The sequence below is a fragment of the Rana temporaria genome, chromosome 3 (assembly GCF_905171775.1).
Source record: "Rana temporaria chromosome 3, aRanTem1.1, whole genome shotgun sequence".
In the NCBI taxonomy this organism is placed as follows: Eukaryota; Metazoa; Chordata; class Amphibia; order Anura; family Ranidae; genus Rana; species Rana temporaria.
Window position 1 is genome coordinate 480739494 of NC_053491.1, and position 68010 is coordinate 480807503.

The 68010-nt window shown below is 47.5% G+C and overlaps 1 protein-coding gene and 1 pseudogene across 1 annotated transcript; one reads left to right on the forward strand and one right to left on the reverse strand.

Moving 5' to 3' along the window:
• Nucleotides 1-15879: 15879 nt before the first annotated feature.
• LOC120933999 lies at nt 15880-15973 on the reverse strand (annotated as a pseudogene).
• Nucleotides 15974-37103: 21130 nt separating this feature from the next.
• LOC120931026 (beta-1,3-galactosyltransferase 5-like) lies at nt 37104-41676 on the forward strand. Its single transcript, XM_040342150.1, has 2 exons — nt 37104-37689; nt 41091-41676. The coding sequence occupies exons 1-2, from the start codon at nt 37107-37109 to the stop codon at nt 41558-41560; spliced, it is 1053 nt and encodes a 350-aa protein (XP_040198084.1). The 5' UTR covers nt 37104-37106; the 3' UTR covers nt 41561-41676.
• Nucleotides 41677-68010: the final 26334 nt, after the last annotated feature.

A 68010-nucleotide genomic window follows, 5' to 3' on the forward strand; every position in this document is an offset into this window, starting at 1 on the left:
ACATCATATGACGACGGGACAAAGACTGGCGGGGTGAAGAATCTGTCTTTTTGACTCAGGGACACTGTGCCAGTTAGGAGGAGAATATTCAGAGGCGGCTCATTAACCAGTTGTCTACCGCCCGCTGTCATATGAGGGCGGGATGCAGACTCTCTCGTTCTGGGAGGACGTTATATGACGTCCTCGCCTTCCCGAGCCACTAGGGGGCGCGCGCATACCCGCCGCGTCACTGGGAACCCAATGCGCATGCCTTGCGGCCGCAATGACCGCCAGGCACCCGCGATTGCCCAGTAACTGAGCAGGACCGTGGATCTGTGTGTGTAAACACACAGATCCACGTCCTGTCAGGGAGAGGAGACCGATGGTGTGTTCCTTGTATATAAGGACACAGATCGGTCACCTCCCCCAGTCAGTCCCCTCCCACCACAGTTAGAATCACTCCCTAGGGAACACATTAACCCCTTGATCGCCCCCTAGTGTTAACCCCTTCCCTGCCAGTCATATTTATACAGCAATCAATGCATTTTTATAGCACTGATCGCTGTATAAATGTGAATGGTCCCAAAAATGTGTCAAAAGTGGCCGATGTGTCCGCCGCAATGTCGCAGTTCCGATAAAAATAGCAGATAACCGCCATTACTAGTAAAAAATAAATAAATAATAAAAATGCTATAAAACTATCCCCTATTTTGTAAAACGCTATAACTTTTGCGCAAACCAATCAATATATGATTATTGCGATATTTTTTTACCAAAAAATATGTAGACGAATATGTATCGGCCAAAACTGAGGAAAAAAATGTGGGATGAGGACAGAGGGACACAATTGGGATTAGGACAGAGGGATGCCGTAGGGGCAAAGGGACACCGTGGGGACAGAGGGATGCCATGAGGACAGAGGGACACCATGGGGACAGAGGTATGCCGTGGGATGAGGACAGAGGGACACCGTGGGGACAGAGGGATGCTGTGGGATGAGGACAGAGGGACACTGTGGGGACAGAGGGACACCATGAGGACAGAGGGACGCCCTGCAATGAGGACAGAGGGACACAGTGGGAGAGGACAGAGGGACACCGTGGGATGAGGACAGAGGGACACCGTGGGATGAGGACAGAGGGACACCATGATGACAGAGGGATGCCGTAGGATGAGGACAGGGTGGGATAAGGACAGAGGGACACCGTGGGGACAGAGGGACGCCATGAGGATGGAGGGACGCCATGAGGACGGAGGGACGCCCTGGGATGAGGACAGAGGGACACAGTGGGATAAGGACAGAGGGACTCCGTGGGATGAGCACAGAGGGACACCATGGCATGAGCACAGAGGGACACCGTGGGGACAGAGGGACACAGTGGGATGAGGACAGAGGGACACAGTGGGATGAGGACAGAGGGATGTCATGAGGACAGAGGGACGCCCTGGGATGAGGACACAGGGACACCGTGGGGACAGAGGGACGCCATGAGGACAGAGGGACTCCCTGGGATGAGGACAGAGGGACACAGTGGGATTAGGACAGAGGGACGCCATGGGGACAGAGGGATTCCATGAGGACAGAGGGACACCATGGGGACAGAGGGATGCCATGGGATGAGGACAGAGGGACACAGTGGGATGAGGACAGAGGGATGCCATGAGGACAGAGGGACGCCCTGGGATGAGGACACAGGGACACCGTGGGGACAGAGGGACGCCATGAGGACAGAGGGACTCCCTGGGATGAGGACAGAGGGACACAGTGGGATTAGGACAGAGGGACACCGTGGGATGAGGACAGAGGGACGCCATGGGGACAGAGGGATGCCATGAGGACAGAGGGACACCATGGGGACAGAGGGATGCCGTGGGATGAGGACAGAGGGACACAATTGGGATTAGGACAGAGGGATGCCCTGGGATGAGGACAGAGGGACACCATGAGGACAGAGGGACGCCCTGGGATTAGGACAGAGGGATAACGTGGGATGAGGACAGAGGGACATCGTGGGATGAGGACAGAGGGACACCGTGGGATGAGGACAGAGGGACACCATGGGATGAGGACAGAGAGACATCGTGGGATGAGGACAGAGGGACACCGTGGGGACAGAGGGATGCCGTGGGATGAGGACAGAGGGACACTGTGGGGACAGAGGGACATCGTGGGATGAGGACAGAGGGGCACCATGAGATGAGGACAGAGGGACACCGTGGGATGAGGACAGAGGGATGCCATGAGGACAGAGGGACGCCCTGGGATGAGGACACAGGGACACCGTGGGGACAGAGGGACTTCATGAGGACAGAGGGACGCCCTTGGATGAGGACAGAGGGACACCGTGGGATGAGGACAGAGGGACGCCCTGGGATGAGGACACAGGGACACCGTGGGGACAGAGGGACTTCATGAGGACAGAGGGACGCCCTTGGATGAGGACAGAGGGATACAGTGGGATTAGGACAGAGGGACACCGTGGGGACAGAGTGATGCCATGAGGACAGAGGGACACCATGGGGACAAAGGGATGCCGTGGGATGAGGACAGAGGGACACAATTGGGATTAGGACAGAGGGAAGCCCTGGGATGAGGACAGAGGGACACCATGAGGACAGAGGGACGCCCTGGGATTAGGACAGAGGGATACCGTGGGATTAGGACAGAGGGACACCATGAGATGAGGACAGAGGGACACTGTGGGATGAGGACAGAGGGACACTGTGGGATGAGGACAGAGGGACACCATGGGATGAGGACAGAGGGACACAGTGGGATGAGGACAGAGGGACACAGTGGGATTAGGACAGAGGGACACAGTGGGATTAGGACAGAGGGACACAGTGGGATTAGGACAGAGGGACTCCGTGGGATTAGGACAGAGGGACAGAGTGGGATTAGGACAGAGGGACACCGTGGGATGAGGACATAGGGACACCATGAGGACAGAGGGACACCATGAGGACAGAGGGACACAGTGGGATTAGGACAGAGGGACACAGTGGGATTAGGACAGAGGGACAGAGTGGGATTAGGACAGAGGGACACTGTGGGATTAGGACAGAGGGACACAGTGGGATTAGGACAGAGGGACACAGTGGGATTAGGACAGAGGGACACAGTGGGATTAGGACAGAGGGACACAGTGGGATTAGGACAGAGGGACACAGTGGGATTAGGACAGAGGGACACAGTGGGATTAGGACAGAGGGACAGAGTGGGATTAGGACAGAGGGACACCGTGGGATGAGGACAGAGGGACACCATGAGGACAGAGGGACACCATGAGGACAGAGGGACAGAGTGGGATTAGGACAGAGGGACAGAGTGGGATTAGGACAGAGGGACAGAGTGGGATTAGGACAGAGGGACACTGTGGGATTAGGACAGAGGGACACAGTGGGATTAGGACAGAGGGACAGAGTGGGATTAGGACAGAGGGACAGAGTGGGATTAGGACAGAGGGACACTGTGGGATTAGGACAGAGGGACACAGTGAAGCTGTGGGGAGGGGACGCAGCATCTTTTAATTTGGAGGGAGAGAGGAGTATGGGGATATGTGCTGGGGAGTGATTTGGGAGGGGGGAGGATATGTGCTAGTGGGGGGGGGGGGGGAAATCACTCCCCAGCACATATCCCCATACTCCTCTCTCCCCTCCCATCACTCCATGTGTCCTCTCTGGCTGTATACAGCGCACATACCAGCAGCGCTCTCGTTGAAGTTGTGTCTCTCCTCGGCTCCTCCTCCTAGCTGTGTACACAGGAACATTGGACCTGAGGGGGAAGAGGAGCCGAAGAGTGTGTGCGGATTTCAGTGAAGAGAGAGGGACGGCTGCTCTGGAAAGCCGATCGACGCTGCGGGACCCCGGGCGGCAGATGTCCCAGGTGCCCGCACATCCTAGACTGACCAATTACTGGAGCTCAGTGCTGAAACTTGTCGTGGCACTGAGCTCCGGGATTCAGCTGTGCGGCCCTCCGTGCGGGATGAGGGGGGATCTCAGGGGGGGGGGGGCGGCTTTTATGCCGCCCCCTCGCAAAGTGCCGCCCTAGGCCTGGGTCATGTCGGCCTAGGCCATAATACAGCACTGGATGGACCCCATATTTCTCTTCTCTCCTCCAAAGTATCTGGTCACACCGAGATCAAAGAGCTGCCTGAAAAGAACAATATTATAGCCACTTCAAACCAAGGTCATATATACTGTGTGTATATATATATATATGTATACACACACAGGTGCATCTCATAAAATTAGAATATCATCAAAAAGTTAATTTTTAATACAGAAATGTTGGCTTAGTGAGAAGTCTGTCCATGTACGGTATAGTATGCTTGGTCGGGGCTCCTTTTGCATGAATTACGGCATTAATGCGGCGTGGCATGGAGGCGATCATCCTGTGGCACTGCTGAGGTGGGACGGGACTTCTTCAACGAATTTACGGGGGTCATGAGTCTGCTTATATTTATACCATCCACCCTACTTGGCTGTTATGAATAGACACGCCCTCACCACTTGCATTACAGGAATGTCACACACATTCATGGGGCGTAACCTGCGTCCACAGGTCCCCCCTCCACGCCGTACATTGCCATAGCAACGTTACAGGAGCGTGGGACCCGTCAGAGGTCAGGCCCTACGTAATGCGTATTTGGGCCCATCACTGACGTTCAATGGGTGCATTTCTAATCAGGAGGATCATCCCTAGTAGCCACCCACGCCTCTGTACCTAGCTAGAGGCGCAGCTGACGTCAGGTGTCCACCCCCTATGGATCGTAACCACCACCTGGGGCTCCTCCCCCTCCTTGTATGTACAAGGTGACTACTAGGGATGATCCTCCTGATTAGAGACACACCCATTGAATGTCAGTGATGGGCCGCACAGACATTACGTAGGGCCGGACCTCTGACGAGTCCCGCGCTCCTGTAACATTGCTGGGACCTGTGGACACAGGTTATGCCCCATGAACGTGTGTGACGTTCCTGTAATGCAAGTAGTGAGGGCGTGTCTATTCATAACAGCCAAGTAGGGTGGATGGTATAAATATAAGCAGACTCATGTTCACAAATTTGCAAATTCGCTGAAAAAGTCCCGCCCACTGGGACGATACGCGTGCGGGAGGGTACCGTGACGTCTCTACAGCCATCTTCCTGGTTCCATTCATAGATGTTACATTACATGTCTCACATCTTAGCACTGGGATTTCCATGCTATGTCTGTAAGTAGCATTTTATTTTAATAAAGTTGTTTTATAGTCAAAACGGAGAGCACTATATATCTCTTATTGATTTTACATGGACTATGACTGCATAAGAGGCTATTATATTGATGCTACACAATTGATGTTGGAATTCGATCGGTGGATCGGTTCAAGGACTACATTTCATCATACATATGACTACCCTAGGGGGTGACCGCTTGAATGACCTTTCTGTTTAATCAGAGGTCCACAGGTTAAGGTGAGTGGCTTGTACCTATGGTGGTGGAAACACAGAAAAAGGATGCACATTGAATACAATCGTTCTGATCACCTTGATCACCACTGAGGAGCTTTATACTTTACCTGTCTGCGCCTCCGTTAGCGTCATCTTCTTGTTTTCACCCTTTACTATTTGGGACTTTGCATATGTTTTTTAGCAGCTAGTTGTGCATATATGCAATTGTTTACATTTTAGAGCTGCACTATTTTTTATCGTATGTCTATTTAAGGATTGCAATATATTGGCCTTAAGTGTTTAGCAGCTTAGTTGAGGGTCTTTTGTGTGGTTTTGCGCTGACTGAAACCATTTATTTACTTATACATTATGCTATTGTCTTGCAGGTTTCTTATTTTTTATTTTTTTTATTGGCTGTTAACCACTTAAGACCCGGACCATTATGCAGGTTAAGGAACTTTCCCCTTTTTGCGATTCGGCACTGCATCGCTTTAACTGACAATTTCGCGGTCGTGCGACATGACTCCCAAACAAAATTGGCGTCCTTTTTTTCCCACAATTAGAGCTTTCTTTTGGTGGTATTTGATCACCTCTGCTTTTTTTTTTCTAAAAATAGAGCGACAATTTTTAAAAAAATTCTATATTTTTTACTTTTTGCTATAAAAAATATCCCCCAAAAATATATAAAAAAAACATTTTTTTTCCTCAGTTTAGGCGGATACGTATTCTTACACATATTTTTGGTAAAACAAAACGCAATAAGTGTTTATCGATTGGTTTGCGCAAAATGTATATCGTTTACAAAATAGGGAATAGTTTTATTGCATTTTTATTAATAATACTTTTACTACTAATGGCGGCGATCAGCGTTTTTTTTCGTGACTGCGACATTATGGCGGACACATCAGACAATTTTGACACATTTTTTGGACCATTGTAATTTTCACAGCAAAAAGTGCTATAAAAATGAACTATCTGACTTTTTTATTGAGAAAATCGGAAAGATTCGGGCAACAATTCAACAGAAAAAAAAAACAACACAAACCCTATTCACATAAAGCAAGAAGAAGCAACCAACACAAATAGTCCACGATCAACGAATTTTGCGCTGGTCCCAATTACCATCGACACCACTAAAAACATCATCAGAAGCCTCCGAGACAACACATCTCCTAATGACATCATTCCTACAAAACTCTTGAAAGAATGCACCGACATCTTAGCACCCACCATAATGCACATCATAAACCAATCGTTCAGGGAAGGGATGGTTCTGATCACCCTCAAGCAAGGCATAATTAAACCCCTCTTAAAGAAACCCAACCTCGACCCCAAAGACCCTAACCATCGCAGACCGGTAACTAGCCTGAACACCATCTCCAAGATCATGGAGAAAGCAGTAGTACAACAGCTTCAGCCCCATCTGGACGACCACAAACTCCTAGATCCACTACAATCAGGTTTTCGCCCAGGCCACGGGACAGAAACCGCTCTTCTCAATATATGGGATGATGCCCTCGAAGCAGCAGATGATGGAGAATCCTGTCTCCTAGTGCTGCTGGACCTCAGTGCAGCCTTCGACACGGTAGACCACAACACATTGCTCACGCGACTCAAAGAAGTAGCCGGAGTCTCTGACTCTGCCCTACCGTGGTTTGCATTTTTCCTAGAAAATCGCACTCAGACCGTGAAACTTGGAGGCTTCACGTCAGAAACATGGACCATTACATGCAAAGTCCCTCAAGGATCACCCCTTTCACCTGCACTCTTCAACATCTACATCCGCCCGCTCCTCAAAATCATCAGCAAACAGGACCTGCGCTACCACTCCTATGCTGACGACACGCAGCTTTACTTTCGAATCACCAACAAAAAAGACCAATTTCATGAACTAGGAAAGTGCCTTACACTGATCGACAAATGGATGACTGAAAGCTCCCTCAAACTCAACGGATCCAAAACAGAACTCCTCATCCTTCACGCAAATCGGAAATCTTATTCTAGGACCACTTGGACACCACCCACCATCCTCGGACAAACCATTGCGCCAAGCAACAAAGTCAAAAGCCTCGGAGTCATCTTTGACTCAGACATGACTATGAATGCACAAATAGGGTCAGTAGTCAGCGGATCTCATCATCTTCTCCGCATGCTATGTAGACTCATCCCCTTCATCCCAGAAGAGGACACAGCAGTAGTAGTTGGAACAATCATCAACTCACGACTCGACTACGCAAACTCCCTCTACTTAGGACTACCGAAATACCAGATTTCATGCCTACAAGTCGTCCAGAACATGGCAGCCAGACTGGTAACAGGTAAAAAAACGTCGGAACCAATCTCTCCAGTCTTGAGGTCCCACCACTGGCTGCCCCAAAGGGACCGGGTGACTTTCAAGACGCTCTGCCTCACCCACAAATGTACACAAGGTAACGCTCCTCAATACTTAAGCGAGAAAATAAAATCCTACGTCACCAAACGCGTGCTCCGGTCAACTAACCAAAACCTTCTCCAAATCCCTAAATACCGGTACAAATCTGAGGGAGAACGTAGATTTGCAGTCCAAGGACCCCGGCTTTGGAATGCTCTACCCACGACCATCCGCTTGGAAGAAAACCATCTGGCTTTTAGGAACAAATTAAAGACCCACCTCTTCTGAAGGATAGGACAACGCTGGATGCAAAGCGCCTTGAGGTGATTAAGTTCACATTTGTTGCGCTATACAAGTTACTCACTCACTCACTCACTCACGTATATCAGCGTGAAGGGGTCCTTAAAGTGGAGGTTCACCCTATAAAAAAATTCTAACACTGCATCCAGCCCAGTCCTGCATATAAAATGACACTATTCGGCGCCGGTGCGCAGGCGCCGAATAGAGCCGAGCCGACCCGAGCTTCCTTTGGGAAGTCGTGACGCGCTGTGTGCGCCGTCGTTTAGCATGTCAATCAATTGGCATGACAATATGAACGCCCACTCCCGCGGGATTCCCTACCCGGAAGCTGCGGTGAATTCCACGGCTAAACGCTATCTACGGCAAAGAAAAAAAAAGGTCAGTGTCATTTTATATGCAGGACTGGGCTGGATGCAGTGTTAGAAATTTTTTATAGGGTGAACCTCCACTTTAAGTGATTAACTGCCGCTTTAACATTTGTTTTACCCTCAGGCTCCAGTCCTACCTGAGCGATTTTGGATCGTTGGCGGAATCTTAAAAAAATGCAGCTGTTGCCGTGCTACGCTCAGGTGTGAATGGAGCCTCACGCATGAAGGGTTTAAACTTTCACCTTGGTCCATATAACATGTCTTACATCCTATCATTATGTGGCGTTTGTCTTTACTTCCTTACTCACGTTTCATTTCCTCATTATGCAAATATAGCTTCTAGTTTAGGCAAAAATCCCAACGTACAAAATATATGAAATAGTTCCAGGACAAGAGATGGACGGCTTCTTACACATAAATATTAGAATGGCCGGATCATCCACCATTGCAATATACAGTTGTGCTCATAAGTTTACATACCCTGGCAGAATTTATGATTTCTTTCCCATTTTTCAGAGAATATGAATGAAAACACAACAACTTTTCTTTCACTCATGGTTAGTGTTTGGCTGAAGCCATTTATTATCAATCAACTGTGTTTACTCTTTTTATATCATATTGACAACAGAAACTACCCAAATGACCCTGATCAAAAGTTTACATACCCAGGTCTTAATACCGTGTATTGCCCCCTTTAACACCAATGACAGCTTGAAGTCTTTTGTGGTATTTGTGGATGAGGCTATTTATCTTCTCAGATGGTAAAGCTCCCCATTCCTCTTGGCAGTTCCTGTAAATTCTTGGGCTGTCTCGCATGAACGGCACATTTGGGATCTCAATGATATTGAGGTCAGGAGACTGAGATGGCCACTCCAGAACCTTCCCTTTATTCTGCTGTAGCCAATGACAGGTGGACTTGGCCTTGTGTTTTTGATCATTGTCATGTTGGAATGTCCAAGTACGTCGCATGCACAGCTTCCTGGCTGATGAATGAAATGTTCCTTCAGAATTTTTTGATAACATACTGCATTCATCTTGCCAACAATTTTGACCAAATTTCCTTTCTCTTTGTAGCTCACAAATCCCCAAAACATCAGCGACCCACCTCCATGTTTCACAGTAGGGATGGTGGACCTTTCATCATAGGCCTTGTTGTCTCCTCTCCAAATATAGTGTTTATGGTTGTGGCCAAAAAGCTCAATTTTGGTCTCATCACTGATTTTGTAGCAGAAGGTTTGAGGCTTGTCTCTGTGCTGTTTGGCGTATTGTAAGCGGATACTTTGTGACATTTACGTAGTAAAGACTTTCTTCTGGTGACTCGACCATGCAGCCCATCTTTCTTCAAGTGCCTCCATATTGTGCATTTTGACACAGCCACACTGCAAGTTATTTGTGGGTTTTTCTTTGCATCCTGAACAATTTTCCTGGCACTTGTGGCTGAAATTTTTGTTGGTCTACCTGACCGTGGTTTGGTTTCACCAGAACCCCTCATTTTACACTTGTTGATTAGAGTTTGAACACTGCTGATTGGCATTCTCAATTCCTTGGATATCTTTTTATATTTGTAGCGGAGTCATCCTGTCAGAATCTACTGACAGGCCTAAACTCCACTGGAACTTTATCTACGCCTGTAAATATGTACGATACCTTTAAGAAGTTATGCATTGTCGGACTGCAAGAAGCGGGAGATATGGACTCCATTGACTCTTAGGAGAAACAGACTATATTTCCCACAATGCCTTGTGTTATTGAAACATGTGACACCTCCGCACAGACTTATGGGGGAGGTTACTTAAGGAAAGGGAGGGGGTGATCTCTCTCTCTCGGCACCTGCATCTTCTCCTCTGCGGAGCTGCTGACTATAGCACAGCTGTGCTGTTAGGCCTGAAACTTGGGCCTAACCTTTCCGGGAGACCAGCCATCCAGATGGAAGCAAGACCACCATACCCAGCTCGTGTTCCAGGAGATCGGAGAGGCCGCCCAGCTGACAACTGAAACAGTGGAGAGCGTGATGCCAGGATCCTTATGCTGTGGGGCAGTGACCTACCAATGCGCCTTTTGAGAAGAATTCAGGCGGATCAGGCCTGTCGGGTGAGAGAGCACATGCTCAACTTCAAATCCTCCCTTTCAGACAGTTAACTCAGTGCCACCCTACAAGCCGGAGACACGTGTTTGGCCTCTAGCTGAGACTTAGAGGCCCTCTAACTTTATAGTTATTATACAAAAGTGACTGACGCTGACGAGCGATCAGTTCACCAACGTTGCTGTTCAGGATACTTTGTTTGATTAACTTCTTTTCATCGTTCACCATTTGCGGATTATAAATTAACGTGCACCAACCGGCCGCAACGTGGTCCTTAGTCTCGAGACGTTTCTTAGCTGTTTGCAGGACTGCTCGCTAGAGGGAGCTCTCCGGCATATATTGCTTGCACTAGTCTAGTTTAACTGAATGGTACCATTCTTAGCTCAGTTATTTTCATTATTGTCATTTACTGATTCCTGCAAGGGCCCTTGCAGAATCATATTGTGCCATTGCATAACAATTGTTTACTTGTGTTTCAACCCCATATTTGCTTTCTCTAACCTATATAAAGTAAACCTATCTTCTTTGGTTTAAATATATTGGCTGTGTGGTGTGTATTTTCTCACCTGGAGGGGCCATGCATTAAAGCAGGTAATACTGTTGATATACGGTCATTTCATGTTGTGTGCCTGCTATTGTGACCCCAGCCAAGCAGAGGTCACAATACACCCACCAGGTGTCAAGGGAGGGTTTGAGCCAGTTAAATAGGGGTGAGCCAAGCAAAGAGAGAGTAGATCCCAAATCAACCAGTGGCTCCAGAGGGGGTAGCGCTACATATCCCTTACCTGTGCTATACAGTTCAACTGCCTTTTCCTGCAGATCCTTTGACAATTCTTTTGCTTTCCCCATGACTCAGAATCCAGAAACGTCCATGCAGCGCTGGATGAAAGATGCAAGGGTCTGTCAGGAGTCCAGAAACTCATTGACCTTTTATACACACACACTAATTACAAGCAAACAGATCACAGGTGAGGATGGTGACCTTTAATAGCCATTCAAACCCCTTTGTGTCAACTTGTTATTAGGCCAAAATCATCAGGGTATGTAAACTTTTGATCAGGGTAATTTCTGTTGCCATTATGATTTAAAAATAGTAAACACAGTTGATTGATAATAAAAGGCTTCAGCCAAACACTAACCATGAGTGAAAGAAATGTTTTTGTGTTATTATTTATATTCTCTGAAAAATGGCCAAGAAATCATAAATTCTGCTGGGGTATGTAAACTTATGAGCACAATTGTACTTACCTTCCTCCCTCCTCCTCTCATGGAGGGAGAAAAAGAGGGGCTTTCCATGTGCCACACTGAGGATACACACCACAAATTCCATCTATTACATTAACCACTTGCTTACTGGGCACATATATCCCCTTCCTGCCCAGGCGAAATTTCAGCTTCTGGCACTGCGTCGCTTTAACTGACAATTGCACGGTCGTGCGACGTGGCTCCCAAACAAAATTTACGTCCTTTTTTTCCCACAAATAGAGCTTTTTTTTGGTGGTATTTGATCACCTCTGCGTTTTTTATTGGGACTGCGACATTACGGCGGACACATCGGACACGTTTGACATATTTTTGGGACCATTCACATTTATACAGCGACCAGTGCTATAAATATGCACTGGTTACTGTATAAATGTGACTGGAAGGAAAGGGGTTAACAATAGGGGGCAAGGAAGGGGTTAAATGTGTGCCCTGCATAGTGTTTCTAACTGTGGGGGAAGGGGACTGACTGGGGGAGGTGACCGATCTGTGTTCCTATGTACAAGGGAAACAGCATCGGTCTCCTCTCCCTGACAGGACTAGAGATGTACAGAACTGTTCGCCGGCGAATAGTTCGCTGCGATTATCGCTTGTTCGCGTTCGGCCGCGGGCGAACATATGCAATGTTCGATCCGCCTCCTATTAATTAACATTGAGCAAACGTTGACCCTCTACCTCACAGTCAGCAGACACATTCCAGCCAATCAGCAGCATACCCTCCCTCCCTGACCCTCCCACCTCCTGGACAGCATCCATTTTAGATTCATTCGGAACCTGCAGTCTTAGTGAGAGGAGGGAGAGTGTAGCTGCTGCTGTTTGAATAGGAAAATCTATAGCTTGGCTAGTGTTTTCAGTGTCCACTCTAGTCCTGAAAGACTCATCTGATCTCTGCTGTAAGGACAGCACCCCAAAAAGCCCTTTTTAGGGCTAGTATATCAGTCAGCTTTTTTCCCCCTCTGTAATCTAATTGCAGTTGCCTGCTAGGCAGCGTGTGTGTGTGTGTCAGGATCACAGCGTACACTATGCCCAGTGTCACCCACCACTCATCTATCTTGGTGGCACAGTAGATAACATTTATATAAAAAAAAATTGACTGCAATAGAATAGTAGTCAGTTGCCTGGCTGCCAACGTGTGTCAGGGGCACAGCGTACACTGTGCCCAGTGCAACCCACCACTCATCTATCTTGGTGGCACAGTAGATAAAAAAAATAAAATAAGAAAATAACTGCAATAGAATAGTAGTCAGTTGCCTGGCTGCCAGCGTGTGTCAGGGGTACAGCGTACACTGTGTCCAGTGCCACCCACCACTCATCTATCTTGGTGGCACAGTAGATAACATTTAAAAAAGAAATATTTGACTGCAATAGAATAGTAGTCAGTTGCCTGGCTGCCAGCGTTTGTCAGGGGCACAGCGTACACTGTGCCCAGTGCCACCCACCACTCATCTATCTTGGTGGCACAGTAGATAACATTTATAAAAAAAAATATTGACTGCAATAGAATAGTATTCAGTTGCCTGGCTGCCAGCGTGTGTCAGGGGCACAGCGTACAATGTGCCCAGTGCCACCCACCACTCATCTATCTTGGTGGCACAGTAGATAACATAAAAAAAAATTAACTGCAATAGAATAGTAGTCAGTTGCCTGGCTGCCAGCGTGTGTCAGGGGTACAGCGTACACTGTGCCCAGTGCCACCCACCACTCATCTATCTTGATGGCACAGTACATAACATTTAAAAAATATATATTTGACTGCAATAGAATAGTAGTCAGTTGCCTGGCTGTCAGCGTGTGTCAGGCTCATAGCGTATACTGTGCCCACTTGCCCAGTGCCACCACTCATATATCTGGTGGCATAGTAGATTAAATAATAAAAAAAACATTTTTGACTGCAATAGAATAGCAGTTAGTTGTCTGCAGGCGTGTGTCAGGCCTACAGTGTCTACTCTGCCAACTTCTGCCAGTGCACAGTGCCACTCATATCTGGTGTCACAGTAGCTTGCACGCATAGTACAACTAAACAAAAAAAAAAAATGACTGGCAGAGGCAGGCCACCCCGTAGGGGCCGTCGTGGTCGTGGTGCTGTGATTCCCTTTGGCCCTAGAATAATGCCAAGTGTTCAGAGGCCACGTACCCTGAACTCGAAAAGTTCTGAGGACATAGTTGACTGGCTAACACAGGACACCCAATCTTCTACAGCTTCCGCTCGAAATCTTGATGCACCATCCTCCTCCAGCTCAGCTTCGGGTACCTCTCAAGTTACCACTCGCCCGTCTGCCGCCACCACCAACACTAGCATCACAGCTGCTTCACTTGATCTGTCAGAGGAGTTATTTACATATCAGTTGGAAGAAATGAGTGATGCGCAACCATTATTGCCAGAGGATGTAGATAAAAGGGATATGACTCAGTCAGGCAGCATTACACACATGGACGTATGGTGTGATGATGATGTACCCGCTGCTGCTTCCTTTGCTGAGTTGTCAGATACAAGTGAAGCGGTTGATGATGACGATGTGTCTGGGGATGTCACGTGGGTGCCCGCTCGAAGAGAAGAAGAAGAGGGGGAAAGTTCAGATGGGGAGACAGAGAGGAGGAGGAGGAGACGAGTTGGAAGCAGGGGGAGGTCGTCGCAAGGAGCTAGTGGCACAGTCAGACAGCATGTATCGGCACCCGGGGTCAGCCAGACAGCACGCCAATCAACGCATGCTGTTGCCACCACCAGAATGCCGTCATTGCAAAGCTCAGCAGTGTGGCATTTTTTTTGTGTGTCTGCCTCTGATAACAGTGATGCCATTTGCAACCTGTGCCAAAAGAAACTGAGTCGTGGGAAATCCAACTGTATCTGTGGATCTGTGTGTTTACACACACAGATCCACATACTTGTCTGTGTATCCGCCGATTGCGGGCACCCGGCGGACATCGCGGCCGCCAGGCACGCGCATCGGCACTTTAGTGATGCGGCAGGGGAGCGCGCGCCCCCCAGTGGCTGGAGGAGCGGAGGACGTCCATAGACGTCCTCCCGGCAATTGAGAGCCACCTTGTGGCCGTCTTTTGTCAATTGCCTGGATGTAAAGTAGTTAAGGACTTTTTAAGATTTGTTGTTTACAAGTTAAAAAATTATAATTTTTTTGCTAGAAAAGGGGAGAGGACCCGATCATCTCCACCGCTCCCGGCGGCTCCGGTAACCGATTGAGATGACCAGAGCGTGGGCGGAAGGGGTTGGGGCACCATACCTCTCCCGCCACCGATAAAAGTGATCTTGTGATGGGTGGGAGGGGGGAGGGCGGGGAAGTCCTCCATGGAGGACAGGTCCTGGGTGGGCGGTGGGGTGGGAAGGGTCTCTTCTGGCACAGAGGGGGTGGGTGGGGGTGTGCCAGAGGAGGGGGCAGGGACAGGGGCCGACTTACCTGGGGCCGTCTGAGGCTCTCTTGGCTTCTTCTCTGGTGGCTTCTTCCCGGAGCTAGGGGCTGGCTTACCCTGGATCAGGGCTCCAGCATAGGTCCAGGTCCTCTGGGGGCATTGCATGAAGACATGCTCTGCCAAACCACAGAGGTTGCAGGCTTTGGACCTCGGGTAGTCCTTGGTCTCGTGGCCTGAAACCCTACAGAACCTGCAAAAAAGTTCTGTGCAATCCTTACCCATGTGCCCAGGATGGCCACATCTGTTGCAGTTGTTGGGCATCCCGGGGTAGAAAAGGAGGCCTGCAGAATATCCCAGGGAGAAGCACGGCTGCAGGTGCTGCATGTCCCCCGAAGGGTCTTACCTAAATTTGCAAATAACGGACCACTTACCTATCCAGAAGCCGTTGACATTGAGGATTTGGACTGGGTCCTTTACCACGATGCAGAACCTCTGGAGGTATGTGGCTATGTCCTTGCCTTGGGCATGGGGGTTCTAATAGCAGCGAGTAGGTGAAGCTGAATTTAATCAACAATCCTACATGGCCGAGCAGAGGGTACCCCACAAGGACCAATTGGCTTGGATAGATACAAATGGTTCTCAACGTCCTAGCTGTGACGCAGAGACACCCCTAAAGGCTATAGTTGATAGGCGTCTCGTTGTGTGTTGAGAGCAGCTGGAATAGCTCATATTTATATCGCTTCTTGGCCTTTTGGCTAAGATCAAGTATAGTTGATACTACACTTGATCTTAGCCAAAAGGCCAAGAAGCGATATAAATATCAGCTATTCCAGCTGCTCTCAACACACAACCAAACAAGACTCGTTTGTCTGCTGAACATGGAGTGTTTAATAGAACCAAGAATGCAACCTTATATACAGTTCAAAGAAAAGGTAACCAGAACATAAATTAACATGAGTTAATTAACTAATCATTTACCCAGACTAGGCGACTCTGAGATATGACCTCTCAAGGTAGACGTCCCGTCTCTTCGCTCACCTGCTATGCAATACACATTATCATAAGTGTAAACACAGGACATCTTTACACAATAGCAGGGTCAATTAGAACAGAGAACAGACAGATGGCTAGAGTTGGTGACATTAGCATCTAACAGTATGTGTCCCATCTAGGGTTGTCCAGATACCGATACCAGTATCGGTATCGGGACCGATACCGAGTATTTGCGGGAGTACTCGTACTCGCGCAAATACCCCCGATACCTAAATAGAATACTTTCTCCCCCCCTTTCCCCCCCGCCGCATCGCACCGCCACATCAAGGGACATGGCTAGAGGGACATTGCTGCATATGTGAGGGACATGGCTAGAGGGACATGGCTGCATATGTGAGGGACATGGCTAGAGGGACATGGCTGCATATGTGGGGGACATTGCTGCATATGTGAGGGACATGGCTGCATATGTGAGGGACATGGCTAGAGGGACATTGCTGCATATGTGAGGGACATTGCTGCATATGTGAGGGACATTGCTGCATATGTGAGGGACATGGCTGCATATGTGAGGGACATGGCTAGAGGGACATTGCTGCATATGTGAGGGACATGGCTGCATATGTGAGGGACATGGCTAGAGGGACATTGCTGCATATGTGAGGGACATTGCTGCATATGTGAGGGACATGGCTGCATATGTGAGGGACATGGCTAGAGGGACATTGCTGCATATGTGAGGGACATTGCTGCATATGTGAGGGACATGGCTGCATATGTGAGGGACATGGCTAGAGGGACATTGCTGCATATGTGAGGGACATTGCTGCATATGTGAGGGACATGGCTGCATATGTGAGGGACATGGCTAGAGGGACATGGCTGCATATGTGAGGGACATTGCTGCATATGTGAGGGACATGGCTGCATATGTGAGGGACATGGCTAGAGGGACATTGCTGCATATGTGAGGGACATTGCTGCATATGTGAGGGACATGGCTGCATATGTGAGGGACATGGCTAGAGGGACATTGCTGCATATGTGAGGGACATTGCTGCATATGTGAGGGACATGGCTGCATATGTGAGGGACATGGCTAGAGGGACATGGCTGCATATGTGAGGGACATGGCTAGAGGGACATTGCTGCATATGTGAGGGACATGGCTAGAGGGACATGGCTAGAGGGACATGGCTGCATATGTGAGGGACATGGCTGCATATGTGAGGGATATGGCTAGAGGGACATGGCTGCATATGTGAGGGACATGGCTAGAGGGACATGGCTGCATATGTGAGGGACATGGCTGCATATGTGAGGGACATGGCTGCATTTGGGGACACATTTAAAAAAAGTATCGGTATTCGGTATCGGCGACTACTTGAAAAAAAGTATCGGTACTTGTACTCGGTCCTAAAAAAGTGGTATCGGGACAACCCTAGTCCCATCATTATGAATGAGTCACTCTTACAATTAACCCGTTGAGTTCAGAATCAACAAACAGTAAATAGTTCTTTACAGATATCCTGGAATACATTGTGGATAATAATAACATAATAATCCCATCTCAGGTAGTCCAAGACATAGGATGATTTTAGACATAAGAGGGTTCGAGTCTGTCACACCACCCTAGCAGACCTGTATACAGTGCTCTGTCACTGTGTCCCGGCGCCTCAACCCAGGGTAGAGGCCTTTTGTGCTCCACTACAAGCAGCCGTGTCTTCACTGGACGAGTGTTGGAACAGCTGGATATTCCCTTCCTAGCCTCTACTACAACAAAGACTGCATCACCAACTGCTTCATAAGCATCTACTGATTTTGGTCACCAGCCCTGAAGACTATGGCTATATTGAGTCCATCAGTCACCCAATCCATACGAGGATGCTCTATTAATTCGGGAGCAATACCATCATATTCCCCCAGCATTGTGCCAGGAGGTCAAGGACTTGCTCCGCAACATACTACAGAGCGGGATGATTATAGAAAGTCGTAGCACAAGGGCTGCTCCAGTGGTTCTGGTGCTAAAGAAAGATGGAAGTTTGCGGTTTTGCATAGACTACCTGCAAGTTAAATGCCTGTACTCACTGGCTACCCATTACCCCAGGTAGAGGAATCGCTTTGGCAATCAAGGGTTCTCCACCCTTGATTGGGCAAGTGGCTACTGGCATGTCTTTTTGAGAGATTAAAATCACAAAAAAAAAAAAAATGCTATTGTCACACCCCTGGAACTTTTCAAATCTAACCGTATGCCCTTCGGCCTGAGTAATGCCTTCAGGACATTTCAGCGCTTAATGGGGAGATGTCTGGGGGACTTCAGCTTTGACACTGTGCTATTCTACTTGGACGGTATCATCATTTTCTCCAAAACCTTTAAGGATCACATCAAGCACCTGGACCGGGTGTTCACCCATCTTGCACAGTATGGGTTGAAACTCCAACCCAGTAAATGCAGTGAGACAAAGTATTCAGTATTGGTGGCACATTGTAGAAGCTGGAGGAGTTTGCCTAGATCCAGCTAAGGTATAAGTAGTCCAGGACTGGCACCCCCCAAAAAAAGGGACTGAGCTAAGCTCCTTTCTGGTATTACCAAAGATTCATCCATAGATTTCCCCAAATAACAGCTCCAGCTACCCACCTGCTGAGCGGCCAGGCCACCCAGAAGAAAGATAGTTCTTCACCCTCCATCTAAGCCCAGTGGCATCATCCCCAACAACAGGCCTTTGAAATGCTTAAACAAAAACAGTTTGTGAACGGGTGATCGCCTTCGCAGGCTGAAGCGTCCGGCCTACTGAAAAGAACCCCCATAATTACAGCTCTTTCTAATTGGAGTTACTAGTCTTAGTGTGGGCCATCACCAAAAAGTTTGCAGAGTACCTCACCAGGGCAAACATAGAGGTTTTCATGGACAACAACCCCGTTGCCTACTTGGACACAGCAAAGTTAGAGGCGTTGGAGCAAAGATGAGTTTCCCACCTGTATGAATGGCCACATAAGCTAGCGATCAGTGCAGCTTAGCATTGGCCATCAGTGCTGCCCATCAGTGCTGCCTATCAGTAGCCATCAGTGTCGCCTACACATGTGCAGAACAAAAAAAATGGTTTAGTTTCGGATCGATTCATATAGTTTTGTTTCATGTATTCGTTTTAGACCGGATTCAAATTTTTCCAATGGATTTGAAGCATTTTTTTACGTCGTTTACGTAAGGCTTTTTCCGGCGAAAAGTTAGTCTAACAAATAGCTGGCCTAGTCAATGTTAAGTATGGCCGTCGTTCCCGCGTCGAAATTTGAAAATTTTACGTCGTTTGCGTAAGTCGTCCGTGAATGGGGCTGGACGTAATTTACGTTCACGTCAAAACCAATACGTCCTTGCGGCGTACTTTGGAGCAATGCACACTGGGATATGTCCATGGACGGCGCATGCGCTATTCGTAAAAAACGTCAATCACGTCGGGTCACGAGTAATTTACATAAAACACGCCCCCTCATCCTCATTTGAATTAGGCGCGCTTACGCCGGACCATTTACGCTACGCCGCCGTAACTCAGGAGGCAAGTGCTTTGTGAATACAGCACTTGCCTCTCTGACTTACGGCGGCGTAGCGTATATGCGATACGCTACGCCGCCTCAAAAGTGAGCCGCTATACCTAAATCCAGCTAAAAGTCTTTAAAGTAAATTAGCAAAAGTCAACACTATTTTGAGTTTGTTTTCAAACTCGACTTTGTTTTCAAATTAGATTTTTTTCATATTGTTATTTCAGATTTGTATCAATTTGCTTTAAATTCGCTACTATTGTAATTTGGATGCATCCGGATAACGAAAATGTTATCTATATGACGATTTAGAATTAAATGAACCGTCTAGTGTCGCCTATCAGTGCCCATCAGTGCGGCTTATTAGTGGCCATCAGTGCCGCCTATCAGTGCCGCCTCATCCATTGATTGACTTGGGTACAACCAGCATGGCCGCTAGCCACAATCATCCTGGCAGGGGCAGCACTCCGCGGCCCCCCGCCGGGACAATGGAATAGCTCAATGGAAGGGATGACTGTGTTGATGGGGGAAATCAAGCAATTTACTTTTTCTGCAACCCGTAGTTGCATGAAAGATAACGACATTATCTATGGCCTGCTTTACTTTGCCCCTTAACCTCCCTGGCGGTCTTCCCGTGTCTGACACGGGGTTAGATTTTCCTGCTACGATCGGTAACCCCGTGTCAGCCACGGGCTTGCCTCGCTAGATCCACAGGCACAAGTTACTTACCTTGTCCCTGGATCCAGCGATGCCACCGCGCTGTGTGAGCGAGCAGGACCTCGCTCGATTCACACAGTGCCTCCGTGTGACGCCGATCTCCGTTCCCTGCGACGTTACGACGCACGGGGACGGAGAACGGCGCCAAATTCAAAAAAGTAAACAAACACCTTACATACAGTATACTGTAATCTTATAGATTACAGTACTGTATGTAAAAAAAACACACCCCCCCTGTCCCTAGTGGTCTGTCCTGTGTCATGCATGTCATTTTATATAATAAAAACGTTTCTTTCTCCCTGCAAACTGTAGATTGTCCATAGCAACCAAAAGTGTCCCTTTATGTCAAAAATAGTTTTAGATCAGCTAAAAAACAGCGATAATAAATTATAATCACTTGCAGAATTGTGCGATAGCGATTTGTGGGGAAATTCGTCATAAAAAAAAAAAAATAATGACAGCAACAATTCTGCAACTGAGCAAATTTCAGTGATTTTGATTTGATTACATTATTGAATAATTTTTATTATAATTATATTATTATTTGTTATAATTATTTATAATTATTTATTATATTATAATTTATAATTTTGTTTTTAAAAAAATGTCATACCCGGGATGCCTATTAGAAGCTTGTTTGGTCAGATTTAAGTGAGTTATTTCTAAAAATTACAGACCTACAATATAAAACGCCAAATTTCCTTGCAAATAATGGTACCGCTTTTAGCATGTTTTTTCTGACAGAATCATACCGCCAGGGAGGTTAATCTAGGTTAGAATTTTCTCTTATGCGTTCTTTTGTGTTTCCTCTTATTCCTCTTGTGTTTTATGATGCTTATGAGGCTGCCATGGGGAGGTTGACATTCTTCCCTCTGGCCTGGGGCAGGATACTGAGGAGCATCAGTGATAGGTTTTCATTGTTCATATAAAAGGGTAACGGTGTCCCAGAACACAGCTCAGTGTCTTCTCCAGCACAGGACGGACAGGTAGGAACACGAGGGGGGCGGTTTCATCACAACCAGACAATCATCTTCTCTTTATTACATTTCTTACAATAATCTGTAGAGATTCAACTTAACTGATTGGGGGTCTTCAGAAAAAGGGGTGGCTGGTGATCAAAATTTCGGAGAGACGAACGGCGGCGATTATTCATTCACTATTGCCACACAAGTAGGTGGGCTCAGGCCGCAGTGACCCAAGCCCACCCTTTTATGATCTGTAGAAATTCTTCTTTACTGATTGGGTGTCCTCAAAAGCAGTGGCGGCTGGTGCTCAAAATTCCCGGAGAGACGAACGGCGGAGAATATTCATTCGCTATTACCACACAAGTGGGTGGGCTCAGGGCGCAGTGCCCCGAGCCCACCCTTTTTTTAAGCCAATTAGAGCCTCAGGCTGTAATCATGTGCTTAAAAAAAAAAACAAAAAAACATTGAAATCAATGCGTCCGGTGCCCTGCATGTAGATTAGGGGGCCAGACGCATGGATTGGGGGGGAGTGGCCACCACTGTTCAGGAGATAATTCAGGAAAGATACAAAGGAATTCATCATCATAGATCTTCTTGATATTCCTGAGATATTTTTGAAGAAAGTGTTCCCATGGTGTTTCACCCAGGACAGATATTTTATTTCAAAGTTCCCGGGTCTGTACACCTCCTGTACCCATTATGAGGGGTTCCCACCACCCCTGTGCTAAGTTCCTGGGTCTGTACACATCCTGTACCAATTATGAGGGGTTCCCACCATCCCTATGCTAAGTTCCCAGGTCTGGACACCTCCTGTACCCATTATGAGGGGTTCCCACCACCCCTGTGCTGAGTTCCTGGGTCTGTACACATCCTGTACCAATTACGAGGGGTTCCCACCATCTCTATGCTAAGTTCCCAGGTCTGGACACCTGCTGTGCCAAGTTATGAAAGGTTCTCATCATCCCTGTGCTGAGTTCCTGGGTCCGTAGACCTGCTGTGCCTAGTATAAGGAGTTCCCACCATTCCTGTGCTGACTCCCAGGTCTGCACACCTGCTGTGCCTATTATGAGGAGTTCCCACAATCTCTGAACTGAGTTCCTGAGTCTGAACACCTGTTATTTCCATTATAAGGGGTTCCCACTATCCCTATGTTGCGTTCCCAAGTCTGTTCACCTACTGTGCCCACTATGAGGGGTTCCCACATCCCTGTGCTGAGTTCCTGGGTCTGTACACCTGCTATGCTCATTACTAGAGGTTCCCACCATCCCTATGTTGAGTTCCTGGGTCTCTACACCTGTTGTGCCCATTATGGGGGGTTCCCACCATCCCTATGTTGAGTTCTTGGGCTCTACCCCTGTTGTGCCCATTATGAGGAGTTCCTACAATCTCCAAGCTGAGTTCTTGGGTCTGTACACTTGTTATGCCCATTATGAGGGGTTCTCACCATCCCTATGTTGAGTTCCTGGGTCTGTACACCTGCTGTGCCCACTATAAGGGGTTCCCACATCCCTTTGCTGAGTTCCTGGGTCTATACACCTGCCATGCCCATTATTAGAGGTTCCCACCATCCCTTTGTTGAGTTCCTGTGTCTGTACACCTGCTGTGCCCACTATAAAGGGTTCCCACCATCCCTGCGTTGAGTTCCTGTGTCTGTACACCTGCTGTGCCCACTATAAAGGGTTCCCACCATCCCGGCGTTGAGTTTCTGGGTCTGTACACCCGCTGTGTGCATTATGAGGAGTTACCATCATCCCTGTGCTGAGTTCTTGGGTCTCTACCCCTGTTGTGCCCATTATGAGGGGTTCCTACAATCTCCAAGATGAGTTCTTGGGTCTGTACACTTGGTATGCCCATTATGAGGGGTTCTCACCATCCCTATGTTGAGTTCCTGGGTCTATTCATCTGCTGTGCATCTCTTATCTGAGTAATTTCTTACAATGTTTTGTAGAATTTTTGCTTTACTGATTGGTGGTCTTCAGGACATAATTCAGGAGAGATAAAAAGGAATTCATTATCATTATTACCATAGATCTTTTTGATTTTCCTGAAAGACAATTGTTGAAGAACGCATTCCAGCAGTGTTCCACCCAGGACAGATATTTTAAGGTTCCTGGGTCTGTACACCTGCTGTGCCCATTATGAGGAGCTCCAACCATCCCTGTGTAGAACTATCGCCACAACATATTAACAGGGCACCTTTACCCCTTCCTGCCCATGCCAGTTTTCAGCTTTCAGCACTGAAGCACTTTGAATGGCATGTGTGCAGTCATGCAACACTGTACCCATATGCAATTTAAAAAAAAAAAAATTACACAAATTGAGTTTTTTTTTGGTGGTTTTTAACCGATTAACGACCGCCGCATGTACATATACGTCGGCAGAATGGCACGGACAGGCAGAACGACATGCCCGCACTTTAAATGCGGCAGCCGGAAATCGTCGGGGAGCGATCCGGGATGAGGGGGCGGCTATTCGTTTCTAGCCGCCCCCTCGTGATCGCTTCCCCCTGCCTCACTGTGGCGGCTGCATCGATCGAGTGATCCCTTTTATAGGGAGACACAATCGATGACGTCAGTCCTACAGCCACACCCCCCTACAGTTGTAAACACACACTAAGTGAAACATAACTCCTTCAGCGCCCCCTTGTGGTTAACTCCTAAACTGCAAATGCTCCTAACCACGTCGCAAATAGTCAATGCTTTCGACGTGGACGTAATTTACGCAAAGCCCTATTCGCGAACGACTTACGCAAACAACGTAAACGACGCAAAATTCGACGCTGGCCCGACGTCCATACTTAACATTGGCTATGCCTCATATAGCAGGAGTAACGTTACGCCAGAAAAAGCATTAAGCAAGCAACGTAAAAAAAATCCGCCGGGCGCACGTACGTTTCTGAATCGGCGTATCCAGCTCATTTGCATATTCTACGCTGAAATCGACGGAAGCGCCACCTAGCGGCCAGCGTAAATATGCACCCTAAGATACGACGGTGTAGGAGACTTACGCTGCTCGTATCTTAGCCTAATTTAAGCGTATCTGGTTTCCAGAATACGCTTAAATTTACGACGGCGTAGATTCAGAGTTACGACGGCGCATCTACTGATACGCCAGCGTAACTCTCTGTGAATCTAGCCCTGTGTCTACAGACTCTGGTGACCGGCTGACATTTATCAAAGTGAATCAGTCCTGGATTAGCAGCAGCTATCAAGCCCCAGATGTTGATTTTGCAGAATAAATGTTTTTGGGATCTCAAATCTCTGCAAGACTGTTTAGGCTGCCTAGCTTTGTGGGTCTTGATTTTATCTTGAGGTCATTTTTGGTATAGGTTTCATAGGCACAATTTACACCCAAGGACCAATTTTTCTGCACCTGTTTGGCAGGTGCATCACATTTAAAGTTATTACAGCAAGGCTAATTCTTGCTTTCATCAGGGGTACCTCTAGAAGGTTACGGAGGGAAGGCACCACCAACACCCAAAGGCCAAATTTTCGCACCTGTTACATTTATCCAATGTCTGCGAAAGAGACACCAGAATTTATCCCTAGCATCTCGAATCTTGTTCCGAGTGCACTAAATTGTGGCCTTAGCCTACAGACTGGCTCCCCAAGCTGTTGTTTACAAAATAAAGAAAGCTTGCAGGAAAAATATGTCTTAATGTAATTTTTTTTCTTTATAAATGTCCGTTTTGCTGCAGCATGTTCTATACAGGGTACAGATTCGGCCAAAATGTATTCTGCTACATGTTACATAGTTACATAGTAGGCCAGATTGAAAAAAGTCCATCAAGTCCAACCTATGTGTGTGATTTTATGTCAGTATTACATTGTATATCCCTGTATGTTGTGGTCGTTCAGATGCCTATCTAATAGTTTTTTGGAATTATTGATGCCCCCCGCTGAGACCACCGCCTGTGAAAGAGGATTCCACATCCTCACCGCTCTTACAGTAAAAACCCTTTACACAGTTTAAGGTTAAACCGCTTTTCTTCTAATCTTAGTGAATGGCCACATGTTTTATTAAAATCCCTTTTACGGAAAAGATTTATCCCTATTGTGGGGTCACCAGTATGGTATTTGTACTTTGAAATCATATCCCCTCTCAAGTGTCTCTCCTCCAGAGAGAATAAGTTCAGCGCTCGCAAACTTTCTTCATAACTAATGTCCTCCAGACCCTTTATTTTTGCCCTTCTCTGGACTATCTCCAGTTTCAGTACATCCTTCCTGAGGACTGGTGCCCAGAACTGGACAGCATACTCCAGGTGTGGCCGGACCAGAGTCTTGTTCTAATTATAATTTTATCCCTGGAGTTAATCCCCTTTTTTAATGCATGCCAACATTCTGTTTGCTTTGCTTGCAGCAGCTTGGAATTGCATGCCATTGCTGAGCCTATCATCTTCTAGGACCCCCAGGTCCTTTTCCATCCTAGATTCCCTCAGAGGTTCTCCCCCTAGTGTATAGATTGCATTCATATTTTTGCAACCCAAATGCATTATTTTACATGTTTCTACATTGAACATTATTTGCCATGTCGTTGCCCACCCTATTAATTTGTACACTGTAAAAAATATTGTGCAGGATCTACTCAAAAAAACTTAGGCAACTATTTGCATCAGCTTTTTAAGTACTGTTAACTATACTTTTTTTTTGTTTGACTCATTAGACTTTTCATGTTTTCAACTTTGTTGCTTTAAGTAAAGCCAACTTATTTTTTTTTCCAGTTTATAGACCAGGGGTGGGCAAACTTTTTGACTCGAGGGCCACAATGGGTTCTTATATTGGACCCGGAGGCCGGACCAAGAGTAGATGGACCGCGCGCCTGGCTATGTAAATGCGGGGTGGCGGCCGCGAAGCCGTGAAGTCGCCACAGGCCTCGGCAGTGGCGTAACCAGAGTTATGGGCGCCCGGGGCGGAATTTTTTTTCCGCCCCCCCTTATATAAACATCCACGTTTATATGTGCGTAAACGTGGGGGTGGGGGGACTTAAACATTTTGGAGCTTGTTTTTAAACTTTGTTTATATTTATTTACTTATTTTTTTTTTTTTACTCTTTTTGTTTTTTTACACTTGATGTCATTACTATTACATAGGGGATAAAAATCCCCCTATATAATAGCAAGGGTACACTGTCAGGTCCTCTTTATAGGGGTCTCTAGGACTCCTAATGTCACCTGGGGACCCCAAAAGAAGCTGATGAAGCACAGATCTGCTTCTTCTCTCTGGCTATAGCAGCCAGATGACTGACAGGTGAATGCTGATGTAATACACATCACTTCTCCATTCACAGCCTGGAGGGAGATCAGCAAGGAGGAAGATGCTGGTCTCCCTCCCATGTTACCTCCTGACACCCTCCCGAGCCGGTCCCGGGCCGCAGATTGGGCAGCGGATCCCGGGATTGAAGGTGAGGGGTCAGGAGGGGGGGGCAGCGGCAGTACTGGAGGGGGATAGGGGGGCACGCAGCCAGCACATATACACAATTGGCAGGCTATAGAGCCGCCGATCGTGTATATGTGAAACACCCGGTAATGGCACTGACCTCTGACACTGCAACTCCCTCCATGCTCCCATCTCCACACAGTGCCGTACCAGAGCGGAGGGGAAGACAGCGGCCACGGCGGCTCACACTTCCAGTGCCTGTCTCCCACCGCCATGTTCAGAGTTTCCCGGCGCGCTGTGATTGGGCATATGGCGGTCATGTGCGGAGGCGGGACTTCCAGCCCCACGCCTCACATGACCCCCATATGCCCAATCACAGGGAGCCGGACACTAAACATGGCGGCCAGACATCGGTGACACGGGAAATTAAAATTAGGAGGAGGCACGGAATGTCGCCCCCCTGGCTCCGCGGGCTGGATTAAAAGGGATTAATAGTTTGCCCATTCCTGTTATAGACCATAGTGTTTTAAGTTAGGAATACATGCCTTAACTTGTCTGGAACTATAGTTTTAAGTACAACAACAACTAAACAACATTTTTCCAGTTTATAGACCATAGGTTTAAGTAAAGCCAACTAAATTTTTCCAGTTTATAGACCGTAGGTTTAAGTAAAGCCAACACAATTTTTCCAGTTTATAGACCATAGGTTTAAGTTAAGCCAATAAAATTTTTCCAGTTTATAGACCATGGCCCAGATTCACAGATAGCAGGCGCACATTACGCCGCCGTAGCGCAAACAATGTATGCTATGCCAACGCAGCGCAGAGAAGCAAGCATTGAATTCACCAAGCCAGTGCTCCCAAGGCGTACGCCGGCATAGGTGGAAGTGGGCGTGAGCCATGCAAATGAGGCGTGACCCCATGCAAATGATGGGCCGAGCGCCAGACAAATACGTATCACGAACTGCGCATGCGCCGAGACGTGGACGCATCCCCCTGCGCATGCTCACAACCACGTCGGAACAACTGCCTAAACTACGCCGGATCACTGCGTATGGCGTGAACGTAACCTTACGCCCAGTCAGACACGTCCAACGTAAAATACGCCGGCTTGTGTTCCCTGGTGCAGACCTTTGTATGTCTGCTGCTGGGTTACACCTCCTTTATGGGGAATAACTTTACGCCGGACGTACAACTTACGCGCACTGCGTCGGGCACACGTATGTTCGTGAATCGCCGTATTTCACTCATTTGCATATTTGAATTGCTAATTGTGATGTTTGTGATAGATCACTGTGACCTTTACCCTCTTTCTCCTGATGCATGATGGGGGAGGAGGGGCTGTACCAGGAAGTCAGACAGTGTGTGAGGGGAACTGGAAGCAGACACATGAGGCTGAGAAGGGATTACATCTGATAAGGACAGAAGCTGTTGGAATAAGACTCCTCCATGTAAGAATGCCATAATGTTCTGAGTAATAAACCTTGCTCTGGTTAAGTAGTACATCGGCCTGTGTGTGTAACTTGCTGAGCAGATACTGGCAGCACTGCCAGCAACACCTGAGAGACACAGAGCGGCAAGGGGACATACCAGTGATTTTAGCACATATGGCATTCATAGGGTTTATCCAACCATTTGATCCTGCAGCTGAGTCATGGAGCTCCTGGGTGGAGAGGCTGGAACAGTATATGGAAGCAAATAATGTGACTGTTGAAAAGAAAGTTGCAGTTTTTCTCACTGCATTGGGTCAAGCTGCATATGGAACCCTCAGAGAGTTAATTCAGACGCTACATACACACTACAACCCGAAGCCGTTAGACAGACGCTACATACACACTACAACCCGAAGCCGTTAGAAATCGCAGAGCGGTTTAAATTCTACAGTAGAAGGCAGCAGGCCGGGGAGGATATAAAGACATATATCATTGCTTTACGTAAACTAGCTGCCACTTGTCAGTTTGGAGACTACCTGCAGACGGCTCTCCGTGACATGTTCGTCATGGGACTCTGCGACCCAGCCATACAGAAACGTTTACTCACAGAACCCGACTTGACTCTGACGAAAGCCACTGACCTTGCTACGGTCATGGAGTTGGCAACACGGATGCCACCCTACTAAAGGCACCACCTACAACTCCTGCAAGCCAGGGTGAGGAAATATTCCACACTGCTATCACTCAACGCTCGAGACGCCAGTCCCCTGCCACTCAGCTTAAACCTCGCCACCCTAATTCTTCTGTCTCTGGGACCCCGACTTGCTACCGTTGTGGTAACACTACTCACAGTGCGCCTGCTTGCAAGTTCAAGGATGTCGTTTGTTTTCGCTGTGGAAAGACTGGTCATATTGGGCGCGTTTGCCGCAGCTCTCGCTCCCCGAACACTACCACAAAAGATAGACGTAAACAGACATTCCGTGTGGATATGGACAATAACGGTTTCAGCTCTGATGAGGAGACCTGTGTCCAGCATGTTGGACTGTTTCGAGTAGCTGGGAGTACTCCTGCGATTAAAGTGGATGTCACACTCAATGGCTGTCCTGTCTCCATGGATGTTGATACAGGGGCGGCTGTGTCTGTCATTTCATGGACTGATTTAAAGGCATCGGGTCTGTCCCTGCCGCTAAAACCTACAAAGCTCACACTACAAACCTACAGCAAGGAACTACTACAGCCCTTGGGTTATGTAAAACCCCTTGTTACATTAGGCAACCGCAGTCAAAGTCTACGCCTTTATGTTGTAAGGAATGGAGGTCCTCCGCTGTATGGAAGGGACTGGATCAAAGCCCTGGGCATGCCTCCTTTTACCATTGCCCAATGTACATTGCTTTCTAAAGTAGACCATTGGGTGGAATCCCTGAAGTCACGTTTTAAAGAGGTTTTTGAGGACTCTTTGGGCACCGTAAAAGGAAAGATGGCCCACCTCATCTTGAAGCCTGGTGCTACACCTCGTTTTTGTAAGGCAAGATCAGTACCTTTTGCCTTGCGGAAGAAAGTGGAAGCAGAGCTGGACCACCCATTGGCTGAAAAGATCATAACGAAAGTGGATAGAAGTGAATGGGCATCACCAATTGTGCCTGTCAAGAAAAAGAATGGAGACATTAGGATTTGTGGTGATTTCAGGGTAGCTCTGAACAACCAACTTCTTGTGGATCAATACCCATTGCCTCGACTTGAAGATTTATTTGGCTCACTGGCTGGGGGGCAAAAGTTTACAAAAATAGACTTAAAGCAAGCTTACCTGCAACTACAAGTACTCCCAGATTGACAAGGAAGCTTTGGCCATTGTATGGGCCACAAAAAAATTTCACGCGTACATCTATGGTCGGGAGTTCACACTTATCACTGACCACAAACCTCTGTTGTCAATACTGAACCCTCAGAAAGGAATTTCTACAACAACCGCATCTCTCTTACAAAGGTACGCTTTATTTTTAGGAGCTTATGCTTATTCTATCAGATACCGCTCCCATGATACCCATGGCAATGCAGATGCATTTTCCAGATTGCCACTTGGAGACCACCCACTAAGAGAGATACGTGTAGTGGAAGTACACAGGCTACAATCTTGCATGTCCACCTCCCTGATTGCCAGACATACAGCCACAGATCCTTTCCTGTCTCAGATATTCTCTTATGTTCAGACTGGATGGCCAGAGAGAGTTTCAGGTGAATTTCGTCCGTACTTTGCCAGAAAATGTGAGCTTGTGACTAATGCTGGTTGCCTACAATGGGGCAATAGAGTGATTGTACCCCAGTACTTGCAATCAACCATGCTAAGGATACTGCATGAAGGCCATCCTGGTGTGGTGCGCATGAAGCAGCGAGCCCGGAGCTATGTTTGTTGGCCACAAATGGATACGGCAATTGAAGATTATGTTGCTCAATGTCCTGGGTGCTGTCAAGCCCAGCGACCCCAAAAGAGAGGAACCCTGCAACCTTGGCCATGGCCAACAGAACTGTGGTCCAGACTCCATCTTGATTTTGCTGGCCCCATCCAGGGTAAAATGTATTTGATCGTGGTAGATGCGCATTCAAAATGGCCGGAGGTTTTTCAAATGCCTTCTATTACCTCAGCTGCTACCATTCTAGTCTTAAGGAAGCTCTTTGCTCAATATGGCTTGCCAACAGCCATAGTCTCCGACAATGGAACTCAATTTACATTGCATGAGTTTCAATCCTTCCTTAGTGGCTTGGGCGTCCAACACTACAAAACAGCTCCTTATCATCCAGCTTCAAATGGGCTGGCAGAACGATTTGTGCAGACATTTAAGAAGCACTTACTGTCCACTCTGGACCAGGTTGGACTGTCAGAAGAGAAGCTGCTGGAATTCTTGATCATGTACCGTAACACGAAACACGCTACTACTGGGCTGTCACCGGCTTTTCTTATGTTTGGCAGGCATCTCCGCACCAAACTTGATTTAGTTCGACCGCAGGAACAGTCACCAACACCTCCTCCGCCGGGCCGTCTGGGATTCCGTGCCGGTGATCTTGTATGGTCTCGGAATTACAGAGCTTTGCCTCCTTGGCTTCCTGGCGTTATTGATGGAACTCTTGGAAGAAGAATGTACCTTGTCCGCCTGGAGGAAGGCATTTGTGTTCGGCGACACCTTTCACAATTGAGGAAACGCATTTGCCGGCCACTAGTGACAAACCCGACCCCTCTTTCTAACCACCCACCAGAGTCTACTCTGAACTCTGCTGGTGACATATGGCATGGTGTCTGGCATGATCCCACAAGTTTACAACCAAACCCTGAACCGGTTGGTAACCATATTCCTGAGGAGCCCGGACATGTGCCTGGAGTTACAGAGACTGATTTGTCTGTGGGACGCCCACTGACATCTCCAGAACCTTTGACCGACTCTATCCCTCCCGGGGGTGTGCCTCTTCGTAAGTCTACCCGTCAAAGACGTCAAACGCCTCGCTGGCAAAGTGCTGAAATCTTACGGGACACATTGGAGGTCAAGAAACAGAGATAAAGGGCTCATGAAGTGCTGCAAAAATCACAGAACTGAGTTGGAGATACTACTTGCTAAACTGATCTTGCTTGGCTTGTTATGTTATGTGTTCAACATTTTGTTCTCTTGTTATGTTTTTTTTTTTTTTGGGAAGGAAAAGAGGTGTGATGTTTGTGATAGATCACTGTGACCTTTACTCTCTTTCTCCTGATGCATGATGGGGGAGGAGGGGCTGTACCAGGAAGTCAGACAGTGTGTGAGGGGAACTGGAAGCAGACACATGAGGCTGAGAAGGGATTACATCTGATAAGGACAGAAGCTGTTGGAATAAGACTCCTCCATGTAAGAATGCCATAATGTTCTGAGTAATAAACCTTGCTCTGGTTAAGTAGTACATCGGCCTGTGTGTGTAACTTGCTGAGCAGATACTGGCAGCACTGCCAGCAACACCTGAGAGACACAGAGCAGCAAGGGGACATAACACTAATCAATGGGAGCGCCACCATGCGTCAAGCCTAAATGTGCGCCCACCCTACGCCGGTGTAGGCAAGTTACGTCGGCGGGATGAAGCCTGTTTTTAGGCGCATCTTAGTTTGTGGGTCCGGCGCACAGATACGACGGCGCACATTTGCACTTACGTCGGCGTAAGTGTTTTGTGAATCTGGGCCTAAAGGTTCAAGTAAAGCCAACTCATTTTTTCCAGTTACTAGAAAAGTTCAAGTTAGGAACACATACATTAACTTATTTATTTCAAGTACTTATATAGCACCATCAATTTACAGAGCGCTTTACATATATAAATTGTACATTCACATCAGTCCCTGCCTTCAAGGAGCTTTTAATCTAAGATCCCTAACTCACATTCATACATACTAGGGCCAATTTACACAGGAACCAATTACCTTACTAGCATATCTTTGGAGTGTCCAAACTCCAGGCAGGTGGTGTATTTTGTTCTTAGACGAAAGTGCTAACCACTACACCACTGTGCTGCCCTGTTACTTAGTTACTTAGGGCCAGATTCACAAAAGAGATACGACGGCGTATCTCCTGATACGCCGTCGTATCTCTGTGATCCGCCCGTCGTAACTATGCGGCTGATTCATAGAATCAGTCACGCATAGATAGCCCTAAGATCCGACAGCTGTAATTGACCTACACCGTCGGATCTTAGGATGCAATTCTAGGCCGGCCGCTAGGTGGCGATTCCATTGCGGTCGGTGTAGAATATCCAAATGACTAGTTACGGCGATTCACGAACGTACGCTTTACCCGTCGCTCTAACTTTACGTCGTTTCCGTCGAGATACGCCGCGTAAAACTAAGGCTGCCTTCTAGGTGGACTAGCCAATGTTAAGTATGGCCGTTGTTTCCGCGTCAAAATTTGAAAAATCACGTCGTTTGCGTAAGTCGTCCGTGAATGGCGCTGGACGCCATTTACGTTAACGTCGAAACCAATGACGTCCTTGCGACGTCATTTAGCGCAATGCACGTCGGGTAATTTGACGGACGGAGCATGCGCAGTACGTTCGGCGTGGGAACGCAACCTAATTTAAATGGTGCCCGCCCCATTTGAATTAGGCGGGCTTGCGCCGAGCGGATTTACATTACACCGCCGCAAGTTTACAGGTAACAGCTTTGTGAATCAGGCACTTACGCTGTAAACTTGCGGCGGTGTAACGTAAATGGGATACGTTACGCCGCCGCTGCGCAACGTAAATCTGGCCCTTAGTTTTAAGTGATATTAACTTGTGAGGCCTCGTACACACGACAGAGTTTCTCGGCAGAATTCACAGAGAAACTCGGTCAAAACCCGGATTCTGCCGAGAAACTCTGTCGTCTGTACACTTTTGGCTCGATGGAGCCGCCGAGGAACTCGTCGAGAAAATAGAGAACATGTTCTCTATTTTCTCGTTGTTCTATGGGAGAAGGCGGCCCGCCGAGCTCCTCGGCGGCTTCATCCCAGAACTCGACGAGGAACTCGACGTGTTTGGCACGTCGAGTTCCTCGGCCGTGTGTACGGGGCCTTACGTACACAAAAAATTTAAGTCAGGAAAACGTATTTTCCAAATGTATTTGATATATATTTGAAGGTTTTTATATAAGAATAAATACAATCATTTGTTTTAAAAAAAAGGAATAGTCTCATGAAACAAGGCTTTCAAAACAAAATAACATTAAGAGCCGGTTCACAGTGGGGCGACTCGTCAGGCGACTCAGCCGCCTGACAAGTCGCGTCCCATTGTAGTCAATGGAACCGTTCTAATAGCAGCGACGCAAGTCGCTCCGACTTAGAAAAAGGTTCCTGTACGACTTTGGGGGCGACTCGGGGCGATTTGCATTGACTTCTATACAGAAGTCATTTTGAAAATCGCCTTAGAAGTCGTCTTCAGGTCGTCTGGCCGAGTCGCCCCCGAAGTCGTGCCGCCCTAGTGTGAACCGGCTCTTATTGTTTATAAAGTGTTACAAATGTAATATTATTAAAGCATCATCAAATGTAAATGAAAACATTTAAAAAAAACAAAAGAAAAGAAAGCAAAATGCCTCTTTCTCAGCTAACAAATCAAACTGAAACGCACACATGTATATACAGTATATCTGTAAAGAAAATTTTTAAGCCTTTTAGGAAAGTAATTTGCACTTTAACCACTTCAGCCCCGAAAGGATTTGCCCCCTTAATGACCAGACCATTTTTGGCGATATGGCACGGCGTCGCTTTAACTGACAAATTACACTTTTTGGGGAACAGTGACATTATGATCAATGTATAAATGACAGTGGCAGGAATTAACACTAGGGGGCGATCAAGGGGTTAAGTGTGTTCCCTGGGTGTGTTCTAACTGTAGGGGGGATGGGCTACCAGGGACATGACAAAGATCTGTGGGCCAAATCCTCAAAAGAGATACGACGGAGTAACTGCTGTTACTCCGTCTTATCCCTGGTCCTAGCTATGGAACTGATCCACAGAATCAGTTTTCCATAGTTAGGGAGAAGATCCGGCATGTGTAATCTTAGTACCGCATCCGCCGCTGGGGGCATTTTGTGTCGAAATGCCGCCTCGGGTATGCAAATTAGTACTTACGGAGATCCACGAAGCTTTTCTGCTTAGTTTTTTCTCCGTAAGTATTAAGTTGCATACGCAAAATTAGGGCTGCTTTTACATGGTGTAAAGTTAGTACACCATGTAAAAGCAGACCCTTCTGTCTAGCGAAGCGTTTTTTTTTCGAATTTGAATTTTTTTTTCGCGCCGTATCTTTTTTTTTCCCGACTCAACTTTATTGACCCGTCGCAATCCACAAAGCCCGACGTAACGTAATTTTGCGCTATGCACGTCGGGAAAATGACGTCACGAGCATGCGCAGTACGGCCGGCGCGGGAGCGCGCCTCATTTAAATGGGAATCGCCCCCATGAAATGAGGAATGCCTTGCGCCGGCGGAATTTAAGTTACACGGCCAGAAATTTCTAGGTAAGTGCTTTGTGGATCGGGCACTTAGGTAGAAATTTTAAGGCAGTATAACTTAAATTAGAAATTCGCCGTTACGCCGGGTCTTTGTGGATTTGGCCCTGTGTTCCCGATCACTGGGAACAGAAGAGCTCTGACATATCATCTGGCAGAACGGGGAATAGCATTGTTTACATAAGCAGTTCCCCCGTTCTGCCTCTGTACACCGTGATCGCTGGTCGCCACCAGACATCGAGTCTGCCAGACCCCTGCAGCGGTACTATTGTGTGCAATATCTCTGAAACAAACCAGCACATGCGTTTGTTTTTTTACAGCACAAATCAGCACAGATGCATTTCTTTAAAAAGCAGTAACAACCTGAGTAAAAAAGCCTGTTCCCTTGCCAGCATGTTGCAGAGAAGGACACTTGCTGGCTGTGTGGAAGCAGTGGTCTCTCTACAGCACAGGTGTCAGACACATGGCCCGTGGGCCGATTCCGGCCCTCCAGGCCATTTCATGTGGCCCTGATAGAGACTCATTAATTAATTGATTTCCTGATACAATCTCAGGGCTACCCATTCTGCCGTCTGATTCAAATTACTATGGTGAAATATGTGCAAATCTATGGAGAAAACAGACCACATCTCACCTCTCTCTGCTTCAATCCCAACACAGGAAGAGCAAGCCTGCTGGCTCTTTATTAAAAAAACACAGAATCACAAAACATGCACACCCACTCTACCCTCCTCCCTCCCTATATGGCTTGTCCTTGGCATGAAGCTTCTCATTGGCCAGTTCATATAAAAGGGTGGTTTCCTATTCCATGTTCATTCCAGACCAGCTGCACACACCCTTCTTGTCATGTGACATAAAGTCCCCTCATGTTTTTTTTCAGACTCATTCGCCATTTTACATAGAATTCCTTTGGTTACAAGATTCAATCAGTCCTCTGGGTGAGGGGAAGACATGATGAGGGGGATGGTCCGGAGCACACATTCCAAAGATGAAAAATGTAGAGGAAATGGCTTCTGAACAAAACAGCTTTTCCTTATATTTTCAATGTTGATAGAACTTATCAAGGAAAATAAGCAGTATTGATCATTCTCATACATACATATGCATATATAAAAAGAAATATGGAAATATAAACCGAAATTAAAGAAATATAAACCGAGAAACATTTAGTGGTTCTAATAAAAGAATAAGCTCAACTTATCAAATAGGAATTTTAGAATCATCTCCACCACAGCCCTTGCACCTCTCCTGCAGTTCCAGCTTCTTACTTTCTGGTTTCAAGCAATGCATCCAGCTTCTTCCCAGTAGCAGCATAAGAAAAGGGCGGGTGCACTGTGATGTAAGGGAGAGTGAGGGGCTTAACTTCTGATGGTGGGGTGGCTCTTGACATCTAATGTAAAGGGGAGGGGATGCGCTGGACATCTAATCTTACAGATACAAACGGCCCTTTTGAGGGCAATCATAATGCTGATGTGGCCCACAATGAAATTGAGTTAGACACCCCTGCCCTACAGAGATCCACACACCCCTGCCCTACACACTCCCAGCTGAGTCCAACCTATAGCTGTGCAAATATGTATACTACATAGCTCTCACAATCCCTGCTCATTGGATAACCCTAACTGCGACTCAGAAGGGGAGGCATCGGACTTCTTCAGAGAGACCACTGCTTCTGCACATAGAGCAAGGGTCCTTTTCTGTAGCATGCTGATGGTCCTTTCTTCTCAGGCTGTGGATATTTCTTAAGAAAACCAACTGAAATGTATGACTGATTTAAACTGAACATTCAATAATTGAAGATTAAACAGCTGTTTAGAAAAATGTAAAAACAATAAAATAAAGAAAAAAACAGGACATATATATTTAAGAAAAAGGGAAAAAGATATATAAAGTGTGTTTTTTTTTATTATGGTATTAAAATGCTTGCTTTCTCTATCCAGGGCACGATGAGATATAAACAAATCATCATAAGGGCCTCCTTGTTCTCCATCATGACTTTTCTGATGGTGAGATGGTCCATGAACACCAAAGACATCCCCCAAATGATGTGCCTTGCCCCAACACCAGCCAGAACGCCGCTCCCCATAATGAGACAGTCAGTAACCCTGTCTAATGGCACCTACACTTATCATCTGAACCTAACCAGGTTTGAGGCGGAGTTCCCCTACCTACAGAGTTACCGTTGCACACTCATCCAGGAGCCAAACCAAGAGGAACAAGAAGCAACCAACCAAAAACTGCTGATCCTGGCGGTGAAATCCCGACCCAGTACTGGGACAATGAGGTTAAAACTGCGGAAGACATGGGCTAAAGAGAGAGAGATAAACGGATACAGAATTAAACCGATATTCTTGTTGGGAAAGACGAATGCGGAAGAACATATGGAAATGGCCAAACGTGAGAACCAAGAGTACGGTGACATTCTACAATGGGACATGACCGAAGGACACCATAACTTGTCCTTGAAAGAACGCTGCTTTTTGGAGTGGCTTTTTCTAAAGTCACCTCAAGTGGATCACATTTTTAAAGGTAAGAGAGGAGTGCCCAGACTAGGCACACTAAAGCATTTACATATTTTGAACAGGCACTCTAAAGCATGCTCTCATTCACTTCTGTAATTATTGGCATTGTGGAGAAATTCATCCTCAAAATTCACAACAGAGGCACTAAAACCTTAGCTCTTTTGCTCTTACTTTCTATGGAAGCAGAATGTTGGCACCCTGCCAGTCCTGTACACTTCTACTCTACACAGTTGGTATTTCCATGCTGTTAGACACCAAATGAAACCAAATTTTGAATCTTTTTTATGACCTTTGAAGAACTTCATATTACAAGCAACCAGGGAGGTCAGTGGCAGCTTGTTATAAATATCTATTGAGTGACTTAAAGTGGTACTATAGCTTCAGTTTTTTTTTTTAAACAAACATGTCATACTTACTTCCACTGTGCAGTTCGTTTTCCACAGAGTGGCCCCGAACGTCCTCTTCTGGGGTCCCATGGTGGCTCTTGCGGCTCCTCCCCACAGGAGCTAACCCCCTTTGGGAAGCTCTCTCCCGACAGGGTTACCTTGCGGGCACGCTCCCGTATGATACGGTCGGCGGCTATAGCCGCCAAGTGTATGACTCGGCCCCGCCCCCCCAGTGCGCCGCATCATTGGTTTGAATGACAACAGCGGGAGCCAATGGCTGCACTGCTATAGATCTAACCAATGAAGAGCCGACAAGCTGGTTGGAAAGCGACACATGAACGCGCCCACGGAAGTTCGGGTAACAGGTGGGTAAAACGGGGGCTGGGGGGTAGTGGGGGTGTAGAGTGCAAGGTGTTTTTTTTTTTTCACCCTAATGCATAGGATGCATTAAGGTGAAAAAACACGAAGGTTTACAAATCCTTTAAAGTCTTTTTTTTTTTATTTCTTCTTAAAAAGTTTTATTGAAAACAGAAAGAGCAAACAGAACAAACAATGCAGGTTTCAGATAAAACATTGCCATAACCATAATGGCAAACAATCATAGTTAACTGTAATACCGATTAGGGCCAACATACCGGCAGTACATAAACAAGTAGTTATGCATTGCTAACCACAATGACAGCAATATTATAGTAGAAGTCTGTCTAGAACCAAATTCACCGGAGAAAGCCCAGGGGCATCTAACCATGGGGACCATCATTTATTAAACTTGCCAGATTGTCCTCTGTGTTGGAAATACTTCTCCAACCGCAGAGCATCCCCCATTTGGGTAGTCCATTCTTTCAATGTAGAAGGGTCAGCCGCCTTCCAATGCCTGAGAATAAGCTTATGAACCTGGAAGAGGGCTCTGAAAATCGCCTGTTTAGGATTATCCTCAATTGGAAGATCATCCAGAATACATGGTTTAACCTGTCCTGTTAAAGAGCTGTGTGTCTATGTCTCTGCAGCCTCTCATCCCCCTCCTCTCCTGTGTGTCTATGTCTCTGCAGCCTCTCACCCCTCTCCCGTGTGTCTATGTCTCTTGCAGCCTCTCACCCCTCTCCTCTCCTGTGTTTCTATGTCTCTGCAGCATCTCACCCATCTCCTCTCCTGTGTGTCTGTGTCTCTGCAGCCTCTCACCCCCTCTCCTCTCCTGTGTGTCTATGTCTCTGCAGCCTCTCACCCCTCTCCTCTCCTTTGTGTCTGTGTCTCTGCAGCCTCTCACCCCTCTCCTCTGTGTCTGTGTCTCTGCAGCCTCTCACCCCTCTTCTCTCCTGTGTGTCTATGTCTCTGCAGCCTCTCACCCCTCTCCTCTCCTGTGTGTCTATGTCTCTGCAGCATCTCACCCATCTCCTCTCCTGTGTGTCTATGTCTTTTCATCCTCTCACCCCTCTCCTCTCCTGTGTGTCTATATCTCTGCATCCTCTCACCCCTTTCCTCTCCTCTGTGTCTATGTCTCTGCATCCTCTCACCCCTTTCCTCTCCTCTGTGTCTATGTCTCTGCAGCCTCTCACCCATCTCCTCTCCTGTGTGTCTGTGTCTCTGCAGCCTCTCACCCCTCTCCTCTCCTGTGTGTCTATGTCTCTGCAGCCTCTCACCCCTCTCCTCTCCTGTGTGTCTATGTCTCTGCAGCCTCTCACCCCTCTCCTCTCCTTTGTGTCTGTGTCTCTGCAGCCTCTCACCCCTCTCCTCTCCTGTGTGTCTATGTCTCTGCAGCCTCTCACCCCTCTCCTCTCCTGTGTGTCTGTGTCTCTGCAGCCTCTCACCCCTCTTCTCTCCTGTGTGTCTATGTCTCTGCAGCCCCTCACCCCTCTCCTCTCCTGTGTTTCTATGTCTCTGCAGCATCTCACCCATCTCCTCTCCTGTGTGTCTATGTCTTTTCAGCCTCTCACCCCTCTCCTCTCCTGTGTGTCTATGTCTCTTGCAGCCTCTCACCCCTCTCCTCTCCTGTGTGTCTATATCTCTGCATCCTCTCACCCCTTTCCTCTCCTCTGTGTCTATGTCTCTGCAGCCACTCACCCCTCTCCTCTTCTGTGTGTCTATGTCTCTGCAGCCTCTCACCTCTCTCCTCTCCTGTGTGTCTATGTCTCTGCAGCCTCTCACCTCTCTCCTCTCCTGTGTGTCTATGTCTCTGCAGCCTCTCACCCCTCTCCTCTCCTGTGTGTCTATGTCTCTGCAGCCTCTCATCCCCCTCCTCTCCTGTGTGTCTATGTCTCTGCAGCCTCTCACCCCTCTCCTCTCCTGTGTGTCTATGTCTCTGCAGCCTCTCATCCCCCTCCTCTCCTGTGTGTCTATGTCTCTGCAGCCTCTCACCCCTCTCCTGTGTGTCTATGTCTTTTCAGCCTCTCACCCCTCTCCTCTCCTGTGTGTCTATGTCTCTGCAGCCTCTCACCCCTCTCCTCTCCTGTGTGTCTATGTCTCTTGCAGCCTCTCACCCCTCTCCTCTCCTGCGTGTCTATATCTCTGCATCCTCTCACCCCTTTCCTCTCCTCTGTGTCTATGTCTCTGCATCCTCTCACCCCTTTCCTCTCCTGTGTGTCTATGTCTCTGCATACTCTCACCCCTTTCCTCTCCTGTGTATCTATGTCTCTGCAGCCTCTCACCCCTCTCCTCTCCTGTGTGTCTATGTCTCCTCAGCCTCTCACCTCTCTCCTCTCCTGTGTGTCTAGGTCTCTGCAGCCTCTCAAACCTTTCATCTCTTGTGTGCATGTCTCTGCAGCCTCTCACCCCTCTCCTCTCTTGTGTGTATGTCTCTGCTGCCTCTCTCAGTTACACAGAACAGGGAAAGTGATGGGATGCAGAGATGCAATCACACATGATAGGAGGGTGGTGAGACCCTGCAGAGACACGACAGGGACATCTATTAATAAGATAATATGTCTCTGCATTCTCTCACCCCTCTCCCATAGATCGATACCATGGATAGATAATATATATGGTTAGTGATCTTCATACATAATAAGTGATTTTTTACTCTCTACAGTTGACGAAGATGAATTTGTGAACCCAGACGTGATTGTACAGTTTATTACAGAATATGGATCCCCAGATACAATTCATGGTTTTCACTATCATAGGCCACCTGTCCTGCGTGAGACCAAATACAGCATCACAGAGACTCTGTACCCTCAGGAATATTATCCAGCTTTTGTCTCCGGTGGCGGCTTTCTGTTCCCGGGAGCCTCAGTGACCGGCCTGTACATGGCCTCCCTTCTACTCCCTGTTTTCCCATTGGACGACGTATATTTTGGATTTCTCGCTGTGGCGGCCAACCTAACCTTTCGACATGACAGTCGCTTCTACGTGCGAGGATTAAAGTACGATGTGTGTAAGTACAAAGAAGCACTGGTGGTCCACGGTATTAATGAAGAGAACATGACACGGATATGGCAGGAAGTACAGACAAGGAACTGTCACACATGGTACAAAAAAATTATTTTATTCTCGGACTAAAACACATCAAACTGGATTTTGGAGGCAAAATAATGGATTAATTTTTTTTGTATGTTTGCCAAACTTTTTAATAAGCCCGATTAATACACATTGACAAGTGCAGATTAGGTCCCGGCCCGGGATGGACTGGCCATTGGGACTACCGGGAGTTTCCCGATGGGCCGATGGCTCAGTGGGCCGGCTTCAGTGACAGCGGACCGCTGCCCCCCTCCACTCCTTTGTCTTTTCCTCCCCGCAGTGCTCACCTGGGCGGGAACAGAGAAGCAGGGGGAGGACCAGAGGAGCAAGGGGGACAACAGAGGAGCATGGGGGGCCAGAAGGAGCACGGGGAGGGGACAGACAGCTGACTCAACAGCTATGGCCTGGGAGTTTCTCACTTCTACCTAATCTTGTCCTATGGGGGGGGGCACCGAACTGATTCTTTGCCCCGGGTGAAATAATGTCTAGCTTCCCACTGGTACTGCCTATAAGAGTACCAGTACCAGCCGTTCTAATCTAATAAAGTAGAACAGCTAGTGGCTAGTGAAGGGGGAGAGGGGGCTTGGGTGGCCGGGGGGACGGGAGTTGTCCGGCCGCCATGGGAGAGACCTGTCAAAGTTAGCCAGTCTGGATGAAGTCCAGGGCCAAATTTTTGTCCCAGTCCAGCCCTGGTCCGGGGCCACCCCAATGCCCCATAAAAAGGCTGCACTGCTTTCACTGCAGACATTCCTAAAGGCTTCCTGGTGAAGAGGAATAAAAAGTCCCACTTTGCCATTCAAGGCCTGAGCCCCTTACCAAACATACTAAATAACTAAAAGTTTGTGAACACCTGGCCATCACATCTATTTGAGCTTGTTGGACATCTTCAAAAACATGTCCATTAATAGAGAGTTTCCCCACTTTTTCAGCTATAAAAGCCTCCACTCTTCTGTGAAGGCTTTCTACAAGATTTTGGACTGTGTGTGGGGAAATTTGTGCCTGTTTGTGAGGTCAGGAAGAGAAGACCTAGCTCACAATTGACCATCCATTTCATCCCAAAGGTGTACAGTAGCAAGGACGTACTTACAGGGGTCGCAATTGTGATCTGGCCCCATGCTCCAGGGGGCCCACGCGGCTCCCCTGTACATCTGATCAGGAGGGGGGTTTGGGTAGTGGCATATGGAGGAACAGATCCTCTCAATTTTCCTCCTGCAGCCGCAAATAGCCTACTTCTCCTCCCCTTCCTCCTGCAGCTGCAGGAGGAAAATTAATAGAACCGGTTCCTCTATATGCTGCCACCCCTCCTGCCCAGATACCACTGTTCCCAGTCCCTGTGTGTGAAAAAATTCCCAAATGTGTTTCCAACATCCCAATAATTTAAGTTTATAAAGAAAACCAAAAAGGAAGAAGGACCCCCCATTTCTGAATAGACAGAGCCAGTGATTGGTACTGACTACTGACGCTGTCCATTTATAACTAAAGAATAGTAAACTGTGTTTAATATGCTTCAGTTTGTGAATGAATGGAAGCTCTGTACAGAGCTATTCCTGTACATTCATTCTGTGCTGCTGAAGCTGCAGAGATGGAGATTGGGGGCTCTGTCCTCAATCTCTTTTATCTGTCTCAAAAGTGAAACATCATAGGTATGTTTAGACCCCTTGATAGCTCACCAAAGTCCCACAACGGGGCTCCTAAAAAATTGTAAAAACAAAAATAAGTAAATTAAAATTGTAAAAACTAATAATAACTAAGAGTAACAAAAATAAAAAAACAGTGATACCAATGGCGGAATTACCTGGGCCGCAAAGTTAGAACTTGTGACTGGATCCTTGCATCCCACCACACTGTAGAACATGTGAAAAGGTCCCGCAACAGGAGTAAAGGGCCTTAGGATCAGTGGGAAGAGCCCCGGTCAAGGGGGCCCTTTGTGGTTTCTTGCACTGGGCCCCTGAAGGTTCTAGTTAAGCCTCTGTTCAGTGGGGTTAAGGTCAGGATTTTATTTAGGCCACTCCCCAACAAACTGGTCAAACCATAACTTTACTTTGGCTCCACTCTCCATTGAAGACTACAGTTATGCCTCTGTTCAGTGGGGTTGAGGTCAGGATTTTATGTAGACCACTCCACAACAAACTGGTCAAACCACGCCTTTACGAAGCTGGCTTGACTCTCGTTTGAAGACTCCAGTTATGCCTCTGTTCAATGGGGTTGAGATCAGGGTTTTATGTAGTCCACTCCACACTAAACTGGTCAAACCATGCCTTTACAAAGCTGGCTCCACTCTCCTTTGAAGACTCCAGTTATGCCTCTGTTCAATGGGGTTGAGGTCAGAGTTTTATGTAGGCCACTCCACACTAACTTCAAGGTCCTCCACACCAAACTGGTCAAAACATTAGCCGGATTCAGAAAGACTGGCTTAACTTTGTGCGGGCGTAGCGTATCTCAGATACACTACGCTGCCGTAACTTAGAAGGCAGGTACCGTATTCACAAAGAACTTGCGTCCTAAGTTACGGCGGCATAGTGTAAATGGGCCGGCGTAGGCCCGCGTAAATTCAGTTTCTGAATCGGCATATCTACCTCATTTGCATATTCGACGCGGAAATATACGGAAGCGCCCCTAGCGGCCAGCGTAAATAGGCAGCTAAGATACGACGGCGTAGGAGACTTACGCCGGTCGTATCTTAGCAACTGAGAATACACTTAAAGATATGACGGCGCGGATTCGGACTTACGACGGCGTATCTACAGATACGACGTCGTAAGTCTTTCTGAATCCAGCTACATGTCTTTATGGAGCTGGTTCTATCCATCTGGGAAGGCTTCCCATACAATTTTGAAGTGCGTCTGGTGGAATTTGTGTCCATTTAGTCAAAGGAACATTTGTGAGGTCAGGTACTGATGTTGGATGAGAAGACCCGGCTAGCAATTGACATGTTCAGTATGTTTGAGGTCAGGGCTCCATGCAGGACATTCTAGTTTCTCCACACCAAACTGGTCAAACCAAGGGCCAGATTCAGAAAGAATAGCTTAAGTTTAGGTGGGTGCAGCGCATCTCATATACGCTACACCGCCGTAACTTAGAGAGGCGAGTACCGTATTCACAAAGAACTTGCGCCCTAAGTTACGGCGGCGTATCTTAAATGGGCAAGGCGTAAGCCCGCGTATTTCAAAGTAGGCTGGTAGGGGGTGTGTTGTATGGAAATGAATCGTGACCCCACGTAAATGACGCGCCTAACCAACCATGCTCAGTATCACGCCGGCTCAATGCTTAGTCGACGTGAATGTAACCTACGCCCATCCCCATTCACGTACGACTTACGCAAACGACGTAAAATACGACGCTGTTCCGACGTCCATACCTTAACATGACTTACCCCTGCTTTATGAGGGGTAAAGTTACGCCGGACCGACGCCTTACGTAAACGGTGTAGCTAAATCCGACGGGCGCAAGTACGTTTCTGAATCGGCGTATCTACCTCATTTGCATATTCGACTCGGAAATATACGGAAACGCCCCTAGCGGCCAGCGTAAATATGCACCCAAGATACGACGGCGTAGGAGACTTACGTCAGTCGTATCTTGGCCGAATTCAAGCGCAACTGATTCTAAGAATCAGTCGCATAGATACGACGGCGCTCATTCGGACATACGACGGAGTATGTCCTTTCTGAATCAGGGCCCATGTCTTTATGAAGGTGAGTTTGTGCATAGGGGCACGGTCATGCTGAAACAAAGAAGGGCCTGAACAGAATTTATTTTTTTAGGTTTTCTAAAATGATAATAGGGCAAGTTACATACAATTAGTGCTTAGCGGAGGGTATCATGTAAACAAATCCATCCCCGAAACAAGAGCACTTGGACCTAGAGCAATTCACAAATTAAATAAAGTAACAATTTTCTGCCTTGATGCCGCCATGGTCCATATTTATCCTCATTGATTGTCTAAAACTTCCAACATTTTTTTAGGAGCAAGAAGGTATATTGACCCCTGCACTTTTATAATATTGTTTAGTATTGATATTGTTCTGCTCTAAAATGTGACTATTTATGGAAAGATGTTCAGTTGCTTTATAATATTACACTGTTCTGAGTTCTAATAAAGATATTTTTCTATAAATATTTATTGCATTTATTTAAGAAAAATTGTTAGTCATTTGCCCTTCTAATAAAGCAGAACTCCAACTTAAATATACCAATGGTATTTAACCCCTTCACGCCTAAAGGTAACACAAATTTAATGCCTAAGCACAATTTTTCAACTTTTACATGTGTTAGTTAACCTGTACATATCATCACAACTACTTTCTGCATCCAGATGGATTATAGAGTGTTTTTTTTTCAAGAAAAATCAAGCTTTCCTTTGGGTGGTAAATGGTAATGGAGATCGCCTGATTTTTTTTTTATTATCATAGGAAAACTGGCCCAAATAGTAAAAAAATAAATCTTTATTTTTTTTAATTTAGCTGTATATTCAGTGGGGTAGATTCAAGAAGCAATTGCGCCTGTGTAACCATAGGTTACACAGCGCAATTGCTTACTTGCCCCGGCGTAACGAGTGCTCCTGATTCAGGAACCTCGTTACGCCGACTGCAGCCTAAGATCTGCACGGCATAAGGCTCTTATGCCCGCATACCTTAGGCTGCATTCTTGCGGTGGCCGCTAGGTGGCGTTCCCGTTGTGCTCAGTGTATAGTATGCAAATTGCATACTAACACCGATTCACAACGTTGCGCGAGCCCTGCGTACGTAATTTCCGTTGTTTACGTACGGCGGTTTTCGCGCAAGGCTGCCCCTGCTATTAGCAGGGGCAGCCCATGTTACGTATCCCTGTCGTTCCCGCGTCGTGAAATTTGAATTTTACGTAGTTTGCGTAAGTGAATCGTGAATGGCGCTGGACGCCATTCACGTTCACTTTGAAGCAAATGACGTCCTTGCGACGTCATTTGCCGCAATGCACGTTGGGAAAGTTTCCCGACGGAGCATGCACTCTACGATCGGCGGGGGAACGCGCCTAATTTAAATGATTCCCGCCCCCTACGGGATCATTTAAATTGCGTGCTCTTGCGCCAGGGATTTTGCCGGCGCGCCCGCGCAATTTACGGAGCTTCTGCTCCGTGAATCAAGGCAAATTTGCGGGGGCGCAGGGCAAAAACGTTCTACCTGAATCCGGGCCAGTGTTAATAGCCTACCACCAAAGAACAACCCAAAATAAATGCTGTGTTTTGCCCTGCTGACCCTCCTGCTGTATTCTGCCCTGGTGACCCCTCTGCTGTATTCTGCCCTGATGACCCCATTGTACTCTGCCCTGGTGACCCCCTACAGCACAGGTGTCAAACACAAGGCCCGCGGGCCAAATCTGACCCTCCAGGCCATTTCATGTGGCCCTCGCACCTCTCATGCAGCTGCAGGAGATCTTCAGCCCTCCTCTGGTCTTCCTCCAGACCCCTACTTTCTGCTTCCAAGCAATGCATCCAGCTTCTTCCCAGTAGCAGCAAAAGGAAAGGGGGGGCACTGTGATGTAAGGGAGGGTGGGGGACTCAACTTCTAATTGGTGGGTTGGCTCTTAACATCTAATGCAAGGGAAGGGCATGCGCTGGACATCTAATCTTACAGATACAACCGGCCCTTTTGAGGGCAATCATAATGCTGATGTGGCCCACAATGAAATTGAGTTTGACACCCCTGCCCTACAGTATTCTTCCCTAGTGACCCTCACTGTCCTCTGCCCCGGTGACCCCTTTGCTGTAATCTGCTCCGGTGACCCCCCTGCTGTCTTCTGCTCTATTGATCCCTCTGCTGTATTTTGCCCTGATGTTCACATTGTACTCTGCCCTGGTGACCCCCCCCCTACTGTATTCTGCCCTAGTGACCCTCACTGTCCTCTGCCCTGGTGACTCGGGAGGAGGCCTGGAAACGTAATTGAAGGATGCACCATACACTGAGAGGCTTGATAGTGATCGACTGTCAGATCTGAGTTCTACAGAAGTGAATCTGGAGAGATCCGGGTGCTGAATCCTGTGTGAAGAGGATTCTGGACCGAAAGTGTCTCATCGTAAAGGAAGGTCTGTGGCAGACACTGTACTTTATTCCGTGCGCCATTCCGGCTGGTGATAGGCCAGTCAGAGGGACCTATCCGGGGGAGCAATACCCACTCTGGCTAGAGTGGCGACGAGAACTGTTTGCTGGAAGCAGGAGTGTTTCCAAATTGAGATTATGCACCTGAACCTATCTACTTGTTTACCCTTCCACCCCTTCTAACAGGGCTGTTTTAATGAGAGGGCACACCTGGGCACTGCCCAGGGGCACCATCTGCATAGGGGGCCCCTGCCTAGGGTGACCATGTGTCCCGTATTGCCCGGGACAGTCCCGCATTTTGCAGGCCGCCACATCACCGCTTTACTCACTGACAGTATTTGTCCTGGCCGGGAATGCCTGGAGGAGCACTCCACCCCTGCTTGTGAGTGGATAAATCATAAATCCTGCCTCTTGTGTCCAATCACTGTGCTGTGATTCGTTACAGCACAAGCTGATTTTTGTGAAGGGAGGGTGTCCCTGAATGGTAGTTTGGAAATGTGGTCACCCTACCCCTGCCCCTTCCCCAAAGCAGCTGGCCCTTGAGCCTGGGCTGCCCCTCTACATCCCAGATATCCCCCCAGCACTCTGACCCCTCTACACCCTAGATATCCCCCCAGCACTCTGACCCCTCTACACCCTAGATATCCCCTACCTCCTACCTACTTGATTTCTGTTTACCTGCACTGTTTCCATTGTAGGGGCCCCAGAGCATTACTTTGCCCAGGGGCCCATGATGCTATTAGGATGGCCCTGCCTTCAACAACTTCTTCTTTCCTAATCAAGTTCTGCAAATAAATTTAAGAAAAAGAAGTGTAAAGTGTGGACATTTAACTTTTTCAACTCTCTTCTATTACCCTGGACGGTAAAGATATAGAGGTAACATGCTGCCCAAAATACTCAGCAGCTCCTTCGGGGGTAAGTGCTACATTAGGAAAGTAAGTTTTAATTTTTATTATATTATTTAATGCTATTTCGAAAAATAATTGCTGTTATATCTACAGCTTGCTGATCACGCCAATTTTCTGTGATCTGTTGAGGTAGGTACATTTTAAAATGACAATTTTTTCATGACCCTTTCTTGACTGCCCCGGCTTTCCTTGAACTAAGCTGTTACGAGGCGGCAAGGTCTGCCTAATTATATGACCACTGCGATTAGCTGTCACAGTGGGCACATGATCGAGTGCCGTTTCCGCCAATTTCCTGATCATTAGCATAGACCAAGAGCCGTATCTGCCACACTGAGATTGATCTATTTATCCCATCCTCTATATCAGGGGTCATCAACCCCCGGGCCGCGGCCCACTGCCGGGCTGTGGCCTGTTTGCAGCCGGGCCACGAAGGCTGCACTATCTGATAGGAGTGCAACGGATCACGCTATGCGATCCGCGGATTGCTGCCGCGGCCATAGCATTAGGAAAGGCCGTGGCTTCGGCCTAGCTCTGGAGCCACGGCCATCTTGGTACACCCGGCGGTGGCCCTCCTCTCTGTTTACACCCACAAAGGAGGAGGAGCCCGCGCTCGAGGGACATACACGCCGCTGTCTGAGGTCTGCACTACTGAGGGGTTACTGTCTGAGGTCTGCACTACTGGGGGGTTACTGTCTGAGGTCTGCAATACTGGGGGGTTACTGTCTGAGGTCTGCACTACTGGGAGGTTACTGTCTGAGGTCTGCACTACTGGGGGGTTACTGTCTGAGGTCTGCACTTCTGAGGGGTTACTGTCTGAGGTCTGCACTACTGGGGGGTTACTGTCTGAGGTCTGCACTACTGAGGGGTTAGTGTCTGAGGTCAGCACTACTGAGGGGTTACTGTCTGAGGTCTGCACTACTGGGGGGTTACTGTCTGAGGTCTGCACTACTGGGGGGGTTACTTTCTGAGGTCTGCACTACTGGGGGGTTACTGTCTGAGGTCTGCACTACTGGGGGGTTACTGTCTGAGGTCTGCACTACTGAGGGGTTACCGTCTGAGGTCTGCACTAATGGGGGGTTACTGTCTGAGGTCTGCACTAAATAAAAAGCTGCATCTGATGGCAGGCGGCGTGGCAAGTGACAATCCGCATCGTGACGTGGCATGTGACACTCTGGCACATTCTGCATTATGGTGAGTTTTCATAACTATTTCATTATATATTACAATGTAATAATATAAATAATGATCTTCAATCATCCTGACATCATATCAATGATGTGCCAGGATGATTGAAGCACCAACACCAGCCATTGCCCCGATAAATTGCCCGCGAAAAGCCCCCCGGGCCTTGGCACAATTTTCTTCAACAATGCCGGTCCCCAATGGCAAAAAGGTTGGGGACCACTGCTCTATATGATTTATAAATAAATTAAACAGAATTGTCCCAGGACACAGCCTTGGGGTACCCCACTTACCACTCCAGACCAGTCTGAGTATTCATTATTTATCATCCTTTGAACGCACCCCTGTAATCGGTTTTCTATCCAAGAACAAACCCTATGGTCCATGCCTACAGACCTCAGTTTGTAGATTAAGGGTCTATGGGGAACTGTATCAAATGCTTTTGGAAAATCTAGATACACCGAATCCACAGACCTACCTTTTTTTTTTTAAGCAGTAACGTTTTTTTTATTGACACAGTAGCAAGTTACAATGCAATGACAGTCAAAAGGCAAAATCTGTACACTCCATCACGGGTTACATCAGCAAATCAGTTAGGAAATCAAAAGAATATATGGTAAGAGGGATCAGTTTGTCAAGTCAGTGCGAATACCATCCTACAACCATATGAACCCCATCCCCCAAGAGAGGGGGGGGCAGGAGGGAAACCATATAACGGGGGGGGGCAGGGAACGAGGGGGAAAAAAACAAACAAGGAGGAGAGGGGCCAGGGTCACCCACAACCCTACCCACCATCCACCACTTACAAGGGAGTCAATCACCAGGGGGGGACTCAACCGGAAGCATCGACCCAGCTCGACCAAATTTTGTCGAACTTTGTCGGGCAGTCGATTGACACTCTGCCAATCGAAGACCGCCAAAAGGATCCAGTAGGAAGTTCCGGTCCCCTCCAACGTAGGAGAATCTCTCTCCTTTCGTAGAACAAAGCAAAAGTGATACAAAGCTTAACATATCTATCCCCCTCAATCTCACCCAGATAGCTAAGTAGGAATATGCGAGGATCCATCGTTAAAGCGGAGCTCCACCCTAAAGTGAAACTCCCGCTGATCAGAACCCTCCCCCCTCCGGTGTCACATTTGACACCTTTCAGGGGAGGGGGGTGCAGATACCTGTCTAAAGACAAGAATTTGCACCCACTTCCGGCCACACAGTCTACCCGCAGACTGTGTGGCCGGAAGTGGGTGCAAATTCTTGTCTTTAGACAGGTATCTGCACCCATTTGCGGGTAGACTGCGGGCAGAACGTCAGTTCCCCCCCCCCCCCGTTGTGTTCTGGGAACACTTGGCTCCCAGAACACATCGGGAGCCAGTCAGACAGTGCAGTGCGACTCGCGCATGCGCCGTAGGGAACTGGGCAGTGAAGCCGGAGCACTTCACTTCCTGGTTCCCTCCCTGAGGATGGCGGGGGGCAGCAGAGTGACGAGTGATTGCTCATCGTCTGCTGCGGACGGCGCTGGACTCCAGGACAGGTAAGTGTGCTGATATTAAAAGTCAGCAGCTGCAGTATTTGTAGCTGCTGGCTTTTAATATTATTTTTTTCAGCGGACATCCGCTTTAACTCCACTCCACAGAGATCGGACAGGGTGTCGGCCACCTCCCGCCAGATTGTGCACAGTTTGGGACAGGACTATACCATATGAAAGAATGTCCCCATCTCAATTGAGCAACGGGTATAGAGCAGGCTCCTAGAGGGATATATCCCAGCCAGCCTTTGCGGTGTGTAGTAGGCCGTGTGTAGGAGGAGACACAATCCTCCCACACCTCCTCGTCAAGGTCTGGAATGTCCGTACTCCATTTACTCAAGGCCCCAGTCACATCCGCATCACGAGTCACCGTGAGTTGGATGTAAAGGGAAGAAAGGGGGCTCACCATCACATCCGACACCAGGAGGCGCTCAATGGAATCCGTTTCAAGAGTCACTGGGTCTGGGAACTGTGAGGCAAGGGCATGTCTTAGCTGCCAGTATTGGAATTGGAAGGAGGGGGGAAGGTGGTAAGTCCGTCTCAGCTCCTGGAACGTCATAATCCTACCATTCGGCATCACATGCCAGAGAGTGAGGATACCCCTTCGTGCCCATAATACAGGATTGGGAATCGTGTATAAGTGAGGAAGAAGGGGATTAGCCCACAGGGGAGTATGGGGGAGACAGACCCGGGCTTCACGCCCCTCGCCCTGGAGGAGTGCCACACCCATAGGACAGTCTTCATAGGTCCAGTGACCGAAGGGTGCGCCCCACAGCCTCTAAAAAGCAGGTTGGAAAGTGCCGCATATGAGCCAATAACAGCGGCCTCCAACATAATGGCCAGGTTTTGTTTGGATTAAGAAAACCACCACCTAACTGTGATTAACACCGCCGCCCACTAGTATAACAGGAAATTTGGAATCGCCAGCCCCCCGCTCGAAAATGGAAGATAGAAGATGCGGAGGGACGCCTCGCCCAGATAAAAGTTGTAACTATACTATCTAGTTCCCGAAAGAAGGAACGGGTAATAGGGGTGGGGGTCTGCCTGAAAAAATATAACAGTTTGGGTAGGTATATAATTTTAATGAGATTTTTCACGTCCCACAGGTGTGAGAGGGAGATTTCACCACGTCGCACATTTCTTGTTCAGTTGGTCCGGCACCGGAAGCACATTCTTAGTTAGATAGCTCCCTGGCTCTAGGCCCACTCGCACCCCCAGATAGGTAAATTCCTCCACCCAGCGAAGGGGCATATGGCAGTCCACCCGGGGCACCGACGGATGGAGCAGGAAGAGTATTGACTTGTCCCATTTAAGTCGGATCCCCGAAAATTTACTGAAATTGTCAAAGTGGGCGAGAGCAATTCGCAGGGATGCAGAGGCGTCCGCCAGGTACAACAGAGAGTCACCTGCGTATAAGGACAGTTTTTCCTCCAGGGGACCCACCCTGATACCCATGACCCCAGAGTCCCTCCGCAGATGGGCGGCCAAGGGCTCGAACGCCAGAGCGAACAACGCCGGGGACAAAGGGCAACCCTGCCTAGTCCCCCTCCCTAGGGAGAAGGAGTCCGACAGAGTGCCGCTGGTGAGGACGCGCGCCCTGGGATGAGCATACAGCAATTGTATCCAGGAGAGGAAACGGGGACTGAAGCCAAAACGAGAGAGGACCGTCCAGAGGTAGCCCCACTCGACCGAATCAAAGGCCTTCTCAGTGTCGAGTGAGGCCACAACTCCAGGGCTGTCTGGGCCCGCAACCGCTAAGTGGGTGTGCAAGCGACGCAAGTTTATATCCGTGCCGCGGCCTGGCATAAAGCCCGTCTGATCCGGATGGACCAAGGCCGTGATGACAGTATTTAAGCGGTTGGCGAGCACCTTTAATGAATATTTTAGCATCGACGTTGAGAAGAGAGATGGGTCCGTAGGATGAACAGAGGGTGGGGTCCTTACCGGGCTTAGGGATGACCACTATTACCGCGTCACTCATTGAGTCCGGGAGAACTCCGGACTCCGACACCCTGGACAAAAGGGACTGTAGTCTAGGGGCAAGATCCTCCATATGGTTTTTATAAAATTCAACCGGGAACCCATCCGCTCCCGGTGTCTTCCACCCCTGCATCATCTTTAATGCACGTTGGATCTCTTCCAGTTTGATTGGAGCATCTAATATTTTCGCTGAAGAGGGAGTTATAACGGGAACATCAACAGCCTCAAGGTAATCAATTAAGTAAATTTGTTCATAGGCTACTCTGGAGCTATAGAGCCACCGGTAGTAGGTGGCAAAGCATTGGTTAATTTCCCTAGGGGTAGAATGAGGAACTCCATCATGATCCAAAACTTGGGCGATGGTGGTGACTCCACATTGTTCCCTGGACAGCCAGGCCAGGAGTCTGCCCGTCCTCTCTCCCTGTTCAAAAATATGCTGCGACTGGTGGAGCAATTTTTTTTTTCTGTCAGAGATGTCCGCAGTAGGAGAGTCAACAACTGCAGTCGGGCATAGTGGTGAGGATCCCGGGTCCTAACATAGAGGGCCTCCTATCTACACGCGTCCCCCTCAACTCTAGTAAGATCCATCCCTGCGCTCCCTCCACACTGCGGCTATGATCGACTGATAATGTCCCCTGGAGGAGGCCTTGAAGGCGTCCCACACAGAGGTCTCCGCAGCCGTACCCGGGTTGTCAGTCCAGTAGTGTCGAAGGGACTCATGGAACCGGGGCTCCACCTCCGCATCCATTATCCAGAACCTGTAGAGTATCCAGAGTTTGTCGGTCGGGTCCGTCGTCACAGTGAGGGATTAAAGTAGTGGTGTATGGTCCGAAATACCCCTAGGAAGAATAGTGACGTCCCGGACTCTGGGCAAGACAGGGGCCCCCACATAGGCCAGGTCGGGTGTCTCCACCGCCACACATCAGTGAGGCCATATGTATCAGCCCAGGCCGCCAAACCCTGACGGGTTGCACCAGTTGTGGCACACCTGTCCATAGCAGAGTCCGGAACGAGGTTAAAAACACCCATCAGTACCACATTGTCAGAGGGAAATTGCGCCAACTTGGTCAAGAGCAGATTCAAAACTCCAAGAGATGCAGCAGGTGGTAAGTACAGGCCGACCAGCTCCCACAGCATTTTTGGATAAACGCATACAGTATCACAAACCTGCCATCTGGGTCAAGAATTAAGTCAAGGAGCTTAAAGGGGAGCGACTTGAGAACAAGGACACTGACACCCCTGGCATAATTCGAGTAGGTGGAATGGTAATGGTGTCCCACCCATGGTTTCTTAAGGCTGAGGGTCTTGCAGCCCATCAGATGCATCTCCTGCAACACACACACACGAGGATGGTATTTCTTAATGAATTGAAACACTAAGGAGTGTTTAATCGGGGAGTTAAATCCCTGTGTGTTCCAGGAGAGGACATCAAGAGCAGTGAGATAAAAACATTGAGGAGCAGCAAAGACCAAGAGCCATGGGGCGTTCCGAACAGCCAGTACAGGACTGAGGAAGGGACCATGTCTCCACACTAATACAGTTAGGTGGAACAAAAACAGTACTGTCATGCAACGTAAAACAATAAAATTGGAGCCAACAGGGCAGCCCAACACATTCAACCCCCCAAAACGCGGAGGAGAGTTTGCATCCCAAAACTAACCAGCCCTTAGGCCAGACTTGATGGCAGTGAACAAAGGGCTGTCCGCCCTTCTAGGTCAAAACAGTCAAAAAGGTTTCCTGAGATATCCGGTACAGGAAAAATGGCGTAGAGCATCCGGAGCCCCGGGGATACAGAACTTCGGAGGAGCAATTCCTGAGTGTCATGGTATAAACTTCAGTCCAACAATAGGATGGAAAAAACAGTATCATGGGGGGGGGGGACTCCCTGTAGAAACAGGCTCGGACAGGAGGGAGCGTGCCGGGATCAGGTCCACAGTGCAGGTTCATAAACTGAGTAGCCAGTATAGGTAGGGGGGGCTGAAGAAGCCCCGGTGCACCCACGATGCTCCAGCGGCGCTGGCAGAGTCCGCCAGGGACAAGGCGGGAAAGGGAGAGACCAGGAGCTCAGCTCGGGGAAAGAGGGGATACACAAACCAAAGGCACCCCACCACCCACCTCCCCACCCAGCAAAGGGGAAACCCATAGCCACCAGAACACCAGAGCCAACCGGGGACAGTCAGACGACCAACCCCAAAGTGTAGTCCCATGAAGACCGCACCGTGACCCAGCATCCCTTCAAGTAAAACAGCAGGGGCCCCCATGTGATATACTCACAGCCCTGAGCGCAAAAAACAGGTGTGAGGGAACTCAGCGTGGCAGTGTCTTTGTCCAGGCCACTGCATCTTTGGAGGATGTGAAGAACTGCGTGCGTTTGCCATCATGCACCCTCAGTTTAGCAGGGAATAGCATGCTGTATTTGATCCCTTTCTACCGGAGCAGAGCACGGACATGGTCAAAGGACTTGCGCTGGCGTTGTGTCTCCACCGAGTAGTCTGGGAAAATAAGGAGCCTGGTGTTGTCAAACTTCAGCTCACCCTGTAGGCGGGCCGCACAGAGGACCGTGTCCCTGTCCTGGTAATGGAGGAGCTTAAAGATGAAGGCGGCGCTCTGGTCGCGGGCATGCGGTGAGCCCGCTCAATTAAAAAGTGCCGGGAGAAGCGAGCCTTGGGAAGCAGGGAAGGGAGCAGCTGGTCCATGAAAGTGACCAGATCTGCTCCCTCCGCGCCCTCCGGCAGGCCCAGGACTGGCAAGTTGTTGCGCCGGTTCCGGTTCTCGGCGTCCTTGGCCCTGGTCTCCAGAACTTTCACCCTGGTTTTTAGGGACAGCAAATTGGAGTGATGAGCTCTCTGGGTGTCCTCCGCACCGGAGACCCTTCTCTCCACCTCCGCCACCCGGAACACATCCATGTCCTGGTGGATGAGAGCCGTCTCGATCTGGACGTGGTCAATCTTAACGGTAAGGGTAGATTGGCAGTTTGCGATGGCCAGCATCAGAGTGTCGAAGGCCGGGGAGCCGGCAAGGATCGCGCCATCCGGCGGGGCCTCCTTTTGAGCTTCCATGCGGCAGGCTGAGGGAAAAGCAGTAGGCCCGGGTTTTGGTGGGGTATGCACAACAGGCGTATTCTTTCTCCTCCAACCTCCGGATCTGGTCCCTTGCATACCCCGGGGCTCAGGAAGGCAGGACACGTGTTGTGAAGGCGAATTGCGGTGGTTCCACACCAGGATTAGATAAGGATACGAATCTGGACCAGGAGCTCTGCAGTTACACGTCTGCTCCCATCGCCATCTTGGACACGCCCCCACAGACCTACCTTTATGTAGATGGCAGTTCACTTCCTCGTAGAATGTTAACAGATTGGTGTGGCAAGAATGACCTTTCATAAATGCATGCTGATTGCTACTAATGATACTATTTTCATCCACAAATTCTTTTAGACATAGTCCCTTATCATCCCCTCCAATAGTTTATATACTATCAATGTTAGACTGACTATCCTGTAGTTTCCAGGAATATATCTCTGCTAGTTTTTAAATATTGATACCAAGTGGGATTTTCAACAATCAGCTGCAGTCTGCTTATATTTAGTTTGTTAGGGTCCATATTTTGTATATCGTTGATTAGGATTACCAAATGAGGGACTCTCATTGAGGCCTTCCTCCCAATTTCCTATTTTTATTCCTGCAGTCGCGGCTCATTCATTAAGGGGCACACGGGTGCCACCCCCCCATCCATGCGTCTGTCCTCCTGATCTACATGCAGAGTGCCGGACGCATGGGGGGGGGGGCTAAAGCAAGTGATTAGAGCCAGAGGCTCTAATAGGCTTTAAAAAAGGGTGGGCTTGGGGCGAGGACTGTGCCCGAAGCCCACCCAGTTGACAAAAGCAAATTAATATTCGCTATTGTGACACTGAATCTCCTCCCAGTCAATCAGAAAGCAAGTCATGAGACCCTTCACCCAATTTGGCGAAAGGAGATCTGACTGGATTGGCCACCAGGATGAGGAAGAGGGAGGAGATGCTGGGGAACCGAAGCCACCAGGAGGAGAAGGAGGGAGGCGATGCTTGGGAACCGAAGCTACCAGGAGAAGGAGGAGGGAGGAGATGCTTGGGAACCAAAGCCGCTAGGAGGAGGAGGGAGGAGGCGCTGGGGAACCAAAGCTGACAGGTAGAGGAGGAGGGAGGAGATGCTGGGGAACCAAAGCCGCCAGGAAGTGGAGGAGGAGGGAGGAGACGCTTGGGAACAGCAGCCCCCCGGAGAGAGGCCACTGCCCGTGAGATGGGGCACCTGTGACTCGGGGGTGGCGGCAGGTGGATTGTTTGTCGCCCCCCCCAAAAAAAACTACTGGCTGCCGCTGCATTCCTGTCAGTATGCTGTTCACAAAAATTAGGAATAGTGGTCTGGCTATAACCTGACTGAATTCTTTGAGGACTCTTGGGCGTAAGCCATCTGGTCCTGGTGATTTAGTAGAGCTCGATCTAAACATGCTAGGAGCCAGCAAACTCTCATTGAGGCCTTCCTCCCAACTTCCTATTTTCATTCCTGCAGTCGCAGCTTGTCCATTAGGGGCACACGGGCGCCACCCCCCCCATCCATGCGTCTGGCCTCCTGATCTACATGCAGGGTGCTGGAAGCATGGGGGGGTTTGAAGCAAGTGATTAGAGCCAGAGGCTCTAATAGGCTTCAAAAAAGGGTGGGCTCGGGCGCAGAGGACTGTGCCCGAAGCCCACCCAGTTATGTGACAATAGCAAATGAATATTTGTGACACTGATTCTCCTCCCAGCCAATCAGGAAGCGAGTCATGAGACCCGACCATTTTGGCCATCAGGATGAGGAAGAGGGAGGAGATGCTGGGGAATCAAAGCCGCCAGGAGGAGGAAGAGGAGGGAGGAGAAGCTTGGGAACCAAATCCGGCAGGAGAAGGAGGGAGGAGACGCTTGGGAACCAAAGCCGCCAGGAGAAGAAGGAGGGAGGAGATGCTGGAGAACCAAAGCCGCCAGGAAGAGGAGGAGGGAGGAGAAGCTGGGGAACCAAAGCCGCCAGGAGGAGGAGGAGGAGGGAGGAGATGCTTGGGAACCAAAGCCGCCAGGAGAAGAAGGAGGGAGGAGACGCTTGGGAACCAAAACTGCCAGGAGAAGGAGGAGGGAGGAGACGCTTGGGAACCAAAGTCGCCAGGAGGAGAAGGAGGGAGGAGATGCCAGGGAACCAAAGCTGCCAGGAGGAGGAGGGAGGAGACGCTTGGGAACCGAAGCCACCGGGAGAAGGAGGAGGGAGGAGACGCTAGGGAACAGCAGCCCCCCGGAGAGCGGCGGATGCCCGTGAGATGGGGCGCCTGTGACTCGGGGGTGGCGGCGGAGAGGACTGTGCCCTGAAGCCCACCCAGTGTGACAATAGCAAATGAATATTCGGTATTGTGACACTGATTCTCCTCCCTGCCTATCAGGAAGCAAGTCATGAGACCCGTCACCCAATTGGGGAAAAGGAGATCTGACCGGATTGGCCACCAGGAGGAGGAAGAAGGAGGAGCCACCATATTTAAAGATCAGTAAGTTGAAATATATTATTTTTGTTAATTTTTGTAATTAATCAGCCCTGACTGAGGGATTTCCTGGACTGAGCCCGGCACTTCAGCAGGTATTGAGTATTGGGAACGGTATTTCCAATTTCACCTTGCTCCACCTTATTCACATAACGCTCTCATTATACAAATAAAGCTTTTAGTTTAAGCGAAACTCCCAACGTACAAAACATCACAGCTAGTTCCGGGAGAAGACAAAGACGGCTTTTTTCACATAATAAAAGAACTGTAAATATTATTTCATAGGTGAAACCATAGATACCTAATCTGAGACAAAATGAAACAGTATACTGGCTGAAAGAAATACATAGAAGAACATTGAAGAGTGACGGCAGAAAAAAGAGCCAAGTGGAGCATCAAGTCTGTCTCAATTTTTGTTGTATTTATTTTTTTGGATTTTTTTTAACTTATTTTTTTTTTACTTTTTTAATAATCAATATTTAATTTTTTTTAAAAGATACAAACTATTGTGATCGTTGATTTCAGGTAAGGAAACCTAACTTGCAGACCAAATCAATTTGCATTTTTGTATAGGTGGACCTTATTGTCATCTCCCCATCTTTTACGTAGTTTATCTAAACCCCTGATTTTAGAAAATCTGTATTACCATTTGTAACGGAATGACCCGGGACACCCAGAGACTTTGTGAGGATGGGGGATACTCCTGTGTCAGCGTCACTGATAACTCTTGGGTCTGAGTCCACCCTGTGCCCTTTGGGCATGGGGTGGCAAGTGAATCATAATTAATGTATTACATGAGATGGGACATCACTGATAGTTCGTATTGCAGGATTTTGAGATACTGCAAGATGTTGGCCCAACCAGTCAATAGTGACTCATTCTATGATTAGCCCTGACTAGTGACATGCTAATTGAGTCAGGGCCTGGAAGACATTTCATTGTCCTTGTGTAAAGGTGTTCTAACGGACAGGTGTTAATCCAGGTCTGCTCCCAGAACTCTAATTATGCATGCTAAATACTGTTTATGTGTGATAACACTGTCTAAAGCCTAGTGATGCTCAGAGGTGTGAATAGGTGTCAAGCTGTTGTCGGAGACAGAACGTCTGCCTAGGGAACTCAGTGTGTGATGGTGTTTTGTTTGTTATGCTGTTAATGAAGGAATGTTTAGTAATTAGCCTTAGTGTGTGATTAGGGGGGTGGAGATCTCATTGTTGCTTTAATGCCTTGTACTGTATATAAAGCTGAGAAGAAACTATTAAAGTGTCATTACATTTGGAACAAGTACAGAGCTGCGTGTCTCGTCTTGATTCTGGGCAAATGAAATGGGATCGGGTCCTGTCGGTTGGAGTGTCGATAAGCTGTCTTGGATGTGATGGAAGGTCGTAAACGGTGGTGACCGTTACACCATTATTTATACAAATATATATTTTTGTGCTATCACCCTTATGAACCACTAAGTGCCCCTAAAAAAAGCATGCAAAAACTTCCTGACTAATATTTAATTAGGTACAAATACTAGACATGTGCACTGCTGAAAAATGTGTTATAGCTAGATTCAGAGAGACTTAGGCTGGCGTATCAGTAGATACGCCAGCCTAAGTCTGAATTTGCGTCGGCGCTAATTTAAGCGTATTCTGGTAACCATATAAGCTTAAATTAGGCTCAGATACGAGCGGCGTAAGTGTCTTACACCGTCGTATCCTAAAGTGTAATTTTTAGGCTGACCGCTAGGTGGCGCTTCCATTGCGGTCGGCGTAGAATATGTAAATCACTAGATACGCCTATTCACGAACGTACGCCCGGCCGACGCAGTACAGATACGCCGTTTACGTAACGCATTATCAGGCCTAAAGTTATTCCATCAAATAGCTGGAATAGTAATGTTAAGTATGGCCACCGTTCCCGCGTCGGAATTTGAAAATTTTATGTCGTTTGCGTAAGTCGTCCGTGAATAGGGTTTTACGTCATTTACGTCCACGTAGAAATCAATAGGACCGTGCGGCGTACTTTGCCGCAATGCACACTGGGATATGTAGGCGGACGGAGCATGCGCCGTTCATAAAATACGTCAATCACGTCAGGTCAAGCCCCATTAACATAAAACACGCCCCCTCAGCCGAATTTGAATTAGCCGCCCTTACGCCCGCCCGATTTATGCTATTCCGCCGTAACTTAGCAGGCAAGAACTTTGTGAATCATGTACTTGCCTCGCTAACTTAAGGCGGTGTAGTGTAAATGCCATACGCTACGCCGCCGCAACTATGCGCTCGCCATCCTGAATCTAGCTATTTGTTTCCGTTTAATTTGTCAGTTTTTCGGTTCATTCGTTATGATCGCAATTCGTAAATTTCATAAAATTTAAAAGTCGTAAGTTTGAAAATGTGAAAATCCTAAAATAAGACAGAAAATACAAAAAGAGAATAACTAACTAATAATAACTAACTCCTTTCAAATTTGGCTGTTACTGAATCTCAATGAATACGAAATTATCTGAAGTTACGAATTATCTGAAATAACCAATAGACATGTGCATTAGTTTTCGTCCGAATGCATTTTCGTCCGAATTTCGGGTATTTTCGTTATCGTTTTAACAAAAACGAAAATTAACGCGCAGAATCCGAAATCTGAAAGATCCGACATAATAAAATGCTTTATTTTCGTTTTCGTTGCTACAACAGTTCGATATAGATAGGAGATTCGACATGACGCTGACAATAACAATCTGTGTCTATCGAACCTGTGGTCAATTAGCTAGATTCAGGTAGGGCGGCGCATCTTTCAGGCGGCGTAGCGTATCGTATTTAGTTACGCTACGCCGCCGTAAGTAAGAGAGGCAAGTGCTGTATTCACAAAGCACTTGCCTCCTGAGTTATGGCGGCGTAGCGTAAATGGGGCCGGCGTAAGCGCGCCTAATTCAAATGAGGATGAGGGGGGCGTGTTTTATGTAAATGATTGGTAACCCGACGTGATTGAAGTTTTTTACGAACGGCACATGCGCCGTCCGTGTACATATACCAGTGTGCATTGCTCCAACGTACGCCGCAAGGACGTATTGGTTTCAACGTGAGCGTAAATTACGTCCAGCCCCATTCACGGACGACTTACGCAAACAACGTACATTTTTCTAATTTCGACGCGGGAACGACGGCCATACTTAACATTGACTAGGCCACCTAGGGGGCACTTTTATCTTTACGCCGGCGTACCTCTTACGGAAACGGCGTATCTTTACTGCGACGGGCGCACGTACGTTTCTGAATCGGCGTATCTAGTGATTTGCATATTCTACGCCGAACTCAACGGAAGCGCCACCTAGCGGCCAGCGTAAATATTGCACCCTAAGATAAGACGGCGCAGGAGACTTACGCCGCTCGTATCTTAGTCTAATTTAAGCGTATCTGTAGGTAGATTCAAAGAGATTGGACTAACTTTAGGGCGGCCTAGCCTAGCCTGTTTAGGCTACACCGCCGCAAATTAGCTAGGCTAGTAATGATTCTAAATCAACTTACCTGATCATCTATGGCGGCGTAGCCTCAAACGAGCGGGCGTAAGGGCGCCTAATTCAAATTGGTTGGAGGGGGGCATGTTGTATGGAAATGAGGCTTGACCTCACGTTTTTTGACGTATTTTGCTACTGCGCATGCGCCGGGCGCCTACATTTCCCAGTGCGCATTGCGGCTAAGGATGCCGTACGGGCCTATTGATTTTGACGTGTACGCAAACAACGTTTATCCCGATTCGCGGACGACTTGCGCAAACGACATAAAAAATTTGAACCTCGCGGCGGCAACGGCGGCCATACTTTAACATTGTTATTCCACTTCATAGGTGGAATAACTTTAGGCCGCCTAAGGCCTTACGGAAACAACGTTAATCGACTGCGGCTGCTCACGTACGTTCGGGAATCGGCGTAAAAGCTCATTTACATAATCTACGCCGACCGCAATGGAAGCGCCACCTAGCGGCCATCCAAAAAATTGCAAGCTAAGATAGAACGGCGCAAGCCGTCCTATCTTAGCTTTGTTTAAGCGTATCTCTCTTTGAGCATGCGCTTAAACATACGGCGGCATAGATTCAGAGTTAGGCTGGCTTATCTACTGATAAGCCGGCCTTACTCTTTGTGAATGTACCTATATGTGCCTAACCTAACTCTATTATTCCAAGATTATTCTACATAGAGAGGAAAGATTCGACATTATAGAGACAGTTAAAGAATAAAGAGGTAGTGCTGCGCAGCTCAGCGAAGCTGGCCCCCCTACAATCAGCACAAATAAAAACTCAAGTGTGTTTCTTTAGTGCTACGTTTGTGCTGTTTTGTGCTGCAAAAATTTACGTTTGTGCTGCTTTTATTTTGAAGATATTAGCAATTGTTTTTTCCAGACTATGACATCACACAGCCCCCCTATAACAGCCAAATGGCACAAAACTGGTCTCGTTGGTTAGTGCTACGTTTGTGCTGTTTTGTGCTGCTAATATTTCCGTTCTATCTTTTATAGTTTTTGCGTTATTAATGATTTATTAAAGGTCACCAAAGGTCACACAGCCCCCCTACAACGCCCAAATGACACGAAACTGGTCTCGTTGGTTAGTGCTACGTTTGTGCTGTTTTGTGCTGCTATTATTTCTGTTCTATCTTTTATCGTTTTTGCGTTATTAATGATTTATTAAAGGTCACCAAAGGTCACACAGCCCCCCTACAACCCCAAAATGACACGAAACTGGTCTCGTTGGTTAGTGCTACGTTTGTGCTGTTTTGTGCTGCAACCAACCAGCCCCTTTTCATTTTGTTTGGCTGTTGTAGGGTTTTTCAGCAAAGGCTTGCCCATAGCACAAATGATGTCTCCCTGTGCATACATATGCGCATGCGCAGACTGGCAACTGGTCGGGCAGATGAGCGCGAGCCTGTCATCAATGCTGGCGCCAGACAGACTTTTTAAACAGGCTGCAGTTTGGTGTGCAGCTTCTGTGTGTTCGTTCCTGATTGCTGTGTTTGATTTCTGATCCTAACCCAGCTTGCTCCTGACCTCCGTTTGACTGCTACCTGCCCTGACCATGGCTTGTCTCTGGATTCTGCCTTCTGTTCTTGCCTGATCTAACTCCCATTGCTGATTTGGCTTGTGACCCGACTATCCTGTTGTCTGCCGTCTATGCCTGATCTGCCCGAACATTATGGACCCGGCTCATCTGACCCTGCATCCTGCTCATCAAGCCTGCTACAGCTCTTCAGTCCAGCAAGGTCTCACCTGTCTCCTGCTTCCAGCTGCTTACCCACAGTCTGCTGCCAGCCAAGCTCAGTGCCAGCTTATATGCCACCAGCCGGTTCTGCTGCCACCACGCAGTCTACTGGACTGATCACAGGCACCCATACCTCGCTGTGCTCCAATTGCTGCTGTCTAACCAGGAGATCACTAACCAGGTATGGGACAGGAGGGCAGGGTGATGTCATTGTCTGGGAAAAAAACAAATTGCTATTATCTTAAAAATAAAAGCAGCACAAATTTGTATTTTTATGGCACAAAAAGCACAAACGTAGCACTAACAAATAGTATGTTTGTTTTTAAGATTTAATAACATGGGGTGCAAAGTGAGTGGGTTGTTATCAAATAAAAACAACCTGCTATATCTTAAAAACCATAACCGCACAAATAAAAATATTAGCGGCACTAAAACATTTGAGTTTTTATTTGTGCAGATTGTACGGGGGGGGGGGGGGGGGGGCAAAGTGAGTGGGGTTTGAAAAGAACAAAAAAACTGTTATAACTTAACCCTCCTGAACCCGCGGTATTCCCCAGCGTGACTCGGGGTGGATTTTTTGGGCTGAAATCGGTATCTCCGAGTCACGCTCGGGGTAAGCTATGCAGAGCCTGCAGCGTGCGCTGGCTTACCTTGTTCCTGGATCCAGCGATGCCACCGCGCTGTGTGAGCGAGCGGGTGCTCGCTCGATTCACACGGCGTCCCTGTGTGCCGTCGATCTCCGTTCCCTGCGACGTTACGACGCACAGGGGCGGAGATCGGCGCCAAAGTCAAAAAGGTAAACAAACACTATATATACAGTATACTGTAATCTTATAGATTACAGTACTGTATGTAAAAAATACACACCCCCCTTGTCCCTAGTGGTCTGCCCAGTGTTCTACATGTACTTTTATATAATAAAAACTGTTCTTTCTCCCTGCAAACTGTAGATTGTCCATAGCAACCAAAAGTGTCCCTTTATGTCAAAAATGGTTTTAGAGCAGCTAGAAAACAGCGATAATAAATTATAATCACTTGCAGAATTGAGCGATAGCGATTTGTGGGGAAATTCATCATAAAAAAAAAAAAGACAGCAACAATTCTGCAACTGAGAAAATTTCAGTGATTTTGATCTGATTACATTATTGAATAATTTTTATTAGAATTATATTATTATTTGTTATAATTATTTATAATTATTTATTATATTATAATTTATCATTTTGTTTTTAAAAAAATGTCATACCCGGGATACCTACTAGACTCTTGTTTGGTCAGATTTAAGTGAGTTATTCCTAAGAATTACAGGCCTACAATATAAAACGCCAAATTTCCTTGCAAATAATGGTACCGCTTTCAGCACCTTTTTTCTGAAATAATCATACCGCCAGGGAGGTTAAAAACCATAACAGCACAACTAAAAATTTTAGCAGCACAGACCAGCACAAACGTAGCACTAACCAACGAGACCAGTTTTGTGTCATTTGGGTGTTGTGGGGGGCTGAGTGACCTTTGGTGACCTTAACGATAAAAGATAGAAAGAAAATTTAAACAGCACAAAACAGCACAAACGCAGCACTAAAGAAACACACTTGAGTTTTTATTTGTGCTGATTGTAGTGGGGAACAAAGTGAGTGGGGTTTGAAAAAAATAAATAAACTGTTATAACTTTAAAACCATAACAGCACAAATAAAAAAATTTGCAGCACAAAACAGCACAAACGTAGCACTAACCAACGAGACCAGTTCCGTGTCATTTGGGCGTTGTAGGGGGGCTGTGTGACCTTTGGTGACCTTTAATAAATCATTAATAACGCAAAAACGATAAAAGATAGAACGGAAATATTAGCAGCACAAAACAGCACAAACGTAGCACTAACCAACAAGACCAGTTTTGTGCCATTTGGCTGTTGTAGGGGGGCTGTGTGATGTCATAGTCTGGAAAAAACAATTGCTAATATCTTCAAAATAAAAGCAGCACAAACGTAAATTTTTGCGGCACAAAACAGCACAAACGTAGCACTAAAGAAACACACTTGAGTTTTTATTTGTGCTGATTGTAAGGTGGGCAAAGTGAGTGGGGTTTGAAAAAAATAAATAAACTGTTAAAACGTTAAAACCATAACAGCACAAATAATTTTTTTTGCAGCACAAAACAGCACAAACGTAGCACTAACCAACAAGACCAGTTTTGTGTCATTTGGGCGTTGTAGGGGGGCTGTGTGACCTTTGGTGACCTTTAATAAATCATTAATAACGCAAAAAAGATAAAAGATAGAACGGAAATAATAGCAGCACAAAACAGCACAAACGTAGCACTAACCAACGAGACCAGTTTTGTGCCATTTGGCTGTTGTAGGGGGGCTGTGTGATGTCATAGTCTGGAAAAAACAATTGCTAATATCTTCAAAATAAAAGCAGCACAAACGTAAATTTTTGCAGCACAAAACAGCACAAACGTAGCACTAAAGAAACACACTTGAGTTTTTATTTGTACTGATTGTCGGGGGGCCAGCTTCGCTGATCTGTGCTGCGCTGTGAATAGGGAATGAGGTAAAGTGCAAAGAAAGTATGGCAAATCCTTAAATATGGAAAAAATAGTATGACTGGTAATCACAATAGTAAAGAATGATAATAATATACCATAACAAGTAACTATCATCAAAATGAACGTGCTACAGTGCAGCCAAGGCTAGCTGCCAAATTGTGAAGTAGTACAGAGTGTTACATTGAGTGTAACAAAGAGCCCATTAAGAGGTACCGGAGGTGACGTCGGCGAACGCCCTGTTTTTACACGCCCTGTTTTTACACGCCCTGTTTTTACACGCCCTGTTTTTACACGCCTGTTTTTATACGCCTGTTTTTTTATCACAACAATGTGAGTACCCAGTGTATTGTCTTATTTGAATAAATCCCCTTTTTTAAACGATACTGCACTATTGGCACTTTTATCTCCCTGGGTGCGAGTCACTGTTTGGACGCGACTACCGAGAGGGATCTACCTTTCCAATTACAGCCCCTTTGGATGACACCGGATGTGGATTTGACCAGAAAAGTGTACCTGGGTTTTTATGCTGTTACCTTACAGCAGTAAGGTAAGGGGACCTCCTCACTTACTCCGAAGAAAACACCGGAAATCTAAGTTTTTCACGTCACTTTGGCATTTACACCAGCACTTTTATTTTGGATTCTCTACTGCTGTTATGTTTACAGCTATCTGCTGCATGGACATTTTATTTTAGTGTTATTATAGCCACTTAAGGACGGGACCAATATGCTGCTAAATGACCCAAGGGGTTTTTACAATTCGGCACTGCGTCGCTTTAACAGACAATTGCGCGGTCGTGCGACGTGGCTCCCAAACAAAATTGGCGTCCTTTTTTCCCCACAAATAGAGATTTCTTTTGGTGGTATTTGATCACCTCTGCGGTTTTTATTTTTTACGCTATAAACAAAAATAGAGCGACAATTTTGAAAAAAATGCAATATTTTTTACTTTTTGCCATAATAAATATCCCCCAAAAACATATATATATAAAAAAAAAATTTCCTCAGTTTAGGCCGATACGTATTCTTCTACCTATTTTTGGTAAAAAAAATCTCAATAAGCGTTTATCGGTTGGTTTGCACAAAATTTATAGCGTTTACAAAATAGGGGATAGTTTTATTATTTTTTTTTTTTTACTACTAATGGCGGTGATCAGCGATTTTTTTCGTGACTGCGACATTATGGCGGACACTTCGGACAATTTTGACACATTTTTGGGACCATTGTCATTTTCACAGCAAAAAATGCATTGTTTATTGTGAAAATGACAGTTGCAGTTTGGGAGTTAAACACAGGGGGCGCTGTAGGAGTTAGTGTTCACTTAGTGTGTGTTTACAACTGTAGGGGGGTGTGGCTGTAGGTCTGACGTCATCGATCGAGTCTCCCTATAAAAGGGATCACTCGATCGATACGCCGCCACAGTGAAGCACGGGGAAGCCGTGTTTACATACGGCTCTCCCCGTTCTTCAGCTCCAGGGAGCGATCGCGACGGGCGGCTAGAAACGAAT

What these genes read in the sequence shown, in the direction of transcription:
- LOC120931026 (XM_040342150.1), top strand. Translation starts at nt 37,107, where the DNA reads ATGAGATATAAACAAATCATCATAAGGGCCTCCTTGTTCTCCATCATG. An exon ending in AGTGGATCACATTTTTAAAG is followed by an intron (nt 37,690 to 41,090) that starts GTAAGAGAGGAG and finishes TACTCTCTACAG; the next exon opens with TTGACGAAGATGAATTTGTG.